The following is a 60,948-nucleotide window of genomic DNA, read 5'->3' as shown; positions in this document are numbered from 1 at the left end:
ACATAAGCTCCCCCCAACTTCGTTGAGGTGAGCTAAAAATCAATTGAACATATTGCATTTCTAACACTAAATCTGTTCACTGTATTCAACAGGTAAAAGTCATTCATGTTCCACTGAAGAACTCTGAATCTCGCTACACTTGATACTGAGTTCAGCATAATGATCTTGATAGTATGACAATGGATGTATCCTTCAATCATAAAGCTTACTTAATTATAGATAATAAAAATATGAATACAAAAAGTGATAATATAAAGATATATTAATTATACAAAATTGTATATTGCTTACACTGGAAATTTTCATGTACATGTACTAAATCTGTCTAAAATATCAAAGCCCAATAAATGTGTCAACTGTGGTCTCTGTTTACATACAATTCTACCTACAATACTGTAGTGATCTGAGGATCAGAGTGACCTAAATCTGTAACTTTCTATATAATATTTACAATATATTACACAATATTCACTCTCCAGCTGCCATTTATAATCTGAACACATCATCATTGTTCTGTCAGCAATTAACAGAGACCCAAATCAGTAAAAAAAAAGTTATTTAAAAATGTCAATGTTGTGCATTATCATGATTATATATAAACACTCTCGATATAATCCTAATCATCTAAGAAACGGTAAATTTACTCCAAAATAAGGTTTATCTACAAGATAGTAAATTATGAACATGACTTAAAAGTGTTTTGATTTTTGCTATGTGGAAAAATTAAAATACATAAAAGGAAATTTAATTTTCCTTTGACAAACAAACAGATTATATAAAATGAAACACGGAGATATAAAACCAAGGAATAATCTACAGGCAATGCTAAAATTGCATCTTATATCAGAATGTATATATGTGTCACAGATATATTTGAAATACATGTATTAATTCTAGCCGACATGATAGTTTGTCTGTAAGTGGACCTCACTGTTACACTCCCAATGTGTCCCCTCCTTTATCTAGGCTGGCTCAGTGTCACATAACCCTGGTACTAGTCACTCAGTGTTTGTTTCTCTATGGGTCCTTCCCCTCCTTCATCTAGGCTGCCTCAGTGTCACATAACCCTGGTACTAGTCACTCAGTGTTTGTTTCTCTATGGGTTCTTCCCCTCCTTCATCTAGGTTGCCTCAGTGTCACATAACCCTGGTATTAGTCACACAATGTTTTCAGTGTCACATAACCCTGGTATTAGTCACACAATGTTTTCAGTGTCACATAACCCTGGTATTAGTCACACAATGTTTTCAGTGTCACATAACCCTGGTATTAGTCACACAATGTTTTCAGTGTCACATAACCCTGGTATTAGTCACACAATGTTTTCAGTGTCACATAACCCCGGTACTAGTCACACAATGTTTGTTTCTCTATGGGTCCTTCCCCTCCTTCATCTAGGCTGCCTCAGTGTCACATAACCCTGGTATTAGTCACACAATGTTTTCAGTGTCACATAACCCTGGTATTAGTCACACAATGTTTTCAGTGTCACATAACCCTGGTATTAGTCACACAATGTTTTCAGTGTCACATAACCCTGGTATTAGTCACACAATGTTTGTTTCTCTAAGGATCTTTCTCTTCCTTTATTGAGGCTGCCTCAGTGTCATATGATTCTATAAGGTTTGGGGGATTCCCTTCCCAGAGTTTGACTTGGACTTCTTCTTTTTGAGAGCCTTAAGGCTGCTTGTTGTTTTCATCTTCTGAGGAAAAGGAGACTGGAATTGAGAGAAATTCAGTATAAAGAGAGGACCAAGACAAAAAAACCCAACTAAACAGCTGTCCCAAAATTCTTAAGAAATAAGAATGAAATTTACTGTACAATGGAAATCAATGTAGGATAATTCTACAAAATTTATTCAGTCAAATTTTACAAATGTATGAGTTAGAAACTTTCCAAACAATTCAGATTACAATTGGCTACATTTTTATCTTGATATATACAGGAACATTATGTGAAGAAAAAAAATGTCCCGGCGGGTAATCTTAGAAATTTACAAATAAGGACTGACAGAGTGAAACCTTAAGAATAACTTTCTTCTCACCTTAATCTAAAATATGTATTAAACTTAAAAAAAATACTTTTTGAATGATATTTTTATGCAGATGTTTTACAATTGAATTAAATTAATTGTTTACAAATTTAAAACCAGCAACAGATTTGATCTTTAAAATAAAAAAAAAAATCTCCAAAATATGGGGCCAATATACATGTAGAAAAAACTAGAACTGTCCAAACGGGACAAAATACCCCCCGCCGGGTTTTTTCAGAAGTAAGTTTTTCCATAATAAAGATATGTATCACACATGAATTATGAAATTTTTCTTCCAGTGACCTTGAAATTCCCCAAATGACCTTGGGTCAAGGTCACGACATACCCTTGGGTCATGGGCAATCTTTGTGTGAAATGAGAACCTACCAAGTTTATCCACAAAAAAGATATGGACCGGAAAGAATTATGAACTTTTTCTTCCTGTGACCTTGAACTTCCCCAAATGACCTTGGGTCAAGGTCATGACATACCCTTGGGTCATGGGCAATCTTTGTGTGAAATGAAAACCTACCAAGTTTATCCTTAAGAAAGATATGGACCGGACACGAATTATGAACTTTTTCTTCCAGTGACCTTGAACTTCCCCAAATGACCTTGGGTCAAGGTCATGACACCCTTAGGTCATGGGCAATCTTTGTGTGGAGTAGTAGATTCTAATGTCCCTCCATAAGAAAGATATGGACCGGACACGTTTGCACAGACAGACGGACAGACGGACAAGGTGATTCCTATATACCCCCCCAAACTTCGTTTGCGGGGGGTATAAAAATTCTGAAAGTCCCAAGCCTTGGATTAGGATTAGATGAAGGGGGTAGTCTTCACACTGGAAGTGTTATCTACCTTCAGGGAGCCCTGTTTATCCTTTTTGTCGTTCTCTGAGGTGTCGTCAGTTTCGTCCTCAGAGACAGAGGAGAACATTTTCTTTCGAGGTGATACAATCTTCTTCGGACTTTTCTGAAAAATGATCAACATATGCAGTGGGAGGTAATGAAATATAAATACTGGTTTGTGTTGCCCCTAGATTGTGTATTTACTTAAAAACTAAGAATTATACAAATGACTATTTATCCTCTTTTAAATCAATATACCGTAATTTTCGGGTTATAGGTCGATACTTTTTTTCTCAGAACCGCTGGGGTCGCCCAATATACGAATTCGACCTTTCTAAGGCTCAAGTTTACGAAAAATGCCCCAAAATCAATAAAATTTACGTCAATTTCAAAGCAAATCTGTGCCACTTTCATAACTTTTTTCATTATTTTACGCAGAAAAATTAATGCCCAGGTAAACAATAAAATATTTATTCTATAGCTTTCTTACAAAATAAATTCCATTAATTATCCGTTGATGACAAAAGAAAACAACATTGCTTCATCTATTAAACAGGTCCAGGAAAATCACTATATTTACCTATATAGCTAAATCTACCTATATAGCTTTATTTACCTATAAAATATAGCTTTATTTAGCTATTTTAGAATAAGTTTCTATTTTGTGAAAAGCAGACAAAAAGTCGCATGAAAATAATGGCTGATATTTTTTTAACAAGGTTTGATAAAAACAACCTAGGGCATAGATAGGAAAAACGTTGCCTCAAACACTTTTTAGCCAAAAAATGCATTTCTATTGTTTGGATAGCTGTCCCTCACTCAAGGCTCACTGGAAGTGCGGTGAGGCATGACTAAGTGTGATTACCTTGCATTGTGCTGAATTATTACCAATCAATTATCTTGTTGACCAAAACTGCTTTTCTTTGTTAAAGTAGCTGCTTAATCACAGTTTAACTGTTACACATAGCCCCAAAACTTTTAGATCTTTGATTGCAATTGCACAATAGGAGAAACATTTTTAGGAGTGGGTCTTTGGTGAATTGTTTTCAGTCCATTTTAAAGTTGAAAACTAATACTGCCTCATAATGCGACTTTTTGTCTGCATTTTATAAAACAAAAATTTACTCTAAAATAGCTTTTTTATAGGTAAATAAAGCTATATAGGTAGATTTAGCTATATAGGTAAATATAGTGATTTTCCTGGACCTGTTAAATAATTCCTCAGCGTATTATCCATTAACATCATGCGGTATACATCTTGTGAAGTTAGGAAGTCGCTACCGTTTACTAAAAGTAAAACCGCAACCGTATCAAAATTTAAAATACGGAAAAATTTTCAAGATCACAACTGTAGTGTTTTTACCATTTATTAGTAGCGATAAATTGAAATAGTATATTAAAAATATTTTTTTATTGTCTTAAGCAAAGAATTAGCAATAAATACGGGTCACAGAAATATAATTTACATTGAATTACCGGCATGCAAAGATTGGCTTCTAACAGAATTTAATTGTCTGAAAGATAAAGGGATTTACACTGTGTACACAAAGGTGTAACACCTGTGTTCAGTTGGTATAAATGCCTGCGGGGCATGATTATAACAAACCCACGTGCCATTATAGGGTATTAGTGTTACACATCATTGAACAAACAAAGCCGTGAAATTCATGTTGACAGTCAAATTCTGAATGTACTCTCAATTAAATTTATAAATTAAACTTATTAGAGTGTTAATATGATTTCAATTCTTTACTGTTGCTTGATATATACATTCAATGGTCATTTGCGTGTTTTAGCGAATCCCTGGAGAAGAAAAATAAAAATGGCGGACATCGAAGTATTTGTCGTCCACCGGTAAATAATGTCTGAATAAAGTAAACAGGAATGTGTCGAAGTTGTTCTGAAATCGGAATTACTATTCTTTGGTCTCGGGTATTTCCCGAATATTATAGCTGTAAAATAATAATGTACTTACGTGTTATTTATGCCTTTGATTTATTATAACAACGGTGTGAAACTACGGAGGCATTGAACAGGCAAGTTGGAAAAAGATAAGTAGTAACACAATTCAAAGAAGTTTAAGCTACTTTTTTAAAAAAAAAACTTTATTTAAATTCTGTACTCATTAAAATACCTGTTTAATTTCTTGATACGTTTATGTCACGGAATAACCCCGGTAATTCTAGGGGTTTACCTGTTCTGATACGTTGTATCTGCGTAAGAATCTTTAGAAAACGGGAAACAAAGCCTCGTCCTATATAGTAAGTTCGTCCTATCTTAGAATTTTTCAAAAATTAAGGCTGAAAATGAGCCTTTCGACCTATATACCCCATCGACCTATAACCCAAAAATTACGGTACTTCTTTTCCTACACACTTAACATGTACTTGTAGGCTTGGTCTTTTACAAAATTTTCGTAATTCTGAAATCCTTGATTAAACATGTCTGGTTACCTTGACAACAGTTTTATTTCCCTCTTCCTCCTCACTGGAAGAAGAAGAGGAGGAGGAAGAAGAGTGTTTCCTCTTCCTGGGTGTGCTGGGTTTTTGTGGACTATTCACCTGATATTAGATAAACGTGTCATATAGATAATGGCTTTATACCTTAAAATCTCTATATTCTGCCCATGATATTAGATAAACGTGTCATATAGATAAAGGCTTTATACCTTAAAATCTCTATATTCTGCCCATGATATTTGATAAATGTGTCATATACCGGTAGATAAAGGCTTTATACCTAATATATAATAAATATAGAATAAAATAAGGAGAACGAATTTTGTAGGTAATTTTCACTTTCAAAAATACATTATGATAAGGTTGTTATAAAAATCTTAAACTTTCAGGAATACTTCAAGCATGAGTTACTCAATAACCAAGTTACTCAATAACCAAGTTTCATTTTCACTTTCGTCAAATTATGGCGGACTTTCAATGCTAGATGATTTTATTCACTGTACATGGGGACCTTATTTCCTGACAATAGAAAAAGACCTAGAAGGTGTTTAATAGGAATTTTCCGGTATAGCACCTGTCCAATAGACAATGTAGCTTAAGTACAGTGGACCTTCAGATATCCAGATGCTTCAGTATCCGGACGACTTTTCATGGGAACGGAATTTTTAAAACTTAATATATTGTCTTGATTAACTGGTAATTCAGATATCCGGATGCTTCACATACCCGGACAAATTGATTAGGAACCAAAGCGTCCGGATAAATGAGGCTCCACTGTATATGTCTGCTCAGGTCTTCAATGAAATTTTTGTAAAGTCTGAAAACCTTGATTAAACATGTCTGGTTACCTTGACAACTGTTTCGTTTCCCTTATCCTCCTCACTGGAAGAAGAAAAAGGTTTCCTCTTCCTGGGTGTGCTGGGCTTTTGTGGACTCTTCCCCTGATATTAGATAAACATGTCATATAGATAAAGGCTTTATTCTGTAAAATCCCTATTAACCGCCCCAGATACTTCTATAATTGCTAATAGGGGGCAGTTTTTTCGTTAATATATTTAATGTCATATCTTAACTTTAAGAAATCTTTTGAAATTTTTGTTAAATCTGAAAACTTTGATTAAACATGTCTGTGTTACCTTCACAACTGTTTTACTTCCCTCATCCTCCTCACTGGAAGAAGAAGAAGAGGAGGAAGAGGAGGACGTAGAAGGTTTCCTCTTCCTTGGGCTGCTGGGTTGTCTATTTGCTGGGCTGCTTGGTTGTCGTGGACTCTGCTTCTGAAATTAGATAAAAGGGTTGTATAAGTAAAGCTTTATATAGCACCTGTCTAAAGGGCAATAGCACCTATCTAATTATTAGTTGCTACATGTTGCACCTAACAAACTTCAAGCAGGGATTTTACAAAATGTTTGATACCTTAGCTCTTGTCAGCATCCAATATTAATACTCATGTGTAACAAAACATTATAATTATTTTGTAACAGCTTAACAATTGTTTAAGCATAGGTAATCAAAGATTATGAAGCTCACCTCGACAAATGTTATCAGTGTAAGTAATGCAAATCTCACATCATATTTTCTTAATTTTTAGTATTTATCCCAACAACAATATTCTTGCAAGTTGTGTTTAACCCCTTACATGGCATATACACATTTCTACGCGTGTAGCATGAAAAACATGTATAGTGTAAACAAGGACTTCAAGTTCATTGGGATTGATCTGTACCCAAAACTTTAACCTGGTTTCTTGTATGGAAAATATAGATCAGATCCAGCATCCGAAGCAAGTCTGGTAGTGTCCATCCCTAGATGCATCATCCATGCAAGTTTGGTTCAGGTAGGGCTTATAGTTACTTGGGAATGAAAATATAGGTCAGATCCAGCATACGAAGCAAGTCTGGTAGTGTCCACCCCTAGATGCATCATCCATGCAAGTTTGGTTCAGGTAGGGCTTATAGTTACTTGGGTATGGACTTGCTCCTAAAACTTAACCTGGAACGCCGACGCCAACGCCAGGGATATAGCATAAGCTCATCTCGACTCGTCGAGGTGAGCTAAAAATGAACAACAATGTTACTAAACAATAATACTCAACTACTGTATATACTAAAGAAGGAAGTTCAGTCTCTTTGGAACTGCACTGGCATCTGCCATGTTTACATTCACAGTTACACATGCTTTATAATATGCAATCTGGTTGGTCAAAGAAAATGTTAGCAAATCTATGATTGGTCAAGAGGAAAAACTAAATGTTCCTTTCTACGAGCTATACATACAATAACAGGGAGGACTGGTGACATCTCCCTCTTCTTCTTGTCTTTGTCATCATCTGAAGACTCGGAGTCTGACTCAGAACTGCTGCTCTCTGATTTCCTCCGATTCATCTAAAGAAAAAATCTAATAGTAAGAAATTCAAAATAAAGAAAAACGCTGCCGCAACAACCATTCTATACAGTGATGGAAACAATAAATCTTTACTTTTAAAGAATACTGTAATTTTAGGTACAGTGATAAAAGCTAGGGTCCTCAGAACTTTAAAACACGTCAGTTTACCATTATTTCGCTTAAAGCCCAATGAATAAAGTTTGTGCTAACAAATTTGAATGTTGAAGATTTAAGTGTGATGTCATGTATTTTTAATTTGCAACAAGCACAAACATTCAAGCTAGCAGCCCTTGTTCTTACTTTAAGGCCTGGTGTGGCCTTGATTCGATTCTTACCTTAACACTAGGTGACATCAGTATGGATTTTTTGGCTGGAGTTGATTTTTTCGGTGATGTCTGTGATAGTTTTTTCGCGGTGACTTCTTCCTCCTCTGAGGAGTCGTCAGAACTAGAACTCGAATCACTCTCCTCTCTGACGATCTTCTTCACTGACAAGTCATCTGACTTGAGTGCTTTCCCTGAGGAATGAGGCTTCTTTTCCTGGTAAAAGAACAATCATGCTTTAACCTTTGTACAAATAATTTTTTTTAATAATTTTTTTTTTTTTTTTTTTAAATACATTTTCTCAATTATTTAATAAAGTTTTGATGCCTTTTCTCTTGAATACCCTCCTATTTTTTGTTGCATCTTTTATTGAAATTCTGCAGTTTGCTTTAATTTTAAAATGTAGTTTTTATAATTTTAATTTACATACTCATTGCATTTTATTTGTGATAACTTAGTAAATCTATTGATTAATGAAAGAAGAACTTTATTGAAAAAAAAAAAGGATACTGCCAAGACAAAGTTTGATAAGCATATCCTTTGATAAAAGAGTAAAAATGGTAAATATATTTAATAAAAGAGTAAACATGGTAAATATATTTTTCCATTTTTTTTAAATCAGTACCTTGGGTGGGTTTGGAGAGTCAATGTGCTTACTCTTGCTGCCAAAAAATGAAAGGAAAAAGTCAATAAAAGTAAAATATACGGCATAAAATCAGATAATAAAGGGCCCACATGATACACCCTTAAAATATTGTCCTATTATCATAAACCTTTTAGAATGCAAGAAAAGCATCTTAACCTTATTCAAAATTTCCATGTTTTTTCCATTCCTTAGCATATAAATATTAGATGTATAAACATTTTCTGTAGTGTAGGCATTTATTATAACTAATATTACATTATAGATTTATCAACTGGTTGTTAGAGCTTTACACAGGACACATCTAAGAACCTTAGATTACTTACATTAAATAATAACATGTATACTTACTAAAACTCAGTAATTTTCTTCTGCTCATTGGCTTCCGCCTCATATTTTCTGAGATACTCTGCCTGCAATGAACAATGAGCAATTTGAGACAGTGGTAGTCATGTCTTTTCATATTCTTATGGCACGGGGATACAGGGGCTGAATCTGATCAGAGTTTAAACTGAACACAGACAGTCTGGCGAGATAATATCAGGAGAAAGAATGAGTGGACCTAACACCTTATTTTGAAACTTTTTGAGACTACTTTAGCTGTAAATGTTCTTTGTAATAAAAGCTACAGAACGCCTCACACTCACCTGTTCTTTGTATTATAAGCTACAGAACACCTCACACTCACCTGTTCTTTGTAATATAAGCTACAGAACACCTCACACACTCACCTGTTCTTTGTAATATAAGCTACAGAACGCCTCACACACTCACCTGTTCTTTGTAATATAAGCTACAGAACGCCTCACACTCACCTGTTCTTTGTATTATAAGCTACAGAACGCCTCACACTCACCTGTTCTTAGTATTATAAGCTACAGAACACCTCACACTCACCTGTTCTTTGTATTATAAGCTATAGAACACCTCACACTCACCTGTTCTTTGTATGGAAGGGAGCGGAACACCTCACACTCACCTGTTCTTTGTATGGAAGGGAGCGGAACGCCTCACACTCACCTGTTCTTTGTATTATAAGCTATAGAACACCTCACACTCACCTGTTCTTTGTATTATAAGCTATAGAACACCTCACACTCACCTGTTCTTAGTATTATAAGCTACAGAACACCTCACACTCACCTGTTCTTTGTATTATAAGCTATAGAACACCTCACACTCACCTGTACTCTGTATGGAAGGGAGCGGAACACCTCACACTCACCTGTTCTTTGTATTATAAGCTACAGAACGCCTCACACACTCACCTGTTCTTTGTAATATAAGCTACAGAACACCTCACACTCTCCTGTTCTTTGTACGGTAGGGAGCAAAAGGCCTCACACTCACCTGTTCTTTGTATTATAAGCTACAGAACACCTCACACTCACCTGTTCTTTGTATGGAAGGGAGCGGAACACCTCACACTCACCTGTTCTTTGTATTATAAGCTATAGAACACCTCACACTCACCTGTTCTTTGTATTATAAGCTATAGAACACCTCACACTCACCTGTTCTTTGTACGGTAGGGAGCGGAACGCCTCACACTCACCTGTTCTTTGTATTATAAGCTATAGAACACCTCACACTCACCTGTTCTTTGTATTATAAGCTATAGAACACCTCACACTCACCTGTTCTTAGTATTATAAGTTCACACTCACATGTTCTTTGTACGGTAGGGAGTGGAACGCCTCACACTCACCTGTTCTTTGTATTATAAGCTACAGAACGCCTCACACTCACCTGTTCTTTGTATTATAAGCTACAGAACGCCTCACACTCACCTGTTCTTTGTATTATAAGCTATAGAACACCTCACACTCACCTGTTCTTTGTATTATAAGCTATAGAACACCTCACACTCACCTGTTCTTAGTATTATAAGCTACAGAACACCTCACACTCACATGTTCTTTGTACGGTAGGGAGCGGAACGCCTCACACTCACCTGTTCTTTGTATTATAAGCTATAGAACACCTCACACTCACCTGTTCTTTGTATTATAAGCTACAGAACACCTCACTCTCACCTGTTCTTTGTATTATAAGCTACAGAACACCTCACACTCACATGTTCTTTGTACGGTAGGGAGCGGAACGCCTCACACTCACCTGTTCTTTGTATTATAAGCTATAGAACACCTCACACTCACCTGTTCTTTGTATTATAAGCTACAGAACACCTCACTCTCACCTGTTCTTTGTATTATAAGCTACAGAACACCTCACACTCACCTGTTCTTTGTATGGAAGGGAGCGGAACGCCTCACACTCACCTCTTCTTTGTATTATAAGCTATAGAACACCTCACACTCACCTGTTCTTTGTATTATAAGCTACAGAATGCCTCACACTCACCTGTTCTTAGTATTATAAGCTACAGAATGCCTCACACTCACCTGTTCTTTGTATTTTAAGCTACAGAACGCCTCACACTCACCTGTTCTTTGTATTATAAGCTACAGAACACCTCACACTCACCTGTTCTTAGTATTATAAGCTACAGAACGCCTCACACTCATCTGTTCTTAGTATTATAAGCTACAGAATGCCTCACACTCACCTGTTCTTTATACGGTAGGGAGCGGAATGCCTCAGACAATCTTAACATAATATCGTCCTCATCCGTGTCTGGGTTCTCTCTCACTGCCTCTGCCTTCTCCTCCTTCATGTACTGAATCTCGGCCTTCTTTAATTCCCTCTCTTTAAGTTTGGGGGGTGGCTTTGGCTTGGGAATCTTAGGCCTCTGACTTTCACTGACTCTTTTGATGTTTTTCTGTTTATGAAAAAAAAAGTATAGAATACATCAGATTGCTGAATATGGTGAATCAGTGTGTGTAATACACTTACCCTCTTTATATATATACTCTAAAATCACATATATTCGTGGGGTCAAATTTTTGTGGTTTGGAGAAAATCTCTTGGTTTGTGGGGATTTGATTTCGTGGATCAAAAATTAATGATTACCTTGTATGTAAGATTTTACATTCCGTGATGGACATGAATTCGTTGGTCTCATCATACCTCAAAAACAACAAAATTTAGACCTTCACGAAAATTTGTGATTTCACAGTAGGTTAAGATGAATATGATCAAAGTTCAAAGACCTTATAATTCATCTGAATGTTTTCTATTCTTTAATCTATCACACTGAATGTATAAGGGTACAGACATTGCAACCTCTATCCCCTGAAAACAACTCACCCTAGGATTGCCTTACTCATTGACATCCCAATGGATACAACATTTTGTGTGCTGTTTAAATAATAATTTTTAACAGCTTGTGTCCCTATCAGTAACAGCTTGTGTCTCTATCAGTAACAGCTTGTGTACCTATCAGTAACAGCTTGTGTTCCTATCAGTAACAGCTTGTGTCCCTATCAGTAACAGCTTGTGTCCCTATCAGTAACAGCTTGTGTACCTATCAGTAACATATTGTGTCTTTATCAGTAACATACTGTGTCTTTATCAGTAACAGCTTGTTCCCCTATCAGTAATAGCTAGTGCCCCGATCAGTAATAGGTTGTGTCCCTATCAGTAACAGCTTGTGTCCCTATCAGTAACAGCTTGTGTCTTTATCAGTAACAGATTGTGTCCCTATCAGTAACAGAGTAACAGCTTGTGCCCCTATCAGTAACAGCTTGTGTCTCTATTAGTAACAGCTTGTGTCCCTATTAGTAACAGCTTGTGTCCCTATCAGTGACAGCTTGTGTCTCCATCAGTAACAGCTTGTGTCCCTATCAGTAACAGCTTGTGTACCTATCAGTAACAGCTTATTTCCCTATCATTAATAGCCTGTGTCTCTATCAGTAACAGCTTGTGTCCCTATCAGTAAAAGCTTGTCTCTATCACTAACAGCTTGTGTCCCTATCAGTAACAGCTTGTGTCCTCATCATTGACAGCTTGTATCTTTATCAGTTACAGCTTGTGTCCCTATCAGTCTTTTACCCTACAGTCTTACCTCAAACTCTTTGTTGAATCTGGCCTGCTTCTCTGGTGTCAGATTTTGTCTGTATGTTTCGAATTCCAGTCTGGACTGCTCATTGACCTAAAAAAAAAACAAAACAAACAATACAAGTAGATCTTAATCCCAATACATAAACCAAACTTGATGAAGTCAAATTATTGGTCTGTAACGTATAGTGCTCATGAATCCTCATCACATGCAATAGCAATACCTGTATGTTACAAAAGATTGAACGAGCTAGCTTGTTTACTTTCTTGTCTTCCTCTGTATATTTCTGCCATTCTGACTCTGATTTAATAAGTAAGATTCATTACCTTCTTGGCTTCCTCTGTTTATTTCTGCCATTCTCGCTCTGATTTTATGAGCTAGCTTGATTACCTTCTTAGCTTCCTCTGTATATGTTTTCCGTTCTCCCTCTGAAAGCTGTTTCCACTTTTCCGCAATTTCTTTAAAACTTATTTTCGGGTCTTCGTCTCTATTTGCTTTGGTGAAAATATTATAGCCATTTGCTCTGCAACACAGAAGATATAAATTTACTCACTAGTTTTTATCCTGATTAATTTCTATCAGATGTCAGAGATGATCAAATTTTAATTCACAATGATGTAACAAGAAAACCTGATTTAAATCAAGAGATGTGTACACTTACTGGTGTATCTTTGGAGCATCATCAAACTGAAAATAAAAAAAAAAGCTCTTCTCAATTACAATGAAGATATTTATGGTATTGTTTTGTTTTGTTTTGTTTTTATCAAGATAGAAAACAGAAAAAACCCTCAACAAAGTCAGTCAGGATCATTAGCTTTAGGATCATAAAACTTTGACCTGTTCACTCATCTGTAAAATTGAAGTCAGATCCAGCATCTGAAGCAAGCCTGGTAGTATGCATCCTTAGATGTATCACCCATGCAAGTTTTGTCAACATACTGTTTATATTTACTTGGGAAATGAAACCTGTAGAAAAATCTTTAACCTGTTCACTCATCCGAAAAATGTAAATTAGATCCAGCATCTGAAGCAAGCCTGGTCATTATAAGGCTTATAATTCCCTGGGAAATCACATCTGCACCAAAAACTTGAACCTGTTCACACATCTGTAAAATTTACATTAGATACAGCATCTGAAGCAAGCCTGGTAGTATGCATCCTTAGATGTAACACCCCTGCAAGTGAGACATGCACCAAAAAAACATTAACCTGCTTGTTCGTCTGGAAAATGAGGATCAGATCCAGCATCTGAAGCAATACGCCTGGAAGTGTATCATCCATGCAACTTAGGTCATCATAGGGCTCATAGTTACTTGGAAGTGAGACCTACACAAAAACTGCACCAAAAATGTTTATCTGCTACAGAAACATTAACTTGGTCATTCCTTTGCTGAAATTTAGAGTATCTGAACCATGTCTGGTACCATAAAACACACTAGAAGCATCTTCCATGCATGTCTGATAAAAATAGGCCACAAAAGTACATAAAAAGAAAAATGCCCCAAAAACCTTAACCTGGGATGCCGACGCCGACGCCAAGGGTATCACATAAGCTTCCCAAACTTTGTTGAAGTGATATAAAAATGCTATAAAATTGACAAATGACTTGTGTATGCAACTGCTGCTGCCACACCACTCCTACATTTTACTGCTGCTGGTAATATTACCTCAGAGATGGCTTTTTTAGCTGATTTAACACTCTTGGCAGATAAAAACTGTTGTTTTTTCTCTGGAGGCAGAGTTTTCAGGAACCTCTCCAAGTTTCTCTCTGCCTCCTGGTTCAGCTGGAATAAATGAAACCAGTGTAGACAAATATCAAAACATTCTATAAATAAATAGTAGAAATGTTTGTTATTTGGATATTTTCTACCTCTGTAGAATATTAAGTTTCACAAAGATGATAAATGCTTCACTTGATGTACAATTAATACACTGTATTTTCAAAGGATGTAGATATTGACTGGTTAGTACACCACAATATAAGCTGTGTATGTTTTAAGACAGCCCTGATTTTACTTTCTCTGTTTTACTACAGCCCTGATTTTACCTTCTCTGTTTTACGACAGCCCTGATTTTTACCTTCTCTGTTTTACGACAGGCCTAATTTTATCTTCTCTGATTTACCTTCTCTGTTTTACGGCAGCCCTGATTTTACCTTCTCTGTTTTACGACAGCCCTGATTTTACCTTCTCTGTTTTACGACAGCCCTGATTTTACCTTCTCTGTTTTACGACAGCTCTGATTTTACCTTCTCTGTATTACGACAGCCCTGAATTTACCTTCTCTGTTTTACAACAGCCCTAATTTTATCTTCTCTGATTTTACCTTCTCTGTTTTACAACAGCCCTGATTTTACCTTCTCTGTTTTACGACAGCCCTGATTTTACCTTCTCTGTTTTACGACAGCCCTAATTTTATCTTCTCTGTTTTACGACAGCCCTAATTTTATCTTCTCTGATTTTACCTTCTCTGTTTTACGATAGCCCTGATTTTACCTTCTCTGTTTTACGACAGCCCTGGTTTTACCTTCTCTGCTTTACGACAGCTCTGATTTTACCTTCTCTGTATTACGACAGCCCTGATTTTACCTTCTCTGTTTTACGACAGCCCTAATTTTATCTTCTCTGATTTTACCTTCTCTGTTTTATGACAGCCCTGATTTTACCTTCTCTGTTTTACGACAGCCCTGATTTTACCTTCTCTGTATTATGACAGCCCTGATTTTACCTTCTCTGTTTTACGACAGCCCTAATTTTATCTTCTCTGATTTTACCTTCTCTGTTTTACGACAGCCCTGATTTTTACCTTCTCTGTTTTACGACAGCCCTGATTTTACCTTCTCTGCTTTACGACAGCTCTGATTTTACCTTCTCTGTATTACGACAGCCCTGATTTTACCTTCTCTGTTTTACGACAGCCCTAATTTTATCTTCTCTGATTTTACCTTCTCTGTTTTATGACAGCCCTGATTTTACCTTCTCTGTTTTACGACAGCCCTGATTTTACCTTCTCTGTTTTACGACAGCCCTGATTTTACCTTCTCTGTTTTATGACAGCCCTGATTTTACCTTCTCTGTTTTACGACAGCCCTGACTTTACCTTCTCTGTTTTATAACAGCCCTGATTTTACCTTCTCTGTTTTACGACAGCCCTGACTTTACCTTCTCTGTTTTACGACAGCCCTGATTTTACCTTCTCTGTTTTACGACAGCCCTGATTTTACCTTCTCTGTTTTACGACAGCCCTGATTTTACCTTCTCTGTTTTACGACAGCTCTGATTTTACCTTCTGTGTTTTACGACAGCCCTAATTTTATCTTCTCTGATTTTACCTTCTCTGTTTTACAACAGCCCTGATTTTACCTTCTCTGTTTTACGACAGCCCTAATTTTATCTTCTCTGTTTTAAGACAGTCCTGATTTTACCTTCTCTGTTTTACGACAGCCCTGATTTTACCTTCTCTGTTTTACGACAGCCCAGATTTTACCTTCTCTGTTTTATGACAGCCCTGATTTTGTCTTCTCTGTTTTACGACAGCCCTGATTTTACCTTCTCTGTTTTACGACAGCCCTGATTTTACCTTCTGTGTTTTACGACAGCCCTGATTTTACCTTCTGTGTTTTACGACAGCCCTAATTTTATCTTCTCTGATTTTACCTTCTCTGTTTTACAACAGCTCTGATTTTACCTTCTCTGTATTACGACAGCCCTGATTTTACCTTCTCTGTTTTATGACAGCCCTGATTTTACCTTCTCTGTTTTACGACAGCCCTGATTTTACCTTCTCTGTTTTACGACAGCCCTGATTTTACCTTCTCTGTTTTACGACAGCCCTGATTTTACCTTCTCTGTTTTACGACAGCCCTGACTTTACCTTCTCTGTTTTATGACAGCCCTGATTTTACCTTCTCTGTTTTACGACAGCCCTGACTTTACCTTCTCTGTTTTATGACAGCCCTGATTTTACCTTCTCTGTTTTACGACAGCCCTGATTTTACCTTCTCTGTGTTACGACAGCCCTGATTTTACCTTCTCTGTTTTACCTTCTCTGTATTACGACAGCCCTGATTTTACCTTCTCTGTTTTACGACAGCCCTAATTTTATCTTCTCTGATTTTACCTTCTCTGTTTTACCTTCTCTGTATTACGACAGCCCTGACTTTACCTTCTCTGTTTTACAACAGCTCTGATTTTACCTTCTCTGTTTTACGACAGCTCTGATTTTACTTTCTGTTTTACGACAGCCCTGATTTTACCTTCTCTGTTTTACGACAGCCCTGATTTTATCTTCTCTGTTTTACGACAGCCCTGATTTTACCTTCTCTGTTTTACGACAGCCCTGATCTTACCTTCTCTGTTTTACGACAGCCCTGATTTTACCTTCTCTGTGTTACGACAGCCCTGATTTTACCTTCTCTGTTTTACCTTCTCTGTATTATGACAGCCCTGATTTTACCTTCTCTGTTTTACGACAGCCCTAATTTTATCTTCTCTGATTTTACCTTCTCTGTTTTACCTTCTCTGTTTTACGACAGCCCTGATTTTACCTTCTCTGTTTTACGACAGCCCTGATTTTACCTTCTCTGTTTTACGACAGCCCTGATTTTACCTTCTCTGTTTTACGACAGCCCTGATTTTACCTTCTCTGTTTTACGACAGCCCTGATTTTACCTTCTCTGTTTTACGACAGCCCTGATTTTACCTTCTCTGTTTTACGACAGCCCTGATTTTACCTTCTCTGTTTTACGACAGCCCTGATCTTACCTTCTCTGTTTTACGACAGCCCTGATTTTACCTTCTCTGTTTTATGACAGCCCTGATTTTACCTTCTCTGTTTTACTACACCCTGATTTTACCTTCTCTGTTTTACTACACCCTGATCTTACCTTCTCTGTTTTATGACAGCCCTGATTTTACCATCTCTGTTTTATGACAGCCCTGATTTTACCATCTCTGTTTTACGACAGCCCTGATTTTACCATCTCTGTTTTACGACAGCCCTGATTTTACCTTCTCTGTTTTACGACAGCCCTGATCTTACCTTCTCTGCCTCCAGAGCAAATGCCTGTTTCTCCCCCTCTGATAGCGTCTTCCACCCTTCTGCGATCTCCTTGAATGTTGGCCTGGGCGTTTCCTCCAAACGGCGCTTGGTATACAGGTTATAACTGTTGGCTCTGAAACATAAAAGTACTTTTATTTTTGATATGTATAATTTAAATTATAAGCATTTGTTAACAGTCTGAAACATACAAGTACTTTTATTTTTTAAATAATTAAATCATAACTGCTCATGCTGTAACGTTCATGTACTTTAAAATTGCTACAATAAAGTAGTTAATAAAACTTAAAGATTAATTCATTTCATATACATAAATATATTGTAAAATCTAGGGATGGCAATCGAATACAGAATTGCCAATCGGTTATCCGCATGACCTTCTGACCGATTAATCGGTTAATCGAATCAAAACTTTTGTGCACTTTTCAACATTGTAAGCTCTCCTTAAATAAACAAGGTTAAGAAGATGTTACAAGTAGAAATAATATGTTCATATTTATCAGAACACTGTTTATATTATACAAGAACCCATAAGACATGCAAGTCTCAGATACATTTTTTAAAAAATCAGAAGAAATGTCCAACTCATTCTGCGTTTTCACTATATTCAATATGAAGTCTAAACTCTGGCTTAATTTACAATGTTGTTTTTTTTTTTATAAAATGAAAGAAAAAGTGAGCAATGTTACAATGCGAAATGTAATAACAACGCAAAATGTAATAAACCTGGATTATTACATTTTGCGTTATTACATTTTGCGTTGAAATCAATGCAGAATGTAATAATGCAAAATGTAACAACACACTTTTGAGGATTATTACATTTCGCGTTATTACATTTTGCGTCGAGATCAATGCAAAATGTAATAACGCAAAATGTAATAACACAATTTTTGGATTATTACATTTTGCGTTGTTACATTTTGCGTCGAGTTTAAGAAAAAGGCAGGAACGCAAAATGTAATAACACACTTTTTTCGTCAGCCAGATTGACTACTATTTTCAATAGTGTAGTGGCCGATGAAAAGAAAATAAAACAAAAGGAAACCAGAAGTCTCTGTCGAGACTGAAGCTCTACTGGTTTGTACTTATAGCAAAGGAAGAGAAAAGTACTTAAGCAGTTGGAAATTGAAACTTTTCAACAGCAATAAATAGAATAATGATCCTTGATTAAGTCTCTTTATGTTCTTAGTGCAGTCTACTTGCATGCCACATTTATATTATAATCAGACTAAAATTGTATTTGGAGTAGCATTTTGAAAGAATTTCACAGAAATTTCTATTTTTAGTAACCACGGCAACACCGTTCATCGAAATCAAAAACTGATACACAGAATTATGTATCTTATTGTAGTCTACTTGTGTGCCAAGTTATATTGAAATCAGACTAAAACTGTAGAAGGAGTAGCATTTTGAAAGAATTTCACAGAAATTTCTATTTTTAGTAACCACGGCAACACCATTCATCGAAATCAAAAACCGATACTCAGAATTGTGTATCTTAGTGTAGTCTACTTGTGTGCCAAATTATATAGAAATCAGACTAAAACTGTAGGAGGAGTAGCATTTTGAAAGAATTTCACAGAATTTTCTATTTTTAGTAACCACGGCAACACCGTTCATTGAAATCAAAAACTGATATACAGAATTATGTATCTTATTGTAGTCTACTTGTGTGCCAAGTTATATTGAAATCAGACTAAAACTGTAGAAGGAGTAGCATTTTGAAAGAATTTCACAGAAATTTCTATTTTTAGTAACCACGGCAACACCGTTCATCGAAATCAAAAACCGATACACAGAATTATGTATCCTAGTGTAGTCTACTTGTGTGCCAAGTTATATTGAAATCAGACTAAAACTGTAGGAGGAGTAGCATTTTGAAAGAATTTCACAGAAATTTCTATTTTTAGTAACCATGGCAACACCGTTCATCGAAATCAAAAACCGATACACAGAATTGTGTATCTTAGTGTAGTCTTCTTGTGTGCCAAGTTATATTGAAATCAGACCAAAACTGTAGGAGGAGTAGCATTTTGAAAAATTGTTTACAGACAGACAGACGGACAGACAGACAGACGGACGGACGGACGACGGACGCATTACTATCGCATAAGCTCTTCTGGTCTCTGACCAGTAGAGCTAAAAAATAGATATACACAATTTCATACAGTTAATAAATTTTATAATATTTTGATTTAATTAGCTACATGTATTTAAAATCAGTTGCTAGTAAATAAATGTTTTCAAATTATAGGTGTTGTAAATTAGAAACGTGCATCTGTGGGCAGGGTTGTTTGGGGGTATTGACCAGTGTGCTTTTGTTTTTTTTATAGACAAATGCAATGAATCCAAATAAAACTATTCATTTGTACTGGCAGGTGTAAATTATAGCGGGAAGGCGTTTATTGTCAATAATGATACCATACTGTTCCATGCAAATCTTTAGCATTGCAGACAAGTAAAAACAAAATTCTATCTCTCTCTCTTTCTTTCCATCCTATAATAAAATGGATTGTTTCTGCATGTCCACAATAATGCAATAATAAACATACGAGGTAAACACCCCACCCTATCCCTGCCCCTCCTCGCTTGACACACACATACACTTCTAATTTGTTAACCAATATATACATGCTGAATATGCATATCAAGAGCTTTTAATGAACCTATGGTCAATCTTTGGTAATTAAATATGTGTAATTGGTTAGAAATTGAATAAGACTATCAAAAATATGCCAATCAAAGTTAAATTAATTCTGTATAAATAAGTACAGTGTATTCAATATAACTAAAATCTGAGTCAGAAAAACGATACATTTAGATGTATTCATGTCCGTAAAAGCCCTAACGTTGGTCTCATTGTTTTAGTTCTAAATATTTTAACAGCGTGTTTCCCAAGTTGGTTACATGTATATATTTGAATCAATTTTATGATCTTTTTTGTTAAACGCAGTCAAATAAATTGATTATGTTTTGTTTTATTACATATTGTTTATTACATTTTGCATTGTCTTCAGTGCAAAAAATAAAATAACGCAAAATGTAACAACGAAAAAGGACGTTATTACATATTGCGTTGATCTGGACGCAAAATGTAATAACGCAAAATGTAATAATCTAAAAATCGTGTTAATCCAGGTTTATTACATTTCGCGTTGTTATTACATTTCGCGTTGTAACAGAGCAAGCTCACATACCCCATGCTCCCCCAAAACTTGAAGTGCTGAAATTCCTGGAAAAAATAAAGGAATGGGTATTTCCTGGTAATATGCACATTTACATATTGTGTCCTAAGTATCTGCAAAGTTTGACAAAATTGTGTGCAGCAGTTTATGAGGAGTTGTGCTGACAAACTGTTCATCTCTATATTCAAGATATAGCCAAAAATCTAAGTCGAAAAGTGTGGAAATTACCGGAAAAAATAAAGGAATTGGAATTTCTTGCTAATATGCACTTCTAAACATTGTGTCCTAAATATCTGCAAAGTTTCATGAAATTCTGTGCAGCGTTTTATGAGGAGTTGCACTGACAAAAAACAGGACTGACAGACTGACTGACGGACTGGTCAAAAACATTATACCTCAGGCAACTTGTTGTGTGGGGTATAACAATTTGATAAGTACATTGTAATTATAACGGATAGAGAGGGGAAGATTCACATTATAATCAGTTTACTAATCAATGACTTAATTAAAATAATCAAAGAAATGCAGGACAGACTTGGTAATGGCATGGTGTTTAAACAACAAATACATGTAATATCCCAAAAATTGACCAATTAGGCCAAAAAAATTAATCAATAGTTTCTCAGGCCAAAAAAATCAGAATTCAATACGACAGGCAGGCTTTTTTTTTTTTTTTTTTTGAAGCAGGTTTAACACCTTTTTAAAGCCATTTGCTCAATAAAATGATAATATCTACTGGTCAATTCTTAATTTTTATTCTCTGAAATTGGTTGTAATATGTATTCAACTTTAAATAATGTTACTCCAAGTATTTATTTAATATAAAATTGAAATCTTGGTTCTCAGGCCCGCGCGCATCTGTTTTGAGGTAGCCGCATTGCCGATTTTATTGTATTTTTGATAAAATAAAAAGTTGGTGTTGCGGAGACCAATCCGGGAAAAAAAATTCCGACCTCATTTGTTTCGTAGTTTAGTATTCAAATATCACTTCCAGTAGCCATTTACAATGAGATTTTGGCTACTTCGTTTGAAAATACATTCGAGGACATTACCTACGATGTTTACACGCTGTTAAGCAATGGATAAAGCAGAAATTTTGACCAGAAATGGAAAGTATATCTGTGATTAAAAAAATTATCTTTATGTTAAGGAAAATTCAGAAATTAAAATTAAAAAACATAGGTAATCAGAGATTACAGAGCTCACCTCAACGAATGTTGTCTTTAAGTAAGGCAAATTAAGTCACACAATTAACCAACAAAAAGTGTACATCCAAATTTATGCAATTTTGATACTTTGGAACAGACCTATATAAAAACTTAAAACTAGTTCTTCATCATGAAAATGTAATTAAAATCCAGCATCTGAAGCAAGATTGAGAGTTTTCATCCCTTGATGCATCATTTGTGCAACTTTGGTTTATATAAGCCTTATAGTTTCTTGGTGATAGACCTGCACCCATAACTTTTACGAGGTCTATTATCTGGAAAATGTACCTATGTCGAATTCAGCATCTGAAGCAAGTCCATTAATATGCATCCTAAGATGTATCATCCATGCAAGTTTGTTCAACATAGAGCTCAAAGTTACTTGGAAATGAAACCTGTATAAAAAACTAACCTTTTCACTAATCTGGAAAATGTAGGTCAGATTCAGCTTCTGAAGCCAGCCTAGTAGAATGCACCCTTAGATGTACCATCCATGCAAGTTTGGTCATTATAGGGCTCAAAGTTACTTAGAAATGAATCCTGCACCATAAACTTTAACCTGTTTACTCGTCCAGAAAATGTAGGTCGGATTCAGCATCCGAAGCAAGTCTGGTAGTATGCATCCTAAGATGTACCATCCAGGCAAATTTAGTCATTATAGGGTTTATAGTACCTTGGAAATGAAACCTGCACCAAAAATTTTAACCTGTTCACTCAACCGGAAAATGTAGGTCAGATTCAGCATCCGAAGCAAGTCTTGTAATATGCATCCTAAGATGTACCATCCATGCAAGTTTGGTCATTATATGTCTCATAGAAACCTGGAAATGAAACCTGCACCAAAAACTTTAACCTGTTCACTCAACTGGAAAATGTAGGTCAGATTCAGCATCCGAAGCAAGTCTTGTAATATGCATCCTAAGATGTACCATCCATGCAAGTTTGGTCATTATATGTCTCATAGAAACCTGGAAATGAAACCTGCACCAAAAACTTTAACCTGTTCACTCAACCGGAAAATGTAGGTCAGATTCAGCATCCGAAGCAAGTCTAGTAGAATGCACCCTAAGATGTACCATCCATGCAAGTTTGGTCATTACAGGGCTCATAGTATCTTCGAAATGAAATCTGCACCAAAAACTTTAACCTGTTCACTCAACCGGAAAATGTAGGTCAGATTCAGCATCCGAAGCAAGTCTGGTAGTATGCATCCTAATATGTACCATCCATGTAAGTTTGGTCAACATAGGGCTTATAGTTACTCTGAAATGACACCTACACCAAAAACTGCACCAAAAATGTTAACCTGCACCAAAAACATTAACCTGGTCATTCCTTTGCTGAGATTGCAGCATCTGAAACTTTGACTGGTACAATGAAACACATTAGAAACATCTTTTATGCATGTCTAATCAATATAGGACATACAAGTACTTAAAAAGAAAACTGCTCCAAAAAACTTAACCTTAACCCGGGACGCCGACGCCGAGGGTATCACATAAGCTCCCCCCAACTTCGTTGAGGTGAGCTAAAAATACCTCCCTCATCTAATTTATTGCCAATAAAATGAAAAATAAAATGCCGCCCTCCTGCATCTGTTTTGGAGAAAATTGGCCTGAGAACCAGGGAATTAAATTTAGATAGCCTTAGCATTTATGAAAAGGGGAATAATTCGATTTTCTTTTTCAACTTAGAAAAACAGAAAATTGAGTTATCTCTCTTTTCAGTATGTCAATAAAATTGATCAATGCCGCCGTTTTTGAACTGATGCGGCAGTGCCTGAGAAACTATTGATTAATTTATTTTTTTTGGCCTTACCCCTAAAATTTAAGGAAATTGTGTTCAAATTTACAAATTTAATTTTTTTCGACTAACCAATTACAGATTTTCTAACCGATTACCAATGAGCTGACCGAGTAACCGGTTAACCAATTAAATATTCCCATCCCTAGTAAAATCACTTGTTTTCATCAGTAATTTGTGAGTTAGGAAAAAATCTTTGTTTTGATGTTTGATGTGATTATTCTGCAGTTCATCAAATTATTTTCAAATTGACAAAACAATCTAAAAACGTGAAGACCATTCCAACAAGAATAACAACTAGAGCAAAGCTCGTTGCAAAGCAACGAGTAGGTCTTCCGTCCGGTTTTGACCGGAAGTGACGTCAACAAATGAAAGCAAATGAGCTAAGTGGTCTCCATTGACTTTATAATTTTGATTTTGTATTTAAACCTTCAAAAATAAGCTATATTTGGCTACTTCCGGTCACTTCCGGTTTGACCGGAAGTGATGTCAACGGACAGAAAATGAAGTTTTATGCTTCCAGATACATATGTTACCCAAAAATATGTCAAGAACGGCAAAAATATGCATATTCTGACGACTTCCGGTATGACCGGAAGTGACGTCGCCGGACGCATTTTGACGACTTCAGCAGATTAAGCTTGACATTTTGAACAACTTTGCTTTTTAGACGTATAACAAATTCTCAATACTTTTTGAGATATAAATGAAAAACTTTCGGCCCCTCTAGGCCCTTTATTTTAGGGGCCAGCCCTTTTTACGAGATATCATTTGAAAGATCATGTAATTCTACACTTCTTTTGTTCTATATGTCTTAACAAAATATTTGTATGTAAAAAGATATAGAAGAAAAGGTGTTAGAAATTTTAAAATTTCTCGACATGCCCATTTTTGGACCATAGCGAGCGTCGGCGTGCAGCACTTCCGGTAAAAATGAAATGCGTATGTCACATCTACAGACATTGCTCTATCATTGCTCAAAAAACTCAAGTTTCTATCTTAAGCCGTTTTTGAGAAAACTCGCGGACAAACTGGCCCCCTGAAAATCACTAAATCGCAAAAATCTCAAAACCGGAAGTGACGTCATCAAAACAAAAAATTATATATCAGCTTTGTTTGATGCTTTATCAGTCCTGAAAGTTTCATATAAATCGAGCGAGCCGTTTCTGAGAAATCGTGTACACAAAATCGGTAAGAAAAAAAACAATAAAAATAATAAAAATAGTGGAAAAGAAACCTAAGAATAACAAGAAGGTCTTCCGCTGAAGACGGAAGACCTTAACTATGTTCTTCACAGAATATGCCTACAAGGCAAATTAACTTTATTCACAAAACTAAATTAAGACATGCTTTAAAGGTGCATAGACACAGATTTGAAGTTAATATTTTCTGTAAAATATCACATCTTATATACTGCAATAGCATTTCACATGAAAATATATTCAAAATCTTATTTTATCCAAAATACATATATTCAAACTTTAAACTTTTGGATGGGTTTGATTCGAAACATCCTTGCACTTTCAAAAATTTTAATTTTATTCTTTAATACTTCAGAAAAGTGGCAATCTCGTTGTGTATTAATAAAAAATAGTTTCAGAATAAAAATGTTTGAAAGCAAAACCCCTTCACAAGTATCGTCATTCCCTGCTTGGTGTTGTGTACACAGTTTAGCAAATTGAACACACCTGTGAAACGTACACAGTTTTTGTAAACAGGGCACGAGCTCTGTTACTGTTAAGGTTTACGATTCACCGGGTGTGTTCAATTGTTAAATTCTGCTAACCACAACTGCACGGACTGACAATATATTGTGTTTTGCTTCTGAGCATTTTTACTCTGAATTTTCTGGATTATAGTTTTAATTTTTTTCATTAATTCTAAACAAGATTGCCACTTTTCTTAAGCATTAATACAATGTAATAAAATTTAAAATTTGTGAAAGTGCAAGGATTTGTCAAACAAATCCGTCCAAAAATTTGAAATTTCAATTAATTTTTAGATGAAATAAGTTTTTGCATATATTTTCGTGTGAAATGCTATTGTCACAATCAATGTTGATTTTGATATAAGTACACTTATTTCTATTTTATTAGTATTGTCCTGTGGTGACCCTTGTTTGTATTATGGTGTTTATCCTGCAAGGAGCCCCACTGTGATGCTCAGGTGATTTAAATATTTGGCCAGTCTCTATATAAGGTGATGTCTGGTTTGTCTTGGGTGGCGCATGTTTTCCTTGACCAGTGAAAGTAGTTTCACATGTCCATGGAGGGTTAGATAGTTTTATTCGTGGTAACTGAATCTCTAATCAGGGTGAGAGGAATTTACTTACATTTATTATATTGAAAAGTACACGGCGGGGAATCTACGTCATCGTATGGGATTAGGACACACAAAAATGGAGGACAAATGCTCCGCTTCGATGTAAGAAATGGATATTTTTGCACTTATAAAGAATGGATATTAAATCAGTATCCTGCCTAAAGTATGCCAAAGAACGTCAGCTACAATATGTATTGTATGTTTGTTCGTGATAGAATCTTATTGCTCCAAACACTTCGACACAGTTTGAAAACAAGTGAGAAAAACCCGGGACGTGGGGCACACTTTTTTTAAAATTCGACTTATTAATCGCATGTCCAGATGTACTAGACATTTTATTCTTCCGCGTTTACACTAGATCTAACATTTTAAAAAAATCCAGATTTGTTTAATAGTTTATTATGCTTTAATTATCCAAGAAAAAAGAATAAATCATTTTGTTTTCGGAAATGATGTAGGGCACACCGACACTAAAACGGATATGGGACACACACTAAGTTACTTTCAAATTGAAACATCGAGCAACCATATCTTAATGTTTCCATTTAAATGACTGCTGTTAGTTAGTATACTCGTATAAACAATAACCTGTAAAACTCATCTTTGTAATACTCATCCACATACTTGATTCCCTTGGTTTGCTTGTATCCAAACAAAATTGTAAGTTGAAAATGCTGGTCTATTCCTCAACAAAAGCTTCCAACAAGAATTTTAAATTTTGACTTTTATTAAATTTCATGTAGAAGTTTACCGGTGTTCACTTGTGCAGATCTATACTATAGAAAGAGGGGGACCAAAGTCCGGAGATTGTGTTTATTTTATGATATTTCTATTTTAAGTTTTTATTTTAAGTTACACGACATCCGCCCCCCCCCCCCCCAAAAAAATGAAAATAAAAACACACATACACACCCAGGAAATAAGTTCTTTTTAGGTTGGTTGTTTACTCTATTGCTTGTCAAAATAGTTTGGAGTCAGAAAATTCTTTGGAGTTTGTGTGGACACCCCCCCCCCCTTCCATCCCCCGAAAAAGTTCTTTAATCTGCATATTGGTGTCAATAATAAGATCTTGGGAACTAGCATGTCTTTTAACATGGGAAAAAGATCAAAAACTTTTCTTATGCTCAAATATTAGCAACAACTGACCTTCCAGGTGAATATAAGATTTTTTTCCCTACACATGCTACAATGGTCTATAAATAGATCAGGAAATTCCAAATTGAAACAAATATTTTCGGAAAGCTATTTTATTTGCTCCTAACTTGCATTCAGGTGAACATAAAATTAGTAATCGAATGTATGAAAGTGGTTGCCAGTGATGGGGAGGGCCAAAACAAAAATGGAAGTTAAAAATTGTCTTTTCGTTGTTGCCAATCAAAGTTTTTAGCTGTCATTTTTCTCTGATAATACCCCCCTCCAAAACTTATCCTATAAAAGAGCTTGACATTATTTCCTTTTTTGGTATAGCTACTATAAAGTAATTTTTTACAAAAAATCCCAATTTATACTGCTATAGTATTATTTATTTAACCCTTCTCCTATCATTGCTTTTGGCTAATATTGCAGCAAATGTAAATAAGATAGCATGAACTGCTTTATGAGTACGTAATATTTAATCACTGATTCATATACATGTATAATAAAACAATAATTGTTGGGGTTTTTTTTTCAATCAATACGATGATTTAGCCACCTTCGAAGTACTATATACAACTTTGTCTTTTTTTCTCAAATATGGAGTCGGTAATAAACAATTAGAATTTTGACACAAGTTTGTCAGCTGTTGCAAATATTTGAGCATAAGAAAAGTACCTTAATCTCCGCTTCCTATCAGCTGACATACTAGAGTCTTGCCGACAAAGATTTAATAAATACAAACACTGAATATACGAATACAAAAACTTTTCGAGGGGGGGGGGGGGGGGGGGGTCTACACACACTAAAAAAAAAGTTCTGACTCCAAAATATTTTTAACATTTTTTTTTTTTAACAATATAATTAAATTAAACAGTTATATAAATGACCAAGTTACATAATTATATTGTTCTCAGTGTCAATGATCATACATAATACAAGTGTCCAGAAGAATGTCAATGATCACAAAACAATACAAAAATGTGATGCTATACATGTATAAATTTAAATGGCTTAGCATGCATAAACATGATGACATAATCTACATATTTATACACTGGTTCTTTTACCATTTTCAGATATAAATTTTCCAAGTAAGTATAAAATTTCTTTATCTTTATTATTCAATATCCGTATAAGTTTTTCAGCAGGTGTCAAAAAAGAGAAGTTTGGGTTGATTTTTAATACTGTTTCCATTAATTGCAACCTTTCATTGCTGTATTTTGGACAAATGAGCAAAAAATGTTGTTTATCTTCAACTTCCTGTATATTACATCGAGAACACTTTCTAGATTCAGGGGGAAGTCCTGCATAACTTCCCCTTTCAATATTTAATTGATGTGCAGACATGCGAAGTTTAGTTATATTTTTCCTCTGCTCATAGTTATTGACAATATGGAGATAGTATTCTCTTCCAAAATTGGTTTTGAAGATGGAATAAGTTCTTAGTTTACCATCATTTTGCTGCCTATTTTCTCTATACCATTGGTTTAAAAAATATTGTCTTATAATACATGATGACTTCTTTTTAAATGAACAAATACCATATTTTGATAAGTCAATATTTTTGAAAGCAGTTAAATGACCCAAAATTGTCTCAATGGATGCAAACCAAGATGGTTTATTTTCTAAAAAGAGGCTTTTTGAGACGGAGTATGCTTCTTTGAGTACGACAAAAGATGGATGTCATGTTTTTAGTTGAAATCAGTAACTTAGCATAGCTTTAATAACTGAATGATAAAGTGGAAGAGTCATTGTTCATATACTACCAAACAGCAGTCATTTAAATGGAAACATTAAGATATGGTTGCTCGATGTTTCAATTTGAAAGTAACTTAGTGTGTGTCCCATATCCATTTTAGTGTTGGTGTGCCCTACATCATTTCTGAAAACAAAATGATTTATACTTTTTTCTTGGATAATTAAAGCATAATAAACTATTAACATAATCTGCATTTTTTTAAATATTAGATCTAGTGTAAACGCGGAAGAATAAAATGTCTAGTACATCTGGACATGCGAATAATAGGTCGAATTTTAAAAATGTGTGCCCCACGTCCCGGGTTTTTCTCACTTGTTTTCAAACTGTGTCGAAGTGTTTGGAGCAATAAAATTCTATCACGAACAAACGTACAATATATATTGTAGTTGACGTTCTTTGGCATACTATAGGCAGGATACTGATTTAATATCCATTCTTTATAAGTGCAAAAATATCCATTTCTTACATCGAAACGGAGCATTTGTCCTCCATTTTTGTGTGTCCTAATCCCATACGATGACGTAGATTCCCCGCCGTGAAGTAATACAGTGTTTATATTAATTGAGCTTATTCTATTTTTATCCACGAGAGGTGTTCGAATTGTATACGGGAAATGATACCACGTGCACATGCCTTGAGTTTAACCGTAAAGTAATGATATAAGTTTATTACTCAGAGTGTAACGTTATATTGTACATTATTTTGCTTTGCCGTAAGAAACAGTGTGATATATATTAGTTAAAACTGTATGTTTGAACTATATGTGTAAACATTTATGATGTGTTGTAAGGCAGCCTGTTTGGGGTCAAGCTGTTATATAAGTCTACGCATATTTGTTGAAGGTTCCTGTTGATACATATACATGCGAGTGGTTACACGATAGTTTGGTGCTGTCAGCGGTGGCAACCTGGTAGACTACACGAGGGTGTGGTACGCTAGGCCGAGACCGTGTGTGGGGAAACGTGGTTTCCTGGTTTTATCAGCACTGTGGATGCTTAAGACGCTTTGGATTGGCGCGGGACGTCGATTGGATTGGATTGGATTGGAGGGGATGTTGTGGCATGTAGTGCAAGGGCGTGGTACCCGTAGGTCATGGACCGTTAAACACAGTAAATGGACGTGGACGGCTATAGGAGCGTGGTCCCAGACTAACGGGAATAGACATTTTAAAATTATGCTTTTATTTTCAACTTGTATATTTGTACATATTTGTTTTTATATAAAATTGTAAATAGAAAAAAATCTTGTAATCACTGATCAAGCTTAGTTTGTCGTGACAGCTATTGCGATATATAAGTTGTGATCTTTTACAGAAAATTTGAGAAAATATTAACTTCAAATCTGTGTCTGCACTTTTAATCACATTATACACATATAGATAAATGCTTATATACGAAATAAATCCTTACTCACCGATGAACAGAAGGGGCATTTGGAAACTGAAAAAAAGCAAAGTATGGAGTATTTAGAAACAATATGTTATATTAATTGTTTTCATTTAGAATTTATTTATTACTTTAACATAAAAGTAAATAAAAAAAAGAAAAGAAAAATAGAGCATTGAACTTACATTGGGATCTTTGTTTCCTATCAGTATCTGTAACAAAACAGAGGATAGGAATGAGTTTTGGGGGGGGGGATTTATCTAGGATTTGGGGGAAACTACCCTTTCTTTGAAAATTAGGAAAATCAGCTGGGGTCTGGGGCAAATCCAAATCCCCACTGGGTGCAAGGCAAGCACAAATGGGAAATGTAACTGAATTTCATCATTCTTATGACCACTTAGATTGCATATAATACCAAAGTAAAACCATATTTCACATCTTCTGAACATTTTACATTAAATTTCCTCTATTTATGAAGGAAAAAAAAAATATTCAAGCTTTTTATCATTGTCAGGTAATTTTTTTTACTCATCAAGAGAAAAAAAGGTAGAACTTGTGGATAAGGGATGGCTACCCTCGAGAATAACTAACATGTATGGACAAACACCCATATTGATATTATATACCACCCCCTACTTTTCAACTAGGGGAAATAACTCCCTTTAGGCCAAATATGGAGGAAAAACCCTTAGCCACACAAAAAACAAGAGGCACACGGGCCTTACCTGTCACCTGAGTATCATGTAACAACTTTCCAACAATTGAACTTGGTTCGTGTGTTAAACCAGAGGCCATGAAATTCACAATTTTGAAAGAGGCACCATTGCTTATCATAACTATGCACTTTGCTTGCTTACTTTGATTACTTAAAACCCAGAGGTAGATCAGAGTAACAAAGAGAAAATGCACCTCCACTTTATAACCAGTTGTGCACCCCACCCCAAAGGAACCACTGACCCTGAGGCCATATATTTCAAGATTCTGGAAATTTTATCATGTTTTATTTCATCATAAATGGTTGATTAATACCAAAGAGCAGATTTCAAAGCATTTATTTATTTTCAGACTTTGTAACCCCTTCCCCCCTTCGATACCCCTTACCCAGGGGGCATGAAATTAACCATTTTGCTAGATGCACATTTCTTCATCATAAATATATACAGTGTGGTGCCATAAGTGTTTCACGGTTACAATTACTGAAGAAAAATTAAAACTATCTTTCAACCTTAATCTCTGTTTTCTATAATATTATACATCGTTCTATAATCATTTTTGGATATAAGAAAATAGAAGTTATGTACGTCATTCGGGATTCCCCTGGTGCACGTGGGGCTATTTTTAGATATCCTAGCAGGCGTAAACAATCATGGCTGCAAATCGTCGTGAAATGTCTTCAGCTCTAGAAGAACAGATCGTGCGTCTTAATGACGAAGGTAGAAACAAATCTGAAATAGCCAAAATTACAGGATATGACCGCTCCACAATCTCCAAGTTTTTGAAGAGATTTTCTATGCGGCAAAGTGTCACGAATAACCCTCGAAGCGGATGACCAAAATATACGACTGATCAGTCAGATCGCGTCTTGAACAGGTTCGTTATGAAAGATCATAGGAAAAGTTTGAGTGATTTAACATCAGAATTTAATAGATCTATACCAAATCCACTGTCAAAACGATCAGTTCAGCATAGATTGCAGTTTCTGAATTATAATCGTCGGAAAGTTGCCAAGACTCTTACCATCTCGAATGTGAACAGACAAAAGCGTGTTGAATGGTGTCGAGATCACAAACAGTGGTCTGTGGATCAAAACTGGAAAAAAGTCATATTTTCTGATGAAACTCAAGTCATGTTGGGAACGGACAGAAAAGTTTATGTCTGGAGAAAGGCCGATGAAAAATGGAGACCGGAGTGCCTCGGAATACGTTCGGTCCTTCATGGTGGAGTCTGCCTATCTGTTTCGTCTTGGGGCTGTATCTGCTATTCAGGAGTGGGCTTACTTACACCAATAGATGGAAATTTAAACACAGATAAGTACATCACCCTTCTAGATAATAATTTGTGGCGAGTTGTTGCCAAACATTTTAGTAACAACCCCTGGATATTTCAAGACGATAACTGTCCTGCCCACAAGTCAGCTAGGGCTGTAGAATGGAAACAACAAAATAATATCCCTTGTTTAGAGTGGCCATCTCAATCACCAGACCTATATCTCATAGAAAATGTATGGAGATCAATTAAAATTAAACTTTCAACGGAGCAAGATAACATCAAAACAAGCAAATTCAAAGAATTGTGGTCCCCCGCTTTCGGTGTCTTTGTGGGTGGGATGTCATTTTTTATGACATATCGTGTCAAATTTTGTCAAAGGTAATGCACATGTCAGATATGAAAGCCCTATCTCTTCTCAATCAAAAGTTGTAAGGAAGTGAACCTGATGACCCCGTATGACAAAATAGATTATATATATTGGTAGTTTCTTAAGAAAAATCTTGCCACAAGTATATCATATGTGAAGTATGAAAACCCTTGCCCTAACCGTTCAAAAGTTATGGCCAAGGTCAAAGTTTTTTAAAAAGTAGGTCAAACTCCAAGGTCAAGGTCAAAGGGTAAAAGTTCTTGGTATCCAATGAAAGGTCTCCTCACAATGATTACATATGTGAAGTATGAAAGCCCTAACCCTTACCATTCAAAAGTTATGGCCAAGGTTAAAGTTTTTTCATAAGTACGGAAATCTCTAAGGTCAAGGTCAAAAGGTCAAAGTTGTTGGTATCCAATGAGAGGTCTTGCCACAAAGAATACATATGTGAAATATGGAAGCCCTAGTATCTACCGTTCAAAAGTTATGGTCAAAGTAAAAGTTCGGAATTTTTGTGTATAAGTAGGTCAAACTTAAATGTCAAGGTCAAAAGGTCAAATTTGGTGGTACCCAAAGAAAGGTATTGTCACAAGGAATACACATGTGAAATATGAAAGTCATACCTCCACTAAATCAAAAGTTATGAGCAAGGTTAAAATTTTTGTGACGGACAGACAGACTGACTGACAGACGAATGAGATTTAATATCCCCTCGCTTTCGCGAAAGCGGGGGACAACAAGAAGAACTTGTTGACTGTGTGCTGCAGGTCTGGACGTCCCTCACCCCAGTGTATATACATGGTTTTATATGAAACCTTACCAAACAGACTAAATGCTGTAATTAAAGCTAAAGGTCATGCCACCAAATACTAAATCAAAGGCCTGAAGGGCCTGCGAGTTGACTCGCTCGAGTCAATTGAGCTTTTTCATACATCTGGGCACCATTCCTTAATATATTCAGTTTATTTTGCTTCTTAAGAGATTGAATATTATATTCCTGATCCATGTTCAGTTCATAAATAAAGTGTATATTGCTTTTCCTTTATATATACAGGTTGGCACTAATGGGCTTCCGTATTATTTTGCCTGGATTCTATAATGAAATTAAGCACATTAGCTGAAGTGGTCAGTGTTATGGAATAATTAGGTTAAAGATTCTCACAGCAAATCTGGATTCTAAAAATAGATTTTCAACAACAACTAGCTGCAGCTAATGAGAGCAGCAGGTGTTTGTGTTAGGGAGTATTCTAGGTCAATTATAAATAAACTTCAGATGGGAAGATTAGATCCGCCTAACATGCTTGAACATATATTCATACGCAGTAATTGTACATCGTACAGATATTTAATCAAAAATTTCTTTAAAAGCATGAAGGCATAAATAATGTTACAGTATGAAATTTTATACAGTCTTTACCTCTTAAGTTTATACAATCACTCAAACCAAAGCATTTTTTGCTAGAACTATAATATTTGGCGTATGGATCACCTTGATGAATGTGTGATAAATTTTACAGATCTGAAATGGCTATGTCAACAGGGAGTAGCTCGCTACGCGAGCCAACTCAAAAAATCAGAAGTCTGTAATCAACAATAGTAAGGTAAGTGGATTTTTTGTAACATTGAATTTTAGTACTAAGCAAGGTTGACGTCACGATAACGTGAAACACTTATGGCACCACACTGTATATACTTGAATCATTTGCATAATACCCAGAAGCAAAGGAAAAGATTTTCAAAGAATTAATGTATTTTTAATATAAAATCAAGAGTCCCCCCCTACACCAAATGGCAAAACCCCTGACCCCAGGGCCATAAAATTCACAATTTTGGAAGAGGCACGCTTGCTTATCATAACTATGTACTTAGTTTATTTAATACCAAGGAGCAGAGAAGATTTTCAAAGAATTAATGCATTTTCAATATATAATCAATAGAGCCCTGTCCCAACACCAGAACCCCTGACCATGGGGCCATAAAATTCGCAATTTTGTAAGAAGCACTCTTGCTCATCATAACAAAGTACATTTACTTTATTTAATACCCAGGAGCAGAGGAGAAGATTTTCAAAGATTTAATGCATTTCCACAATATAATCAATAGAGCCCCGCCCTAACATCAGAACCCCTAACCCAGGGGCCATGAATTTCACAATTTAGGAAGAGGTCTCAATGCTCATTACAATCATGCCAACAGTTTGACTGCTTGATGTCCAAGAGTAAAGAAGAAGATTTTTTAAGATTTCATTAATTTAAGTGGTTTTGGCCCCATCCCTCAGGCCCCAGGGGAGCGAGGACCATAATATTCACAATTTTGGTCCCCTTCACTCATAAATGCTGTATACCAAATTTGGTTGAAACTGCTTCAGCGGTTTCAAAGAAGAAGCTGAAAATGTTCAAATGTTAACACAAGACTCACAACAAATGACAACGGATGAAAGCGGATAGCAATAGACCTAAAAAATCATATTCCTCATGCTGAATTAAAAGAATGATATTGTTACAGCCGTGATTTTTGACCTCATCAAAACTGACCTTGATGACATTTTTGTTTTTCTCCATCAAGTCCCGAGCTACATCAACCATCTGCTGCAGGCTCATGTGGGTCTTTGTCTAAAATCAATGATAAAGAAAGTGGTTATTAAAAATAATCAACGAATAGAACTACTGAAAAAGAACAAAACATTAACTTTTTCAAGTTTTGCACTGATCAAAAAGGCTACAAAAATATTTGTTATAAAAAATTATACATGTAGTTAGTTAAAAGGTATTATTGTTGCAGCTCAGTGCAAAATCAGAGATATTGTGCTTCTTTTTCAAGATCATATATCAAAGCCATGGTGATATGAGTGGAAGCAGCTCATTATGATTTTCAGTAAATAAAATCTAATCATGAAACACAATCAGGGTGAGTAGCTGCAAAATGGAATTCTGACCCCAACACTTTAGTCGCTGAAAAAATCAAAGATTTAGATACAAACCACATGGCAGATTTTTGTCCAGGCAGCTCTGCAAACATCAGGAGAATGGTTTTTGACCTTGACCTCCTCCCACACTGACTCCGGCAGTCTGTTGTGTTGTGGGGAGGGCTGCTTAATGGATGACTCCAACGAGTCTAAGAGAGATCTAAACTCATCCATAGTCCAATCTGCACAAAAAATAAACAACTATATTACACAAATGTCAAAATCAAGCTTATTAAACAAATATCAAGATCAAGCTTATTACACAATTGTCTAAATCAAGCATTATCATTATCCAAACTTTAATTATCAGTTTTACAAATTCTGATAATAAAACCATAATTTTTGGTAAACTTTCTGAAACCAATAAATTACTCCTCCCTTAATACCGCATGCGTCTTCACTTGGGCTGTGTATTGAGCAAAGAAATTTCGATACAATACAATATTCTTTAAAGCGACATGCAATACATTTGATTCTTAAACAAGTCTATTAAAAAAGTCATTTAATGCATGAATTTATAAAGACAAAGTGATTTATAATCCATTTCAAAGTTCTTGCCTCAATGCTATTACAAATAACCCTTCAAATCAAAACTTTTAATGACTGAAAAATCAGCATGCTAAAATAAAATCTTCTAGTATCAGACCTGACTACCCTTTTCATTGCAAGGGTGTGATTTCGGTACATTTTTTGGTGGAATTTCAGAGGTAAATGCGTAATCAATCATGTTTTTCTATTTTTTGTTTTACTATAATACTTTAATTTCTTTCAAAACCGCCGAAATTGTACAATACTAAACAAAGCTGGCATAAACTTTTCATAATTTTTTGAAAAAGTGTAGTAAAATACAAGTATCCTACATCAAACTCATTTCAACCGTACATCTTTTATGAAGCATTTGGTCAATTTGTATCAAATCAACTTAATTGGAGGCTTGCGTTTGAATGTTAAAACAAATCATTTTAACATTGCTTTTTTAATATTTTTTAACACTGCTTTTTCTCTATCTTCTTCTAAGAAATGTTAAAATAAACTTAATTGAGCATAGAAATGGCTGTATGTTTAGCAATATCGTTTAATAGTTAGGTAAGTAGTGCCTTCTCGTCTTCTTCCGAATATTCATTATACGAGTTTACATGTAACTACCAGGTATACTACGTACATTATCGAACTGGTCTTTGATTTACTTTCATAAGAACTTATTTCATTTCTGCATGTCGTACTTTAACTTTGAATTTAGACGTCGTAATGAAATTTTAACCAAAAATATCAAAGCGTAAAATTAATATAAGTGGCATAATAGCGTAATTTTGTGGTAAAAAGAGAAAGAATTATGCCAAAAGCGGAAGGGTAGGCAGGTCTGTAGTATGTATTTTGTAATAATAATATAGGTTCTGCTATGTCTTTAATGATTATATTTTATTGTAGCTGCAGATCTGTAGCTCTCCGAAAAAAATTATTGATAGACCGGAGAGCTACAGTGCCACCCATTGAAAAAACTGTATATTTATTGCGCACAAAAAAGTGCGCTCGATTCTGGATTAATTCTTCCAAATTCTTACTTTAATTGCAAAAAATGGAAGATTTTAAACATTCCTTTCTCCTCTGTCAAGTACTCTCGTAGTTGACATCTGAACGAAGCATATTGGACCGAATTATCTTTGAAACCAAAATGGCAGTATAAATAAGCGAAATGTTCTATTATTACAATATCAGGGTCAGGAGGACTATTAACAACAATTATGAGGAATGTTTGGTTGTGGAAACAGCGAAAGAATATGTTCGGAACACACGGTTAGTAATGTTTTGAGATCACAGTTTAAAAACATGGAGAAATAAATCGAGAACCGAGCGCACTTTTTTGTGCGCAATAAATATACAGTTTTTTCAATGGGTGGCACTGTAGCTCTCCGGTCTATCAATATATTTTTTCGGAGAGCTACAGATCTGCAGCTAATTTTATTGGTCAGTTTTAAATTTAACAAGAGGCCCATGGGCCACATCGCTCACCTGAGCACTAAGAGTAGGAAAAAGTAGAAAATGGCTTTTTATAATGTAAAGTTTAAATCCAAAAAGAGTCCCATGACCAATCATGGATTTGCTATTTTTTTGAAAATGATTTTTAAAGAATTTTCCTATATATATATCTTTAAAAACTTTGGTCTGCCATTTTGGCCCCGCCCTACCCCTGGGGTCATGATTTGAACAAATTTGAATCTACACTACTTGAGCATGCTTCCATATAAATATGATGAATCATGGCTTTGTCATTCTTGAGAAGAAGATTTTTAAAGAATTTTCCTATATATTTCTATGTAAAACTTTGGTCGGCCATTTTGGCCCCGCCCTACCCCGGGGGGTCATGATTTGAACAAACTTGAAACTACACTACCTGAGCATGCTTCTATATATATATGATGAATTATGACTTTGTCATTCTTGGGAAGAAGATTTTTAAAGAATTTTCCTATATATTTCTATGTAAAACTTTGGTCGGCCATTTTGGCCCCGCCCTACCCCGGGGGGTCATGTTTTGATAAAACTTGAATCTACACTACCTGAACATGCTTCCATATAAATATGATGAATTATGGCTTCGTCGTTCTTGGGAAGAAGATTTTTAAAGAATATTCCTATATATTTCTATGTAAAACTTTGGTCGGCCATTTTGGCCCCGCTCTACCCCCGGGGGTCATGATTTGAACAAACTTGAATCTACAATACCTGAGCATGCTTCCATACAAATATGATGAATTATGGCTTTGTCATTCTTGGGAAGAAGATTTTTAAAGAATTTTCCTTTATATTTCTATGTAAAACTTTGGTTGGCCATTTTGGCCCCGCCCTACCCGGGGGGTCATGATTTGAACAAACTTGAATCTACACTACCTGAGCATGCTCCCATATAAATATGATGAATTATGGCTTTGTCATTCTTGAGAAGAAGATTTTTAAAGAATTTTCCTATATATTTCTATGTAAAACTTTGGTCGGCCATTTTGGCCCCGCCCTACCCCCGGGGGTCATGATTTGAACAAATTTGAATCTACACTACCTGAGGATGTTTCCCCATAAGTTTCATCTTTCCTGGCACTGTGGTTCTTGAGAAGAAGATTTTTAAAATATGCCACTAAATTTTCATTAATTCCCAATTATCTCCCCTTGAATGAGGGTGTGGCCCTTCATTTGAACAAACTTGAATCCCCTTCACCCAAGGATACTTTGTGGCAAGTTTGGTTGAAATTGGCCCAGCGGTTCTTGAGAAGAAGTCGAAAATGTGAAAAGTTTACAGACAGACAGACAGACGGACAGACGGACAGACGGATGCCGGACAAAATGTGATCAGAAACGCTCACTTGAGCCTTCAGCTCAGGTGAGCTAAAAAGTTAAATATAATGTGGTATATAGTGATTAAAATTCCCATCTTTTTTCACAGAATTAGAAGAAAAATGCCTGTGTGATACGTATTGGAAGTTATTTTTCGATACGGTATGATTCTTGAATATCGAAGCGTATCTATATATATTTACATTTCCAATGTCTTTGTCTGAGATAAAATTACAAATTGTAAATGTACTTTATTTCCCCATTAATGTTTTGGTGCTGTTAAAAAAAATCACATGCAGGGCGGGACAAATAGCTAGACAGAAGCCGGGCTTGGGGCACGTGGATTGACGGAATCAAAGCATGTAAATATAAGGAATAACTGTCAGATTTTAAAATTTCATGACGATGATCAATCAATTGGCTTGTGTGATAATTTTATGCATAAACGCCTTTGGTGTTTATGCAAATTTTCATGCAAGCCAATCGATTAATCAATCATGAAATCGAAAAATAAGGCAGTTATTACTTAAATTGATACAGCCCTAGTCTTCACTCATTTTTACCTTTTAAGTGTTTTCCGGCATTTTTGTCTTCTTTTTCCTCCTCTGTAAACACAAATGAAAACAAATTAGCTTTAACATTATAATTTAATATGATACATCTGAACTGTGGGAAAAAGACATTCTATAAATAGTGTCATTTGATATTCATAGGTAACTTATCTAGGTACAGACTTAATAACTCCTGGGGCTTCATCTCACTACCCAGATCAACGATTGTTAAGACTTGAAAGCATTTAAATATATACTTTTATATATAAAAAAAAAAAAACATTGCTAGGTAACATTATTTTACATACAATGTGCTCATCTTGATTTTACCGAAAACAAAGAGAAACAACTCAAACCACCATGAAGTTGTTGACAGTATTCGGTGTATTTAAAGGTCTCAGTTTTATATCTGAAGCACATTATACAGTAGAAAAGGTCAAAGATACAAGAGGCCCATGGGCCTTATAGGTCACCTGAGCATTATGCAACAACTTTCCAGTGATTGAATTTGATTCATGTTTTAATCCAGATGCTATGGCATTCACAATTTTGAAAGAGGCCCCATTGATCATCATAACAATACACTTAGCAGTTGCTTAGTTTGTTTACTTAATACCCATAGGCAGGGTAGGGGAACAAAAAATGCATTTCAAGTATAAATCAGTAATATTCAGCATGATCAGTAATGCCCCAATCACACATGAACCCCTCACCCTTAGGCCTAGATCCACACATTGCACAATTTTTGAAAAGGCACCCTTGCTTTTCAAAAATATTTGATTAATACCAAGGAGCATATTTCGAACAATTCATCCAGTTTCAGTATATAAGTACAGCCCCCCCCCTCCTTTATGGTACCCCTGACCCTGGGGCCTTGAAATTCACAATTCTGGAAGATTAGTACCCTTGCTCATCATAACTATATAGGTAGTTCATCTGCTTAATACCAAGGAGCAGAGAAGAAAACTTTCAAAGATTCAATGCATTTTCACTACATAATCAATAGAGCCCCACCCTATCACTAGAACCCCTGACCCTAGGGCCATAAAATTCACAATTTTGGAAGAGGTATTCTTGCTCATCATAACTTTGTAATTAGTTATTTCATTCCTAGGAGCAGAGAAGAAGATTTTCAAAGAATTCATGTATTTTCACTATATAATCTATAGAGCCCTGCCCTAACACCAGAACCCCTGACCCTGGGGCCATAAAATTCACAATTTTGGTAGAGGCACTCTTGCTCATCATAACTATGCACTTATTCAATTTATTTAATACCCAGGAGCAGAGAAGAAGATTTTCAAAGAATTCATGTATTTTCATTATATAATCTATAGACCCCCCCCCCCTTACACCAGAACCCCTGACCCTGGGGCCATAAAATTCACAATTTTGGTAGAGGCACTCTTGCTCATCATAATTATGCACTTAGTTAGTTTATTTAATACCCAGGAGCAGAGAAGAAGATTTTCAAAGAATTCATGTATTTTCACTATATAATCTATAGAGCCCCACCCTAACACCAGAACCCCTGACCCTGGGGCCATAAAATTCACAATTTTGGTAGAGGCACTCTTGCTCATCATAACTATGCACTTAGTTAGTGTATTTAATACCCAGGAGTAGAGAAGAAGATTTTCAAAGAATTCATTTATTTTCACTATATAATCTATACAGCCCCCCCCCCCCCCCCCCCACACACACACACACCTTACACCAAAACCCCTGACCCGTGGGCCATAAAATTCACAATTTTGGTAGAGGCACTCTTGCTCATCATAACTATGCACTTAGTTAGTTTATTTAATACCCAGGAGCAGAGAAGAAGATTTTCAAAGAATTCATGTAATTTCACTATTATAATCTATAGAGCCCCACCCTTACACCAGAACCCCTGACCCTTGGGCCATAAAATTCACAATTTTGGTAGAGGCACTCTTGCTCATCATAACTATGTACTTAGTAGGTTTATTTAATACCCAGTAGCAGAGAAGAAGATTTTCAAAGAAATCATGCATTTTCACTATATACTTATTTAGCCCCGCCCTAGCTCTAGAACCCATGACCCCGGGGCCATGAATTTCACAATTTGGTAGAGGACTCAATGTTGATTACAATCATACCAACAGTTTGACTGCTTAATGTCCAGGAGTAAAGAAGAAGATTTTTAAAGATTGCACTAATTTTAGTGGTTTTTGCCCCACCCCCCAGGCCCCAGGGGGGCAGGGACCATGAAATTCAAAATTTTTGTTCCCCTTTACCCATAGATGCTATATGCCAAATTTGGTTGAAATTGGTTCAGTGGTTTCAAAGAAGAAGCTGAAAATGTTCAAATGTTAACGCACGACGAATGACGGACGACGACGGACGAAAAGTGATAGCAATAGGTCACCTGAGTTTACTCAAGTGACCTAATAAAAAGGTCAAGACAAGGTCCTACTTACTGGACGTCGCTCTGTCCTCATCTTGTGATGAATCTGAAACAAAAGTCAATCAGGCATATTTACAGGTAAACAATTGTATATCATGCTGTCTCAATCAGGCATATTTACAGGTAAACAATTGTATAACATGCTGTCTCAATCAGGCATGTTTACAGGTAAACAATTGTATATCATGCTGAGTCCTAAAGTACTCAGACAGGAATTTATCATGTTTAATGGAATGAGACAAATCTTAACCTTAAAACTGTGGTAGAAGGAATACAGAAGTTTCGAATTAAAGCGGTGGACATCGGTACCTGGCCTGGGGACCATAAAACTTAGACAAGCTTACTTTCGATCTCAGTCTCACTTTTCCACTTTATATTTCTTTGGTGAAAGTGAAACTAAGATTAGAAGTGAACTGGTCTAAGTTTTATGGCCCCCAGGCCTGGTCTAGCTGGTCTCATATTTCCCCCCTCCCCTAGTCAGGGGCATGATGGAATCAAGCTATTTCTTAACATAACTTGTTTCGGTTACTTCATTTAATTACAGTGGACCTTCAGATATCCGGACGCCAGATATCCGGACGCTTCACCTTCCGGACGATTTTTCTCGGGAACGGATTTTTTAAACGTAATTTTGACTCATTTATCCGGAATTCCGCGTTCCGTATCCGGACGGCTCTTTTTTACTACAAAATGTATTTTTACGTTATAATTTGGTTCATTTATCCGGACGGTAAATTTTAATTTGTACTTCCACTCTTGTCAACATTCACGCCTGAACTGAGTGATAATTGTTATCAAAACACTGGCCGGATTGATTGTTTTTACAAGACGATCACCTGTGACCTGTTACATACATGCCAACTTTCCCGATTTTTTCCGGAGTCTACCGATTTTTAACCCTGTCTACCGCTTGTCTACCGATTAATTTTTTTCTCCCATTTCTACCGATATTTCGAAAATCCGGAATTTTTACCGATTCGCTTTGAATAATACAGTATTTCCTTGTGCAGAAAACATGGCTGTTTCAATGTTTATCGGTAGGTATCTGTTTATTGCCGCTGATAACAGGTAATCAACAAGGTGTCAACTGTGCTACCAGTCATTACAGTGGTTTTTATTGCTCCTGAACCTCATTAACAGTGTATTTTAACCGAGACAATTATGCCAGATGTGGAAATTTTAGAAATATACACGACACTGGATACAAACTGACAAACTTGTGAGAGTTCACACTTTACAGCAAACTTCCACAATATACGTATAAACCGTTTATAAAATGTGTTCAAGTTTTGGAATATTGCATTCCTCATTAAATCATAATCTACTTCATGGAAAAGACACTGCCAAAATCCAACATGGAAAAAATGTGCCAGCAAGTAAAAACCATTAGGACTGCCCAGAGTGATCAAAATAAAAAAGAAAGGAAAAGACCATGCCTTTTGCAGACTTTGATTGAAAAGTTAAAATGACTTAGGTAATATTCCCTCTGATTAAGAAAAAAATAATTTAACAATATTTGGTATAACAGTAGCCTTATAAACTTTGTAATTTACCAACACACAATGAACAGTTCAGCTTATTTTTACTAATATGTTAACTTTGTGTATCACATTCTTCAAGACAGGGTATATTTATCTTAATATTAACATATTAAATAATTTTGAACAAAATTGGGTTTTTTTAAAAATTTTAAATGATATTGTATTTGTGCTTTTCTTTAAGTTGATAGAGAAGAAAACACTTTTTGAACTAGTAATAATATATGATATAATTAAGGTAGTAGATTGATAATTCAGAAAAAACAACCTACAAAAAGTTATTTCACGACAAAACTCCGCGAATTAGGAACTTTTAAAAATGTCGTTACGCGCAATCTCCCCCAAGAAAATTTTCAAAAGTTGGCATGTATGCTGTTATGAATGACTTACGATGATTAGTCCACAGATTAAGCATGCTAAGTGGATATGGTCATAATATACGAGAGATCGATACACAAATAATGAAAATAAACAATTAACTGTGTCGGTAACAGAAAACAATTTTCTATTCAGTTATTTGTTATCTGAGAGATATTTATAATTTTAATTTAGTACAGGGCTGGTTTTAAATATTTTTCTATTTATAGACGGGACGACATAGTTTCATAATCTCATTGTCTACACGTGCACATTGTGTAATTTTCATCTGTAGATTAGTGGCAGTTATCGAAAAAAACCTAAAACATTCAATCAGATTTGAATAATTTTAGACAATCAATGATTTCGCTTGGGAAGATTACTGTGTGAATTTTTAATATGTCAGATTTAGCGTGGATGAGTAACTAGGCCTATTCAAATTAAAATTAGACTTGAACTCGATACTGACAGCTCGCTTGGGTGTAATCAAAGCTGCAAATGAGAGAATTCATCAATTTATAGGAAGTAGAAAGTAAAAATAAGCTGGGTAATTAAAAATCTGCCCATATAAGCATGCAGCATTATATCCAATGTGTATCATTCTGCTCTCCAGCTACATCCATGTCTACATGGCCGGCAAAGACAGCGCGAGTCGGCATTTCCGCCAGCTTAAAGAAAAAAAATCTGCCAACGCAAAGTAGATCTTCCACGTTCTTCATTGCAAGGTTTAAGGCAGTTTTTTATTGACGAGGAGAAAATTACTATTTTAAAATAATAAATTATCATTTTAATACGATAGTATTTATCTTTCTTTATATATATATGAGTTGAAATACAAATACAGTATACCTGGAAGAGAAATCAATAGAATTCAGATATCCGGACGCTTCACTTATCCGGACAATTTGCTTGGGAACCAAAGCGTCCGGATAAATGAGGCTCCACTGTATTACTAAATTAAAAAGTAACTCATTTGAGTAGAATGCCTATCAGTTTTGCCAAAAAACATTAATATTTTGAGTTTGCTGCTGATTTAAGATTTAACGCTAAGAAAATTGTAAATATATGTACTTCTTTTAATAGACTCAACAAACTTAATATCTCAAGAGCAGATATGATGATATTAAAAAATACCATGATATTTTTAAAGGAAAAATAATTTCATTTCATTAACATTTCAGAGGTCAATTACACATCTTCCACCAATTTTGCCAACTCCGAGACTAATTTTCCTAAAATCTTTGGATATTACTGTACAATCTCTATGCCTTACATTTTTTGTGCAAAGCTGTAGATTTTTGTGCAAGAGTTTTAAAGTGAGGAGGGTTAAGGATGAAATAACTGAAATAAGTGATAATCTGTTAGATTTCAATGTGTTAAATCTTAAAGAGAGATTACTTTTCCTGTCATGAATATTTTCCATCTACTTAATTACCCAAGCACAGCATGAATAAAGCTATACAGATGACAGTAGGTTTACAATAATGAATAGTAAAGTAACAATAACTGGAACCCCCCATATAGAACCACCTACCAGAGGTAACTTCTGACCCACAGTATAAAAATCCACCTACCTGAGGTGAGCTCTGACCCCCAGTATAAAATCCACCTATCTGAGGTGACCTCTGACCCCCAGTATATTATCCACTTACCTGAGGTGACCTATGACCCCCAGTATAATATACACTTACCTGAGGTGGCCTCTGTCTTCTTCTTAGGAGATTTTACAGGTTTCTGTACTTGAGGCGGTTTCTCACTGTCCCTCTTTTCTGTGAATAAATGTGGTATCAATATAAAGTTTAAGTATACCATTGAGGGAGTCAGCAAGATTCCAGTTCCCGAGTAGCAAGTCTATTTCCTGAGGCACAGCCGTAGGAAATAGGCTTCCTCGAGGGGAACTGGAATCTTGCTGATTCCCTAAATGATATACTTTAACTGTTTTATTATACCATTTTATTACTTGTAAGTTAATCAAGCCTCATTATGAATATTCATGATGTTATTTGGAACATCTCGGAACTTTTCATATGATTAAAAAGAATCACTGAGTGTTCTGAATAGGTGTGTATCATTTCATCAAACTGACACACCTTTTTGCAGGAAACCGTTTTTTTTACGGTGATTTTCAGGGAATTGGCAAAATGTATCAATTTACTTTTATATAGTGAAAAATCAGTAGAGGTCTAATAAATTTATACAAGTTTACACGATCTTTTAAAATCATTTTATAATTTAAATCAGAATGTAACAAGTTCCTTGATCATGTTGATTGGATAGAAAATTAAGTTTATATTGTACAACCAATGTTACCTAGATTATCATATGACTTGTATATAAAGCATATCATTATAAATAAATTGGTAGAGGTCTAATAAAAAGATATTCTACATAACGTATTGTGACAATTTATCAGTATAAACAACAGCTTCACTTCATCTGATGCCAGATTATTTGGACTATTTAATTCTTTCCATCACATTATTACGACTTGTTTTTTTGTTTTTTGTTTTTTTGTTTAAACCTCTTCACACCTTTTTTCAGCTTCTTTTTCTTCTTCTTTAACTTTTTCTCTGAAAGTAGACACATACATGAATAGTGAAGCTATTTTCATAAATTTCATTAAATTCATCACGTTTATGTAAATTAAATGAAAATGTATGAACCATTATTGACCAATACTCACTTGGGTTTTTCACAGCATCTTGATTGTCTCCCCTCTCTTCATAAAAAAATGAATTGTTAATACAGTTACAGACAGGTAGTGACAGAACTCTTGGATAGATTTATATTTTGTAAAGGTAAACAACCTAACAAAGTACACACACAGGAACACTGAACAGTACTCACCACTGGGATTATTTTCCACCCTGTCTTCATTTCTTTTCTCTGGAAAAATAATACTCAGTTTAGCAATTCTTTATGCATTTTGAAATGAGGGAAATCACTCCAAAAAATTATGCTTTAATGACAAATTTTATAAAACCATTGAATGCATGTATGATTATGCATGTTAAACAGAGGCTACTGAGCATGATATATATATCTGGATACAAACTTAAACTGATTAAAACTTGTCTAGGGGTACTACGTTTATACATGTATAACTACTGGTAACACTACTTTTTATTATGCAGAATTTACTCACTGACAGTATTTCATTCATTTGTCTAAGAGAACTACTTTTACACATACCCAACTTCTTTTTCTTCTTTGGAGATTTTGATCCATCTTTTCATGAAAAAATCCAAAATGACATTATTGTACTGCATATATCATGATATATTGTTATGTTATAAGAATTGGTATATATATGCATATATTTATTTTGCTACAGGAGAAGAAAAGAATTCAAAAGCTTTGCCCTCCCCTGAATCTCCAGTAATGTACACTTCAAACTGACCCCCCCCCCCCCAAACCAACACACATTTACAACCAGCTTGTCAAACAAGTGAAAAAAACTCTCCAAAAATACTAAGATTTAGCTATCTATTATCATGGCAATACACAAGTCTGGCTAATTGTGTTTGGTAAATGTATCATTATATTCAGCATTATCATCAGTATCTACTTTAGTACCAAAAATTCTGATTATATCCTCTGTTGTCCAATAAACACAAGAATAAAAGAATGTGGTTTTTATAATGTATTAAATTCTTGATGTTTTATTTCAGAACATGCTTGAACACTTGAAAGAAATTAAAATACCATGCAGCAATCAAATATTATAAAAGTATAATTTTTAAATTGTTTACATTTACAGTTCAATTAGATTTTTTGAAGTTGGAGATATGAAAATGTGTTAAATACGCTTTTTAAAATTGGTAGTTTTGTATATTGTCACATGGCGTAATAAATGACATAAAATGACTCATGTGACTAGAGGATGTTACACTAATCCATAAAAATGTACAAAAGTTAATTGTCTTCCGACATTCAATTGTAGCCCTGATTGACCAATCAATGCCAGCTACACAAATTATTATACCTCATTATTATTATTCTACACAGCACGTTATCTGATTGGTTCTAGATTATCAGTGATCGGGCCGTAAAACTTCCTATTTCATGGTTTTTGGCATGCTTTCCATCATATTCCACCTCTTTGGATACCTAGTGCCTTTTCCAACACTATTAATAGCTATCGATTGTTCAAAGAAAACTCCTGAGATTAGTAGACGTCACAAAAGCCTGTATAACGTTACAAAATTGATGATAAGTGATGTGTCAAAGGGTTTCAGTAACTTAACGTTTAAAATTTTAGAGCAGTGTGGAATTTGAAATTTTATGTTTATTTCAAAGTTTTGCTCGTTTTGGTATAATAAACAATTCATTGCATTTTTTTATGTTCCCCTCAGGTGAAACCCTTGGGGAATATGATTTTTCTTGGCTGAATAAATCTTCATATTTCCCTCACTATCATGCAATAAATGTAAAAAGGCTGCACTTCTCAAGACAAAAATATGTACACCAGTATATCCTTAATACAATACACATACATGAACAGTACTCAGCACTGGGTTGATTTTCCTCTCCGAATCCTGTGTCTCCATTTTTTTTGTCTACAAAAATAAAATTCAGTTTAGAAGGACTACCAGTAGCACTACCTTTTCTGCAGAATTTAATCAATGAACTACTTTTACACATACCTAACTTCTTTTTCTTCTTGAGAGGTTTTGCTCCATCTACTCATGAAAAAATCCAAATTGATGACATTATTGTACTGCATATATCATGATATTGGTATATTATAAAAATTGGTAATCACAAGAGGCCCAGGGGCCACAGCGCTCATCTGAGCACATCGGCTAGGAAAAAGCACGTATCAGATCAGAACTGAAAGTTTACTGAGGTGGAGGGGGGGGGGGGGGAGGGGGGGCTTTAATTTTAACCCCCCCAGGGGATCATGATTTGAACATGCTAGAATCTATATAACCTGAGGATGATTCCATATAAATATTACTAATCATGGCTTTGATGTACTTGAAAAGAAGATTTTAAAAGGTTTCCCTATATATTCCTATGTGAAACTTTGGTCGGCCATTTTGTCCCCACCCTACCCCTGGGGGTCATGATTTGAACAAACTTAAATCTACACTACCTGAGGATGATTCCACATGAGTTTCATCTTTCCTGGCCCAGTGGTTCTTGAGAAGAAGATTTTTTAAGATTTTCCCTATATACTCCTATGTTAAACTTTGATCGGCCATTTTGGCCCCACCCTACTCCTGGGGGTCATGAGTTGTACAAACTTGAATCTACACTACCTGAGGATGATTCCACATGAGTTTCATCTTTCCTGGCCCAGTGGTTCTTGAGAAGAAGATTTTTCTCTAATTCATAATTATCTCCCCTTGGAAAAGGACGTGGCCCTTCATTTGAACAAACTTGAATCCCCTTTACCCAAGGATACTTTGTAGCAAGTTTGGTTGAAATTGGCCCAGTGGGAAGAAGATGAAAATGTGAAAAGTTTACAACAACGACGACAACGACAGACAACGTACAAATTTTGATCAGAAAAGCTCACTTGAGCCTTTGGCTCAGTTGAGCTAATAAAATGCATTTTGCCATAAACATACAGGGTGTTTCATAATACAGTAAAACTCCTTTAGTACGAACCAGTTAGAGCACTGATTATTTCCTGTCCTTATAATTGCTTTGATTATTTTTCTTGCTAAAAATCGGGGGTTGGTTTATGACCTTTCGTATGATTCTGACACATTAAACAATTAAAACACTTGTTAAATGTAATTTTACTGTATCTTAATCTTATCGGCCTCTTGATCAAATGATTGATAGTTGACAAATGAAATATGAATTATGCTAAAACTTGTGGCAGTTGTTCCAAAAAACAGAATGAGCGATAAAAATAGAAACTGGAAACTTTGATTCTATTTTATGCGGGTTATCAGTTATGCATATTCGGGACGTATTGGACGATAAAGTGCCACACCACAGCATGATACGCCCGTCAAAAAATAAATATTTTTTTTGAACAGTTTAGCATCCAAGAGAATCACAACAATCTTGATGCTAAGATTTCCATGATTTTTCCATTCCTTAAAATATTTATCCATCCCCTGTGATGTAGGCATTAATTTATAATAAATATTACATCATGATAGATGTCTATGCTGGTTGTTTTAGACCTTGTCAAATGCCCATCATATTAAACAAAATCAAATTAGTCTTACCTTAATCTATACCAAATTAATTTTGAAAAGAAAAGGCTGGCCATCAAATGACATGCTATAAACTGACCAGCAGTTCTTCTGTCTAATCCCCAAAGGATACAGATAAGACTGCTTGATCAGAGAGCCTTCCTACACTGAACTCATTAATCTTTAACTGGATGCTTGTCTACTCATTACTACCAAGAGATAAATGGGTCTGCACTATCTACCATAAATTTTTTTAAACATATAAAATACTCCAAGATTTTTTTTTGGTTGAGATTTAATGTCTGACAGGTTTTATTATGTAATTCATATGGACATGCTGATTCCATCCCACCCCATAACATTGGTTTTTAAATTAATAATATTATATAATATATCAGATTAGTCTATTATGCAATATCAAATTAGTTTTAATTACTTTTCATCAAATTCATTTTAAAACTTAGGCTAGCCAACAAGAGCTTTTTTAATCCAACAGGCTTAACCATTTGCCCAATACTCAAGGGATATAGATAGCACCGATGCTCTAGCTACCAGTTAGCTCCTCACACTAAACTCATTAATTTCTCTCTAATTTGACATGCAATTTTATCAAAATTCTTCTTGACCAGTGCTTGATAATAACACTCATGGGAGAGGTAGGATTTCTCTAACATACATTATATTTGTTATAGATTGCTGTCAAGTATATGCTTAAAAAAATAAGTATTTTCTTAATTCAAAACTTTTTTTAGGACAGTGCAATAATCTTACATTATTTGGGATGTGAAAATGAATAGTAATAAGACACATTTTTTTTTAAAATTTCACTTAAATTAAAGGTCACAGTGACCTCGAAATAGGTCGCGACACCTTCTACCTAAGATGCATAAACTAGCCAAGTTTGATGATTGTAAGTCTTATAGTTTTCTAGTTATGGGCCAGAAAGGATTTTTCCATATTTGGCTATATCTTCTTAATTAAAGGTCAGAGCGACCTACTTTTTGTGCGTGACACACCTTCTACCCAAGATGCATCAGATGATAAAGTTTGATAATCCTAGGCCTAATAGTATTAAAGTTATGAGCCAGAAACGAAAAAGCTAACAGACAGACGGACAGACGGACGGACACGAAGCCTATAACATAATATGTCCCGTCTTAAGACAGGCGTATAATAAGCTCCCCCAACTTCGTTTGAGGTGAGCTAAAAACCAATGGGTATTTAATGAATGTAATAAATTACGTAATACGCAGGGCAAAATGAATCACTGTGTAGGACAACTTTCCCAGATCCCTTTATTATTCAAACAATTTCAATTTCTTATACTGGGCACTGATGTAAAGATAACACAATTTTTCTTAAGGATATACGTTTGGTTAAGCCTCTATAACCATTAATTCATAATTTCAAGATTGTATTTATTTCCCCCCCATATATTTATTGCATGTATGTTTAAAATTGAATGCTCACAGAGGTAAATTCACTACTTAGCCCTAAAAGATGGCGGCTTAGGGTGTCATAGGAAAAGGGTCTATACTAGGGCTGTATCAATATATCGATATGTATCAATATTCAAGAAAAATATTGTATCGAAAAATTATTTCCAATACGTATCGGACAAGCAGTTTTTCTTCTAATTCTGCTAAAAAGATGGGAATTTTAATCAGTTAAGATTATATTTCACTTTTTTGAATTAAAACTGACACAGTTTTTTCAGTTATTATAAAATACATAACAATTTTATTTTAACATGTTGATTTTACAGTCATTAAAAGTTTTGATTGGAAGTGTTTTAGTTACTGACTATGGGATAAGAACTTTGAAATGGGTAATAAAACACTAAATTTTTTATGAAATCCATGCATTAAATGATTAATAAGACTTTTTTGATGGACTTTTTTTTAGAATCCAATATATCGAATATCGCTTTAAAAAATACAGTATCGTATCGTATTTTTTTGCTCAATACACAGCCCTAGTCTATACCAAGTGTATGTATACCCAATCTGGTCACTGATTGTTACATACATTTATAGAAGAGTTCAAATAAAATATTAACACTGTATATTCAAGAAGTAATTTTAATTTGGTAGCTAAATAAAGCTACTTTACGTGGGTAAATGTAGCTACGCAGATAATTTAAAATCTAGGCCAAAATAAAATTATAGTTTGTTTGGAATTGCCACCCGCCTCATTAAAATAACCCCCGCTCAAAAAATTTTATTGGCAAAATATTGACAATATTTTTTTTTTCGATTAGCGTCTTACATGTACATTGTTTAGTACAAGTTAGTTCGTTCATCGAAATAGCTTTTTAAAGTCGGGTTTGAGCTCACATTAATTTAACAACTCGGGTCAATAAAACGCTTTCTTCATAGTATTTATGATATAGCGATTATAGGTGGCGATTTGACAAAATTAGAGCCGCCAAAATGTCAGATCATGTTGGAAACATTCAAGCATTGTGTTGAAGAGCAGAACATTTATGCATCTCTATAAATATAAAAGGTGAATAAAAAGTAAATGCATTGGAATGATACATCGATACCTGGAAAGAGCTATTGTAATAGATTGCACATTGAACTTGATAAGTTAAATCCGTCATGTTGAAGAAAAAAATCGTTCAGTTCCCACTTAAAAAATTACATGGATCAGAAACGTTTTATCCCAAATACTAAAGGAAAAATGTTGTCTGTCAGTAATACAAGTCTTTGAAACGTAATGTTAAAACTGATGCATGGTGAAAACTCGAGAACGTACCAAGCACCCCCTCCCGGTTTTCCACAAAACATCCCAACTATTCCTTAGAAATTTTGTGTGGTTCAAACTGTTTGCAAGCGTTGTCTGAATAAAGGGGTAAATTTCAAAGAGAAATGCTACGAAATAGACTGATAAAAGTATTGTTTAATAAAGATTCTTAATTAAAATAAACTAGAAGTTTGATGCTGAAATTTAAATGAGATTAATATTTGAGTACCGTTCTGTGTATATCTTTTTTTTTCAAAATCGGACGTAATAATATTAGTAAAATTAAAGAAAGAGGATAATAAATGGAAATTACCACTGTTCATTGAGATTTTATATTTTTATCATTTAGCTTCAATTTGTAAAAAAAAATAAATAATAAAATCCCTCCCTCCCTCCTGGGTCTAAAAAACCCCAGGCGGCAATTCCAAACAAACATTTTTTTAAGGGTGGCCCTAGAGAACTGCTGGGCACGTGTTCTGTAATAAAGTAATATCACATTTCCATCCATAAAAATAATCAGAAAAAGTGATGAATACTTTCATTATATAGTTCATATTACCTTCGTCTTTTCGATTCATTCTAATAATGCTGAAGATGCCTACTTTTGATGAAATTTTACTTCTACTGTTTTAGTTTTCAACACTCCTCGATGTTTAAATAGCGCCGCCTGGTGGAACCATGTGCGATAGAAATGCCGATCCCGATATATTTACATTTTTTTTTATTAGTGGGATAAGCATTGTCATGCAATGCACTAGTTTACCACCTTAGTAACTTAGTTAAACTATCAATCACGCACGTAGCAACGGGGGGGGGTTCCCCGCCCCACTTTTTTTTTTAAACAAATAAATCTTTTTACTATTGAACATGTTCAGAAGAGGCCGATCACCCACCCACTCCTTTTTATTGTATTATTGTCAAATAAGGGTAATGTAGTAGTGTTTATATGAAATTTTCCCCCTCCCCCACACAAAATAGGATTATCGACTTTGGAGAATTTTCCTTTTTTTCTTTTTCTTTTTGCTTGTCAAGGTTTTTATTAGGTAAGTTGATTTTTTTTCTCTGGCTGCCCCGCCCCCCCCCCCCTTTTCAAAAAAGGTGCTACGTGCCTGTCAGTGATATTCATTTAGACACAAGAAGCCCATGTGCCTTAACCGAGTACTCAGCTGAGCATAATTAAACATTATAAAAATCAAACTAAATAAATATTTATTTGTTAACTATAAGTATGACTTGCGCCATATGTGTATTTAATTTTTGTCAAATTGAATAAATAAAAAAAAAAAAAAAATACGAGTAAAACAAAATAAATTGAGAGAAAATCTACACTTAGCTGTGCAGTGTAAATAATGTATAATTGTCTCCTTTATCTATCATTTACGGCTCAACTTTCACATTAAAAGCTATACAAGTAATATTTTGTTGACAGTTTTCTAATTTAATCATCGACTTTAACTTAATTATAGAAATTCACTATTTTGGTAAAGGCCCCCTTGATCTAGGCCATGCGTTAAGAATGTTTAGCTAAATACCAAGAAGCAGAGAAGAATATTTTCAAAGAAATATTGCATTTCATCGATGAAAATAGAATTTGCCTTGTGGATTGAAATAGATCTTGCACGATCAAATAGAATCATTTTAAATGGAGAAGTGACCACTTGCTAGTGGACAGCTGCAAATTTTGCCTTATATACTCGATACTCAGGGCCATTTAATTAGTAGTGATACAGTGGTAGAGCGTCAAAGTCGTGGAGTAAGGAGTTAATCCTCACGTGGATTGGAATCCTCCTTTGTTACGTGGAGGCCGGTCCTTCGGATGGCACTGTAAACCGAGATCCGGTGTCGCAGTAGATGCTGGCACATAAAAAGATCCCTCACTGTTTATTGCCAATGGCCCTTAGTATTAAGTGTACCATAAGGTACGTACACTGCAGCTCGAACCTGCAAGTGATTGCATCTCCAAATGAGTGAAAAATTTTCGAGAGAGACAAGCAAACAAATAAAACCCACCCTGCACTAACTCCATAACCCAGAACTTGGCAGAGGGCTCATGTAATGCCTTTTCAATAAATTATTGAATTGAACTGCAGATCTTTTAATGTTGTCTACGGAATAGAATGTAATATGTGTAGACTCAGTCGTAGTAATGGGCGTCGGTCTTACAATAAACATTTAAAACATGTTTCTTTTGATTTATTACTACCTTATGTACATGTAAATCAACAGTTATAGTTCTACATCATATTCGCTCCAAACTTTACTCTGTCCATTTGAAACCTTTAAATAGTCTTCTTGAAAAGGTCAAGGAAAGTCCATTTTCTTACTCCTCGACACCAGAATATAGACTCGGGTCTGTAATTATAGATATTGAAAATCATAGGCTTTTTAAACCCCACGTGTTCCTGAAGAAAATGCAGCTAAAGAAATCCGTCTTTTTCCTTAAACTTCAATATGACAATAAAGAAATTGACGCGATTAAAATAAGCAGTATCCTTAATCACAAAAGAGTCCAGTCTTGCATTCCACCATATTTCAAGTCAATTAAAGACTACACCCTGCATTCTACTAGTATATATACATCGACTATTGCTTCCAAACTTTTTAATTACAAGAACACTTTACATGGCCTGGATATCGAATATCTGAAACATAATCCTCCGTCGTGTTCTATTCAAATCTATTGGAATTTCCATGGATACAAATTGCACCCCGTTATAAGCAGATCTATTTTTGTATTCATATGAAGCAGAATTTGTCCTAAATCTTATACATGAAAAGAAGAAAAAACTTGCTGTGGCCTTCAACTCGACATTTAGATATCTCGACGAGGTATTGTCAAAATTAACAATGGTAACTTCTATTCTTATGTCGATACGATATGTCTTGGTGAGCTTGAGATAAAAAATACCACAGAATCTGACACATCTGTTTCATCTTTAGATATTTTACTTGAAAAAGACGTTAATCGTAAATTCGTAATCTAACAACCAAGCTCTATGATAAAAGTGATGACTTTAACTTTACAATTGTTAACTTCCCTTACTTATGCAGCAATATACCTTTATCATCTGCATACGGAGGTTATAATTATACCTCAGTTGATTCAATACGCAAGAGCATACTCTACGTATGGACAATTTCTAAAACTTGGTAAATTATTGATAAACAAGTTGATGAAACAAGAATATCAGCAGTCTCGTTTAAAGTCATCATTTCGTAAGTTCTATGGTCGATACAATGACCTTGTCATAAAATACAATTTATCATTGAGTTAAATGCTGACTGACGTTTTTCATGCAAATTGTTAGTCCATTATTTATACACTGAATTGACGACGGATTTTTCCGTTGTTTCCCAGTCATGACAGGGAGCACACGGCGGGTGTGACCGGTCGGCAGGGGATGCTCACTCCTCCACGGCCCCAGAACCCAACTCTGTTATTTTGGATGTCCGTGTTTGCTCTGCTCCTATTTTAAATTGTTTTATGAACTTTTGATCCTGAATACTGTTCTTTATCTCCGTATGTTTCATTACAAAGAAAAAGATTGTAAACTAGCTGCAGATCTGTAGCGTTATGGTTTTATATATCATATATATAAAACCATAAAGCTACAGATCTGCAGCTAATTGTAAATGTGCTTGAAATGAAAAATGTAGAAGACAACAAAAAGTGAAGGATCTTAAGAAATCTATAAATACTTCAAATCTATGAAGAGTTTATAAACACGGGCCTCTGGATCAGGTGCCCAAGAGGAAAGAGAATCCCCCGTTGACCGGTCACATCTGCCGTAAGCTGAGCCCCCGCCTCTCTTATAATTATAATGGCAAAGTCCATGTTTTGCTCTGGGAGACCCGAAATAGGAGTCAGATCAAAAAGTAAACTAAAAGGTTCACAATGCCATTATGTAGTGAAGAATCTGTGAAAGAATATAGTATTAAATTTTATTCAGTGGTATAGGAGGAGTTGCAGATAAGAGATGAGTATCCTTCAATATTATAGAATTTAAAGAATGACAGTGTCCAATATTTGCTCTGTGAAACCAAAAATATGTGTCCGATCAAAAAGTAAAATTTACCTTTTGATCGGACATATAATTATTTTTGGTTTCACAGAGCAAAAAGAAAAAAAAAGGAGTAGCACAGTAACTCTCTGTAACAAAGATTCCTGAATACTTAAGAAAGACTTAGTAAATTCTGCTTCATAGGAATATAAAAACAGATCAGATCATAAAGGAGCATAATTTGTGCCATTCAGTTTGAACTGTTTGTTGGAAGTCCTGGTCTTCGAAGACTACATATATGTGTTCAATGTGGAACTCAAGTCTCCTTTTAACATTTTAACAGGAAACGTAATTGTTCATTAAGTACTCAATAAAAGTTTTCAAATAATATATTTATTAAAACAACATCCATCATTTCACATGCATAATAAAATAAACCAAACTGATATGGACGGATATGGACAAAATCTTTCAGAATTGCAACAAAACTAAGTTCACTACAACAATATGAGAATTTTCAATACATTTTATAATTCTTTAGAAGTAAAGATATAGAAATATTTTTTTTTCAAGTTTTCATCTCCAAATTCCACAGAAGAAATTTTCTTATCATTTACTCAGTATTTTGTTATTTGAGTTTACTTTGCGAAAACTTTATCGACTCGCAGACTTTATTTTGAGTTTCGTTTACTCTTTAAGTCCCCCAAAAAAATGTAAACGTATATGCTACAAATATACAAAATGCAACAAAAACAATTTATTATAAATGCTTAAAAAATACAATTATGATAAAAATATGCAAATGTGTGTAATCAATCTACAACACATATTGATATATTTCTATATATCCAGGAGTATAATCTTGTTTAAAAATACATTCTGTCTGAAATGTCAATCTTTTATTATTCATTTAAATAAAAACACAAACGTAGCTTAATTAGTAGATGCCATAATTGTCCAAAAATTCAATTTATTATAGCAGTTTGTTCCAGGCGACATTATCACAGATTATAGCATACCCCCAATTTGCTTAGTTCAACAATTAATTTTAATCTCATTTATTGCCAGAAAAATAGATTTGAAACTTTCTTTCCTGCTTCTCCATTTTGAAAATCACATATACCCTCGCATGGGCTTAATTTTGTTGGTTCCTTTGCCGCCCTTTTCATCTTTGTTCTGTTTGTACATCATAATTGTAAACACAATCAATAGGAGCTGAAAAGGTCAAATATATATATATTTTTAAAAATTACTTTATAAGCTTGTCGAACCGTTTTATATGGAGGTGTATTAAAACGAAAAATGCATTTTTATTACCCTTTCTAACATAAGTACATGTACGTATCTAATGTACCTGAATTAAGAAGGCCACCGTGAGAACTATCCCCAGCATCAGAGGATTCTCAAACATCATGTCCCAGATCTTGTCGAAGCAGCCCTACAAAGAATTATTTTTCGTCATTAGTTCTTTTTTTTTAAATAATGTTACGCATGAAAAACACTGATAATTCATAAGATGTCGACATTTTATTTTTGTGCATCAAAAGGCTTCTACATTGAAACTTCTTAACGTCCAACATAATGAATAAAATGGCATCCGAAATACGTATAACTTTTATATTAACTAACAGCTAGGTAAGTACCTTGTTATAATAGCTCTTTGTTGAATCCAAAGGCTTCTTTGCACAAGTTTCCGCATCAGTTTTTGTTTCGGGGAGATCGACACAGCAGGCAACAGGCGTGTCCAGTGGGTCAGTTTGACCATTACGCATGGTGGGAGTGTTGTTCCAGCTTTTTGCATACAAGTTAAAATCATTGTAGTCCTCCACACCACAGCATTTCAGCTTAAAAATACCAGAAGTAAATATCAGTAATTAAAAAATCAGTAAATAAAATTGATTACAGGAAATCATGACAAGGAACACATGGCAATTGTGACCGATCGGGAGGGGATGCTCACTCCTCCATGGCACCTGATTCCACCTCTGATGTTTTGGAGGTCCGTGTTTGCTCTGCTCTTATTTTGTTAAATGGACTTTTCAGCTTTCACACGGTACACTCTCTCCACATATTTCATTTTAAAACTCCATTTAAAAAGTTTATATTGAAAGAGGATATCTTCAAAAATATTTATACTTAAGAAATAAATACAGGAACACATAATATAAAGAAGTCTGCTTGAGAATCTTCTAAATATCAGCCCGAATTACCTCGACCATGGCGGCGTTCCAGAGCATGGACTCCACGTTTACGCCCGCCACTCCATGGAAATCTTTGACAGATACCTTTAACTCTTCTCGCACTGTGTTTTTCACCTGAATATTAATATTTATAAATATGCAAAAACATTTCATAAGAAAGTGATTATATAATAAATAAAAATTATCAAAAGTAATCAAAAGAAGACTCACGTATATATAAAATACACGGATAAAATAATACAATACAAATTCGTTGTTTATGTAACCTGAATGGAGGTAAGCCATAAGAAAAGAAAATGTTACCCGTCCAGTTGTTAATGGTAGAAATAAAGAATTACCACTGCGGAGGCGTACATAAGGATCACCATAATTATCTGTCCGAGCAATAGTACTATCAGAATCACAGCATACTACAAAATAAAGAGGTGGACAGTTCCTTAAACAGGTGTTTGTTGTTTTAAAAAGTGTGACGGACCCAAAACAAATGCATTCAAATGAGACCAAAACGTTTGTCTCAGGGGATTAAAATAAATTCATTATCCTATCAAGAGTGTTTTTTTCGAGAAATAAAATCTTTGTGACCGAACAGAACTTACTGTGATAAGAAGAACCTGTACTTTACAGCATGCCCCACAACAACCGAAGAAAGACACGCCCAGTAGAATGGCTCCCAAGACGATCAGGAGAATGGCCACGGTTCCGAAAACGGCATTCAGGCTGAAACTACTGGTGTCAATGGTTGAACCTGATACAAAATATAACCTTTTTTTGGTTACATTCTTTCCCAATTGAACATACCCCCCTTTTCTTTTTTATTGAAGTTTTAATTTTCCCCAGTGTTTGTGATGTTATGACAAAAATACCTGTTTTAGAGGCGAGTGTCTCTAAGGCAGCTTTGAATTGACTTTCTGCGTTTTTAAGGAATTCGTTGTCTGAGAAGAATTTTAGGACGATTCCTGCAGCCAACATCACCGTGGAAACAATCTGTGAACAGACAGAAACAGGGAGTACATTAAAAAAGGAGCTTAATTCAGCTAACTAGTGGCTCATATAAATATATCTACAAAAGTAATTGAAAAAAAATATGTTCACTGAATACAGTATAAGATGTAATATATTCATTATCATAATTATAATTAATATTGTCTTTAAATATAATTATGAAAACCAGCCTGATATGCAGGTACTTGTTGATAGTGAGAGATAGTGTATAATTCCTTACCACAAATATAACATTGAGGATGACCACTACAAACCGACCCACTCCGGTGAAGAAACCCATACTGAAAGCTAAAAAAAAATAAACAAGTATTTTATTTTTATGATAATGATTAGAGGATTTTAATAAAAAGAAAGATACTGTTCTTTTCATTTCTAAAAACTGTCGAAATATGGCTAGAATATTGCCGATAAAAGAAAAATCAATCAATCATTTCTCAAAAGGTTCACTGGAAAGCAGTCTCCGTCACGATACTCCATTGATAAGTAATTAACCTTACAATATATATTTTTTGATTACGAGTAAATATCCTCAATGCCCCTGTCGATTAGTGTATTATTTGCTATTATGCAAGTCCATTTTCAGTGTGAGATATCGAAAAGATTTTGTAAAAGGTGAAAATAACGAAAGTGAAAAAAAATCCATAAACATTACAAATATGTGCCTAGAGTATGGAACATGGACCCCTGGAAATTACAGAGGTGGGATCCCGTGCCTTTGAGGATTAAGCATCCCCTTATGAGTATATATAAACCAGATATGCAAATCAACTACATATGAGTAAAGCTCGTCGTATGAAC

General features: G+C 35.0%; 2 protein-coding genes and 1 long non-coding RNA gene across 4 annotated transcripts in view; all 3 read right to left on the bottom strand.

Moving 5' to 3' along the window:
- Window positions 1-1,242: 1,242 nt before the first annotated feature.
- Window positions 1,243-47,263, bottom strand: LOC134239404 (nucleolar and coiled-body phosphoprotein 1-like). The gene is made up of 26 exons (XM_062721578.1): window positions 47,233-47,263; window positions 46,888-46,926; window positions 46,724-46,759; window positions 46,562-46,610; window positions 45,732-45,802; window positions 42,159-42,191; window positions 39,727-39,768; window positions 35,852-36,018; window positions 35,406-35,483; window positions 30,701-30,727; window positions 30,544-30,569; window positions 17,696-17,828; window positions 14,323-14,439; window positions 13,317-13,342; window positions 13,046-13,178; window positions 12,662-12,748; window positions 11,264-11,476; window positions 9,046-9,107; window positions 8,677-8,713; window positions 8,064-8,267; window positions 7,620-7,727; window positions 6,480-6,620; window positions 6,192-6,284; window positions 5,338-5,445; window positions 2,895-3,008; window positions 1,243-1,718 (listed from the first exon to the last, which is right to left on the bottom strand). The coding sequence occupies exons 8-26, from the start codon at window positions 36,008-36,010 to the stop codon at window positions 1,617-1,619; spliced, it is 1,968 nt and encodes a 655-aa protein (XP_062577562.1). The 5' UTR covers window positions 36,011-36,018; window positions 39,727-39,768; window positions 42,159-42,191; window positions 45,732-45,802; window positions 46,562-46,610; window positions 46,724-46,759; window positions 46,888-46,926; window positions 47,233-47,263; the 3' UTR covers window positions 1,243-1,616.
- Window positions 47,264-48,456: 1,193 nt separating this feature from the next.
- On the bottom strand, window positions 48,457-53,617 carry LOC134239436 (uncharacterized). Its single transcript, XR_009986226.1, has 3 exons — window positions 53,506-53,617; window positions 48,687-48,722; window positions 48,457-48,599 (listed from the first exon to the last, which is right to left on the bottom strand). It is a non-coding gene; the product is annotated as an uncharacterized LOC134239436 (long non-coding RNA).
- A 4,322-nt stretch (window positions 53,618-57,939) lies between these two features.
- The window catches only part of LOC134239435 (tetraspanin-9-like), a 4,730-nt gene continuing 1,721 nt past the window's right edge, over window positions 57,940-60,948 (bottom strand). Inside the window, exons 2-9 of one of the 2 annotated variants that reach the window (XM_062721620.1) lie at window positions 60,371-60,438; window positions 60,012-60,132; window positions 59,745-59,893; window positions 59,487-59,558; window positions 59,158-59,262; window positions 58,591-58,791; window positions 58,302-58,385; window positions 57,940-58,162 (exon numbers count right to left, since the gene is read on the bottom strand). In XM_062721620.1, coding sequence (XP_062577604.1) covers window positions 58,061-58,162; window positions 58,302-58,385; window positions 58,591-58,791; window positions 59,158-59,262; window positions 59,487-59,558; window positions 59,745-59,893; window positions 60,012-60,132; window positions 60,371-60,430 — 894 coding nt within the window. In that variant the 5' untranslated portion in view covers window positions 60,431-60,438 and the 3' untranslated portion in view covers window positions 57,940-58,060. Of the gene's footprint in view, window positions 58,163-58,301; window positions 58,386-58,590; window positions 58,792-59,157; window positions 59,263-59,486; window positions 59,559-59,744; window positions 59,894-60,011; window positions 60,133-60,370; window positions 60,449-60,948 lie in introns of those variants that run through there. The other variant, XM_062721621.1, reaches the window with a different exon arrangement.

The sequence above is a fragment of the Saccostrea cucullata genome, unplaced genomic scaffold (genome assembly GCF_032062105.1).
Source record: "Saccostrea cucullata isolate Sc308-1 unplaced genomic scaffold, CSIRO_AGI_Scuc_v1 ctg344, whole genome shotgun sequence".
Classification (NCBI taxonomy): Eukaryota; Metazoa; Mollusca; class Bivalvia; order Ostreida; family Ostreidae; genus Saccostrea; species Saccostrea cuccullata.
This window is presented reverse-complemented; position numbering and strand designations above follow the sequence as displayed.

Bases quoted from the DNA above. Each gene is read 5' to 3' on its own strand.
- LOC134239404 (XM_062721578.1), bottom strand. From the start codon at position 36,010: ATGGATGAGTTTAGATCTCTCTTAGACTCGTTGGAGTCATCCATTAAG. The intron at 7,728-8,063 runs GTAAGAATCGAA...TTTTTTCTTTAG, and splicing joins TGATGTCACCTAGTGTTAAG to ATGAATCGGAGGAAATCAGA. The intron at 1,719-2,894 runs GTAGATAACACT...TCTCAATTCCAG, and splicing joins ATAAACAGGGCTCCCTGAAG to TCTCCTTTTCCTCAGAAGAT.